This window comes from Dermacentor albipictus, chromosome 1, assembly GCF_038994185.2.
Source record: "Dermacentor albipictus isolate Rhodes 1998 colony chromosome 1, USDA_Dalb.pri_finalv2, whole genome shotgun sequence".
NCBI lineage: Eukaryota > Metazoa > Arthropoda > Arachnida > Ixodida > Ixodidae > Dermacentor > Dermacentor albipictus.
This window is the reverse complement of record NC_091821.1, coordinates 33,877,344-33,949,432: the sequence shown is the minus strand read 5'-3', so window position 1 is coordinate 33,949,432 and position 72,089 is coordinate 33,877,344. Positions and strand designations below refer to the sequence as shown.

At 46.4% G+C, this 72,089-nt stretch overlaps 2 protein-coding genes across 2 annotated transcripts; both read right to left on the bottom strand.

Annotated features, from left to right (window-relative positions):
* Positions 1 to 14,861: 14,861 nt before the first annotated feature.
* Positions 14,862 to 21,935, bottom strand: LOC135901040 (uncharacterized). Its single transcript, XM_065430670.1, has 3 exons — positions 21,761 to 21,935; positions 16,063 to 16,886; positions 14,862 to 15,109 (listed from the first exon to the last, which is right to left on the bottom strand). The coding sequence occupies exons 1-2, from the start codon at positions 21,770 to 21,772 to the stop codon at positions 16,080 to 16,082; spliced, it is 819 nt and encodes a 272-aa protein (XP_065286742.1). The 5' UTR covers positions 21,773 to 21,935; the 3' UTR covers positions 14,862 to 15,109; positions 16,063 to 16,079.
* Positions 21,936 to 35,988: 14,053 nt separating this feature from the next.
* Positions 35,989 to 66,921, bottom strand: LOC135901104 (uncharacterized). The gene is made up of 5 exons (XM_065430783.2): positions 66,829 to 66,921; positions 59,501 to 60,044; positions 42,277 to 42,498; positions 39,059 to 39,262; positions 35,989 to 36,276 (listed from the first exon to the last, which is right to left on the bottom strand). Exons 2-4 carry the CDS (start codon positions 59,504 to 59,506, stop codon positions 39,125 to 39,127), a joined length of 366 nt encoding a protein of 121 aa, XP_065286855.1. The 5' UTR covers positions 59,507 to 60,044; positions 66,829 to 66,921; the 3' UTR covers positions 35,989 to 36,276; positions 39,059 to 39,124.
* Between the last annotated feature and the right edge of the window lie 5,168 nt (positions 66,922 to 72,089).

The following is a 72,089-nucleotide window of genomic DNA, read 5'->3' as shown; positions in this document are numbered from 1 at the left end:
GCACCCACGAGTCTGACCTGAGTGCGATTAGAAGGCATTCTGCGAGCGTGTAACATGGTCTGGCTGAGCCTGTGTTGTGTCGACTGAGGCCAAGTTGTTTTGGAAACGCGCAGTCACCCGTGTATTTGGGCACTTAAAGTGCAGGAAATAATTCCCGGGAAAGGAGGGTTGCTTGAAAATCGGATGTTCAGATTTTATGGCATTGTTTGGGAGGAGTCTTTGCTGCGAAATGTATGCAAAAGTGAATTTATCTGTAATGCCACTCATTCACCACTTACGCACGTTTCGCCTCTACACGCAATGCTCCTGTTAGGTCAATATTCCGAAATGATACATGCTTGTAATTTACTTTCTTTCAGCTGATGGAATCCGGTGGAGCATCGTACGGCAACGACTGCTGCTTACCTGGGGTGCGATCTTGTACGCGTTCCAAAATAGAACGGAGGCGGTCCGTTCCACCGAGCCGCACACGCTTGGTCAGTTTGAACGGTGTCGAACGCCATGACGTCAATTGTGAAGTGATATCTGCTGTCAATCATTCCGTGTTGTCTGCTATCGGACGAACGCAACCGAACGGACCGCCAATTTCGCGACGGAAAGAACGGACCGCCTCCGTTCGAGTTTGGAACGCGTACAAGATCGCACCCCTGGTGCCAAAACTTTGGATGAATGCAGAAGAAGCCCGGAACGAGCATTTATATAGAGCAATATAAACATTTCATCATTTCAGAAGGCGTCTTTCGTTTTCTTTATGAAATTGCACCTGACAGATTCGGCGCAGTCTTGTAAAGGTCAATCACAATCATTTCTACTTAATAATGAAACGATTCCACGCCAAGGCCACGCGAGGTTTAGCAGAAGCGAAAAAAATGAATGCCGCGCCGAGCAGCGGAGCCGGCGCCAACGTTACTAGACTAGCTTTGGCCGGCGCGGCGTGTACCAACGGGTGTTCAAAACGCGCGCGCTCAAAACCGAAACCGGGAAAAGTCAACAACATCCGCTTTGGTGTGCTACAGTCAATTCGGCCGCTGGGCTCTATGGGAGTGTCCGCTCTTGTTGAAATTTCTTTCTCTATGTGTGCACGAGGATCGTTGTTGGGTTCTTCTCCCAGCGTCTGACAGAACTGCTTCGCCGCCATTTCATGGTAACGCCACAGGAAGTTCCTTTTGCACATTGTTAGACTTATTCGTTTTCGTTGTGTCACTGTTAGCCGCATGAACGAGTAAGGCACGGGGTCATGGCGGCCTTGAAGCCATAAACGGCTGCTGCCCATTTGTACCGTTGAATTTCATTCTGCATTCTTGTTTTGTTTTTGTTTTTAATCATGCCCATCAATGAGTGGTAACGTCAGTGATAACAGCGACGCAGCGGCGTCCGAGCTGTGAGGCACGTTCGAAACAATGACATAGTTCGAAAAGAAAGGAAAATGAAATGATTCGCTGATAACTGCGGCCAACGAACATGTGTTGTTCGGTGCAGAGGGCTTTACGTTGATTTCTTCAACAAGGTTGACCGCAGCGGCTTCTGAAAAAGTATGGTGCGCCAGTTTTGAAAAAGAAATATGGCTATTTATAAAGCCGTACGCGTGCAACATTTGCGGTATGCCAATAATTCGCGCTGTCTCAACCTCTATACCATGCTATGTGCGCTCGAGTGTTGTTAGCTGCTTTGAAATACGCTGAAGGTACGTGTTTTCATATTTTAATTGTGTATAGAGTCCTTACCATAGAAAGTCTTGCGGCATTAAACGCTACATACCTACCAACCTTACCATAGAAAGTTTCTTGTTTCTTAGCGACAACGCTAGTGTATTTCTATCTGCTCCAGACTGTCATATCTTACACAATGATGCGAATTCTCTCCTTACTAAGCTTAAAACGTGGTCAGTAGTAAACCATCTGAACATAAACGTTAATAAGACGAAAGCTGTAATATTTAGACCTAAATTGAGGCAGCTAAATTCTCATGTAAGCTTAAGTTATGGTGGCGCACCAATAGAAATCACAAATAATATTAAAATTCTAGGTGTTACATTTTCTCAGAATATGCTATGGGATAGTCACATTGATGCTGTTCTAACTAAGTTAGCTCGAGCAGTAGGCATTATTTCCCATTACAGATCATATCTCCCGTATCAAGTAAAAATCCTGCTTTATAATTCCCTATTTTACTCTCATCTTAATTACTGTTTCTTGGTCTGGGGCACAACCACGTATACAAATTTGCAAAGGATCTTTATACTTCAAAAAAAGTTTATCAGAGTACTTTTTAATCTACCATATAACAGTCACTCGCAAGGTCTTTTCTCCAAAGCATGCATAATATCAGTATTCAATCTTTACAATTATAAGCTAGCACTTGCATTCCAGCGCGAACTAAAAAATCATCTTAAATATCTGCATGAGTTGTCATTACTGAAAAAGGGCACTGTGTTTTACACTACCCGTCATAAAGAGGAGTGGATTGTACCAACTCCTAGAACCAATTACACAATGGAAAAATTATCCTTCACACTTCCAACTCTATTAAACAACTGCAAAAAATCCGGGACTGACCTACTTAAACTATCTAAACGTGAACTACGACAGATTCACTGCACACATTCTTAGTTATTTCTTGTTATTATTTCTTGCGGATAAGTGAAACTGCATTTATGTTATTTCTTTTGTGCCTACCCCGTAGTTGACTGTGATGTTTTATTGTATGAGTGAACTTGCAATTTGTATTTCTATCTTGCCTTATTTTTTGTGTACGTTACATTGTACGCTCGGAATGTGTAATTTCAATTGTGACAATGTATTATGTCTTTTTTGTCGTTTGTAACTGCCCCTTGTATGGGGGACCTACGGCTCTGTCAAGCTGTCATTCATGACAGCTTTTACTGCAGGTCTCCCGTGTCGTGTACTGTTACGGGACACAAATAAAGACATTATTATTATTATTATTATTATTATTATTATTATTATTATTATTATTATTATTATTATTATTATTATTATTATAACAGTGATACCTACAGCCATCCATTTTGATGACATACAATAATACTAGAGACAGTCGTTGTGTTAGAACATAAAAGTTGGCGGTCACTTCAGCACACGCTAAAGATGACGAGGGCGAAATCCTGCCTACTCATGGGACATAAATTAAGTTAAATTTATTAAATTCTCATTCCAATGCGTTGTCACTTCCGACTGTTTTCTTCCGCCAAAGGTCGTCGGTTCGAGTATCTTAATTAACTCTACCTTAATAAATGTGTATCGACCGGTTCCCGGTCGAAGAAACCAACAGCATGCGTGTCAAGACAACAGTGAACCTCTATGTTTATTGCGCTGGGCATTTTATACCAGAGCGAGGGAAAGGGGGCAGTGGAAATAGAGGTCAAGGAAAGGCACGTGTCGTTCCAGCACGCAAGGATAGCTTGCACTCGTTGAACTGATACGATACATCTTCCCCTTCAACGCCGTTGGTTTGTTTGCTGGAAGTTTTGATCGTATGCCGGACGTTCAGGAGGACGGCCGTGACGCAGCGACCTGCGTTGTGGCAGAACTTGTTGCGAAGGTGGCTGCGAACAACTTGTTGCGAAGGTGGCTGCGGACAACTAACTTGTTGCGAAGGTGGCTGCGGACAACTAACTTGTTGCGAAGGTGGCTGCGGACAACTAACTTGTTGCGAAGGTGGCTGTGGACAACTAACTTGTTGAGAAGGTGGCTGCGTACAACTTGCCACTGGCGCACTTGAGTTAGATGTGCGAGATTCTAGACAGGCCAAAACCTGTCCTTCATGGCAATACTCTTCGTCTGTAGTGTCCTCAAAAGGTTCGGTCGTTGCCAAGAGGTGCTGCCGATTACGGCGTAAGGTGTTACGGTCCTGCGTTTCCAATTAGAAGGAACGAGGTCCGACTGATCCAAGCACTTTGGCTTTTCGTGCCCATGCCGTCCCCTTTATGCGAACGACGTCGTGGCTCTTGAGACCACGAAGTACGCGCCTGTTGTGCTTGCCCTGCTTGTGCTTTCTGACTCGCGTGGCAGCAACGGGTCTGAAGTCCGGTATGGGCGTGCGCAGACGTCTTCCTTGCAGCAGCTCCCCTGGTGAGCGGCCATCCTCCAGTGGACTTGCTCTATAGTTCAGGACGCCATGCCAAAAGTTTTCATTCGCATCCTATGTCATTTTTATAATGCGCTTTATTATCTGTACACCTTTCTCGGCAAGACCGTTTGACTGAGGGTACTCTGGGCTGGATGTGACATGTTTGAAATCGTACTGCTGAGCAAAGAGCGCAAATTCATGACTGGCGAACTGTGGGCCATTATCTGTGCATACTTCAGTCGGTATACCATAACGAGAAAATATGGCCCCCAATTTTTGTATCACAGAACTGGCTGTGGTATTAGGAAATAGTTCCACGTCAGGGAAGTTCGACATTGAGTCATAGGCGCATAGGTAATGTTGGCCGCCGTACTGAGACAAATCAACGCCAACACGGAACCAGGCTTGTGTGGGTGTTGGGCGCAAGATGAGTGGTTCTGACTGCTGCTTATACGCATAAGTCTGGCACACTGGACATTTGTGGATTAGCATTTCAACGTCAGCATTGAGGTTTGGCCAGTATACTAAATGTCTTGCTCGGGCTTTGCATTTTCCAATGCCGAGATGCCCTGCATGAATGCGCTTTAATATTTCCAAACGCATGCTGCTTGGCACTACCACCTTCGTTCCTTTCAAAAGGATTCCTTTTACTACAGGAAGCTCAGAAGCAACAGGCCTTAGCGGACCTTCCACAGCACACCCCTGCCCAAGCTTTTTTAGTACCTGGTTGAGATATGTGTCACGCTCGGTCTCACTTGCAAGCCTTGAAGCGGTTCTTTCACTTACGAGTGCCGATACTACGGTGACTCCGTGAACTTCGACGTCAATTGTGGGCGAGGCTGTGTCATCTTGAGGAGCAGGTGCCCGGGAAAGCATGTCTGCCACCACCATCTGCTTTCCGGGAACAAAAGACAAGGTGTAATTATATTTCAACAACCACAGAAAGAAACGTTGTACTCTTGGCGGCATATCAGCAATGGCTTTTTTTTTTGTATGTCGATTAATGGGCGATGGTCGCTCTCAAGAATGAACGGGTGACCGTATACAAAGTGAAAACTTTTCACATCCGAAAGCCAACGCCAGATTCCTTTTCGATTTGCGAATAGCGTTGCTCCGATTCGCTCAGAGCTCTTGAAGCGTAAGCCACAGGCCTCCAGCTACTTCCGTGACGTTGCATCAGTGCCGAGCAGACACCGTACTGAGAAGCGTCTGATGTTATCTTTGTTTCTCTGCCGGGCTCTAAAATTGCTAGAAGTGGCGATTTACTGAGCTCTTTGCATATAACCTCCCACTCGTTCTCATGGTTAGGCGTCCAGTCAAACACAACATCCTTTTTTAGCAATGAACGCAAAATGGAAGTGCGCTGAGAGAGCGACGGCACGTATTTGCCAAAGTAGTTGACAACGCCCAAGAGCCTTTGTACCGCTAGCTTGTTCTGTGGTGCCGGCATCTTCAGCAGAGCTTCGACCAAAGCAGAGTCAGGACGTATGCCCCTGTTGCTGATAATGTCACCAATAAATAAGACTTCCTCAACACCGAACAGACATTTTGACGCATTAAATGTCAGACCCGCTTTTGCTGCTGCTCGTAATGCGTTTCTCAGCCTGTGATCGTGTTCTTCTCTGGTAGCGTCCCAAATGAGCACATCATCCACATATACACGCACACCTGGCAGGCCATCGAATATCTCATTGAGCGCCTTCTGAAATACTTTGCTTGCCGATGAAATGCCAAAAGGCAGTCGAAGAAACCGACAACGGCCAAAGGGAGTTGCAAACGTGCATATTTTGGAAGACTGCTCATCCAGAGTGATCTGATGAAACCCGGCGTTAGCGTCAAGGCGAGAAAACATCTTCGCGCCTGCAAGCTCCGCTTCTATGCCTTCTCGGTGGGGCATCTGATAATGCTCCGTCTTAAGGGATTCATTAATTTTTCTTGGGTCCATGCATACCCGCAACTTGTCTTTTTTAAGCACGATGATCAGTGGGCTTACCCAATCTGTCGGGCTGCTGACTTTTTGAATGATGCCCTCCGCTTCCATTCGCTGTCGGAGCGCCAAAGGCACTCGTCTGGCGGGCTGGATGACGGGCACAGCATCCTCGCGAAGGGTGATTCTGTACTCGCGCTGTACACGGCCTGTTCCCTTAAAGAGCTGCGGAAATCCCTCGACGACCACTGAGCTGCTGCTCGTTGTTACAGCATCAACATTCCGCTTGATAAGCCCCAAGTCCTCTGAGGCTTTTAGACCAAGGAGGGCGCTGTGGTTTTTCTTAACAACGAGAAAGTCAGTGTATATCTTACGGTCACCAATCGTAACGTGCGTCGAAAATCTGCCAAGCTGTTTGATGATGCTGCTGCTATAGACCGTAGAACTGCGTGACTTGTCTTCAGCGAACCGGCTTTCAATTTTCGAAAAAGCGACAGAGGTATAAGGTTTGCTTGAGACCCTGTGTCAATCTTGAAGTTTATGTCCTTGCCATCAATATTTGCCGTTATGATCCAGTCCCGGTCACTGCTAATATTACCGATGGCGACGTCCAACACATTGAAATCGTCGTTTTGGTCCTGAGTCTTAAAATCGTGCTGTACCTCACGGACGGTTTCTCTTGTTTCGCAGCATGATGCGAAATGGTTACGCGCCTTGCACAAGTAGCATGTTTTCCCGTAGGCTGGACAGCGTCATGCTGCATGTGTTCGGCTGCAGCGGAAACATTTAAAGACTTGCCGTGGTCCTTGCGCAGCGCTTCGGCTCGACGATGCCGCAAGCACGTGAAGTTCCCCGTCTGTCTTCTGCCACAGCGCGTTCTCACGTGCTGACGCTTCCGCCACCTTGCATAGAGCAACAGCTTTATCCAGGTTAAGCAACTAGTTCATTAGCATCTTCTCTCGGAGCTTCTGGGAGTTAGTACCAAATAGAATTTGGTCCCGCACCATCTCGTCCATCATCGCTCCGAAGTTGCAGAACTGTGCTTGTCTCTTCAGTGCGCGAAGGAACTGTTCAAAAGGTTCAGCGTCGTTCTGGAGTCGAGAGCGGAAGACGTAGCGCTCGTGAATTATGTTTTGTTGCTCGACGTAGTATTCCTCAAGTTTACCTATGACAGTCGCATAGTCTTGCTTGTCCTCGCCTTCGCTGAACGTGACGTTATTGTAAACTTCGAAGGCCTCCTCACCAGCCACGCTGAAAAAAAGTGCTGTCTTCGCTGCCTCTGATCTCGGTTTTTCAGAGCATTCCGTGGCTGCCAGAAAGAAATCAAAGTTTTGCCTGAACAGCTTCCACGTCCTTCCTCCGTTGGTCGCCAGGCCCAGAGGTTCCGGTGGCTTTACGTAGTCCATGTCCTTGGTCTTCTGTTGCAGGCATACAGGGCTTCAGCATCCCACTACTGACGCCATGGATCGACCGGGTCCCGGTCGAAGAAACCAACAGCATGCGTGTCAAGACAACAGTGAACCCCTATGTTTATTGCGCTGGGCATTTTATACCAGAGCGAGGGAAAGGAGGTAGTGAAAATAGAGGGCAGGGCAAGGCACGTGTCATTCCAGCACGCAAAGATAGCTTGCGCTCGTTGAACTGATGCGATACAAACTGTGTCCTAATTAACTTCACCATAATTAACACCGAAGGTCGTCGGTTCGACTCTCGACTTTCACGATGTCAATTGGAATACAACTTAGAGATATCGTCGGTTCCCCCATATTTCCAAGTGTGTTCGACTCCAACCAAAGGTTGAGGGTTCGACTAACACCAACGGTCGTGGGTACGAGTGCCTTAACTCTTTTAATTAGCTGTGCCTTAATTCACATTGCCGTAATTAACACCAAAGGTCATTGGCTCGACTCCTACAAAAGGTCAAGGGCTTAACGCCCAGTTTTCGTGCCATTGAATGTGGGCGCCATAACGCCGGATGGTCACATTTTCGTCTCATGGGCCGTCATAGGCTTTCGCCTTAAAATATCGGTTACACGAAGGCACGAAGCATCAACATTCGAGAGTTTCGAAGTTTCCAGTATTGCTTACCGTCTGCCTCTGTCGTTCTACGTATTGCAGGAATCTCCACTATTCCTTTCTCAAAAATAGCCTACAGTCAAAGGAAATTACGGATAATCAAGGGCAAATTTCCAAGCATCAGAAGACAATTGCAAGGCTTCGAAAACAGCAGGTGAAGACCCCCCAGTACAATCGAAGTGCTTAGTTGACTGAGATGGCAATATCTTGCAGCTGTTTAATGAGAGACTCACTGGATTGCACATTAGTGGGGTGGTGTTGGTGCGTGCCCAATTGTTTGTGCAGCCATTTTATTTTGGCACGCAACTATTCACATAATTTTGCTGCCTTAATTCGCCCTCCTTTGTAGAAGTACAAGAAACGGCGTCATATTTATTCCTTCTAAAACGATCCTGTTTTGAGTAAATCTGGCTTGCTTGCGTAGTTTTTCTAATATCTGAATACTTGCAGCACGTCTTCTGTGTGTTATGCTTGTGTAAAGTTTATTCCCATCACGCCATTCATTTCCGAGTATTCTCCATTACTTGCATTTTGCAGTTTCTTCACGTTTTCATGTGCCTGCCACATTTCTCACAATCTTGCTGCAATAAATTCTTGTCTGCTATTTTCGTGTTTTTGGCTGTCCAGCAATCTGATTGATATTGAAGGAACTTGGCACATTTATCTATAATACTCCTTTTGGTATGAATTATTAGTACAATATCACAAACGGTAAAGTTCTAATTCCTCATTAACAGTTAATTGGTATGATAGTGGCGCTACGTTACAGCATGAAACATAACGAATATTAATTTACATAAAACTAACAGAAAGTGAAACAGTAGGGTTGAAATACGGGCGGTTGGTACGTAGTTGAAGGAAAGAACCAGTCACAAAAGTCAAAAGACAAGAAGAGAGGTTCACACCCCAACGACTGTCGTTGTGGTGTGAAGCTTTCTTCTTGTCTTTTGTCTTTTGTGACTGTTTTTTTTTTCCTTCAAGAAAGTGAAACAGCAGCTTTGTGGGCTCGTCGTCGCAACATATAAACAGCGGTGCAAGCACCTGCATAAAATCACTCCATGGTGCCTGCAGCTTTACTGGTCCCCCCCCCTTAAAATAAAGAAAAGATAAAGAAAAACGAAATTGTGGCCTCCGAGATTCGGTGGTAGGCGGCGGTTATCTTGGAGGTTGCAGTGTTTCGCCGATTCCGCTGGGAGTACTGAGATCATAAGTCAGCCCCAGGGGCCTACGGGAGTGTCCACTCTTTACGTTTACTATATTACTCTATGAGTATAATACATGCCCACAGGAAGAATGCTCTTTCTCCCGTGCCTGTGTCCTACGTTTTTATCCCTCCGTGTCTCCTGATATGTGCGACCTCAGATTAACATGCCCACTTGTTGCACGTTCTGACGGAGTGCAGGTGTACGTAACGATCGATAATGTTCTCTACCGGCCACGCTCAGGTATCGTTTCTCGACAGTCCAAATGAGTGATTGCAGCGGTGCCGTTTTCGGGATCAGCTTCCAATGTAAACCAGTGGGCGCAGAATAGAACTGTACGTAAATGAACTTGTCATGTATAGGTCATAACCTGTAGCATAAATACCTGCTCAAATTGTACAGCTTTTCATCTGCGAGCTTAAAAAGGCAGCTTAAAATGCAGCTTAAAAAGTGTTGACAGCAAAACTACAACATGTGGAGTTAATCCTGTTCGCCTCCTGCCTCCTTTTCCCATGTTTACCAATAATTTGTATCGTGAGGCAATATGCTGTGACAGCATATCACTCTCGGAGAAAAGAAAATGTACTGTTTTTCTGCGTGTACATTGTAATCAAGCTTGATTTTCCTGGCCATGCGCCGCGAAGTGCCTATAAATTTACGTCTGATGCATTGTAGCATCACATTTGTAGCCATCGCCTTTACTTCGTATTTCTTTATAACTGCATGATTTCTCGTAGTGCACTACGGAAGAGTGCTCTTGAAGAGTGCACTATAGAAGAGTAGGTAGCTTGAGTGCTCAAGCTACCTACTGCATGGAACTTAATAGGGTGTCTCTGTTTGCCATGAAACCAAGATACATTTAGAGGAGGAAATTAAGAAAACAGGGACAAGTTCTAGAAGACAACACATTTGGCCCGTATTGTGTCCTTGAACTTGTTCCCGTTTTCCCCCCTTTTCTGCACTAAAAATAATTTCCTATTGCATGGCTAGGATTAGAGTTCCATAACTGGTAAGTGCGAACTTAACCAGTGTATTAAAGTGTCTTTTGCCGTATCCTTTACACTACCATTGTTTTACGCTAGAAGAAACTATCGCGCTGTTGTCATCGCCGTTGATGGAGCGTAGTAGGGATGGGGGGATAGTAATTTTTCAGCCGGAAAACAATGCGAATAGTGCCGGAGCAGAATATAATCTAACCGAATTCTGAATGCTTTCGGATAGCTTTTGAATAATTAGCAGCCGTTTTGACCATTCATATAAACAGATCTTTACAACTTACTGTAGTAACAACGTTAGCCCGTTTCTGTCATTACATCGCACGTTATGAAGCGTTTGCTTGTTAAAAGCAGAAATGGAGCATCAGTAGCCAATTAGATTCTCATACTCAGACATCATTGGGGATTGTGCATGATGATGATTTAGTCGGAAAAGTAGGGCTCCCTCAGCTTCGTAGCATATCCTACTACGTAACTTCTCGTGTTTTATGTCTACTATGGCCAGAGGGATTAAATCTGCTCGCACATTTGCTCCAGTTTTATGCTTCCTCGGGCACAGTTTGAAATTTCAAATATTCGAAAATTACTCAAAAGATGCTCGTGTCTACAAATAGTGACTGTTCAATCCGAAGACCGAATCGAATAGACCAATATTTGATTCTTTATTCAAAAGTGTAAAATATCCCCACACCCATAATAATGATCTAAAAGCGCTGTACAACTTCACAAATATAACACGCTTGTTCTACAGCATGAAATAGACCAACGCGAGGAAGTAAGTGCTGGATCAAGGGATGTGCGCCAGCACTTACAACCTTCAGCCACTCTAAGGATCTAAGAAAAAATGATGTAACGCCCTTGCTTTTCTCTGTAAGAAAAATTCGGCGATGCATTTTGCACGCGCAGCCCTCAACTCAAGTTATGTTTCTGAGACGTACAAGAACTATTCTGCTGCACTTATGAAAAAATTCACGTACACTGCAGTTTATCCTTACAAACCACACGCCTGAGCAAAGTCATTCGTAACACATCCAACACATGAGCTCACACTACTGCCGCGCATAGCTCCCAAATCGACGATGCGCGCCGTTGTTCCATTCCCCACCACACATCGTTCGGTTTGTGTCTCTCGTTGAGTGACATTTCGCCATCAATAGTCGAATTCGATCTTACGCTAGGTTCATGTGCACACATGACAGAAAATGCACAGTAGACGACCCTTAAGCATGGCTTGAGCACTGAATGGCTTCTGTGGCACAGTTACGTAAGCACTAAATTATTAATTATGCGGTAATTATCAAACCCAGTTTTGCATTTAGCTCCAAGGTGAGTATTGCGAAATTGATGTCCGCCGGTGCCATGAACCCTGGCTAGAAAAAAATTATGGTTTCGAACTCCCAGGGTTAGTTCTACTAACAACACATAAATGCCTCGGAAAGTTGATGGGGAAATGGCGCTGCGGTAGCTTAACTGGTTAGAGCATCGCACACGTAATGCGAAGACGTGGGATCATTTCCCGCCTACGGCGAGTTGTTTTTTATCCACTTTAAATTCCATTAATTTATAATTTCTTTATTTCAATTAGTAACTACAAGTAATTTCCCCTGTGTTGTCATTGGTGTCCTTGTTTGTTGGCTTCTTATGATATGATGAATAAAATATCGGGCCCGTCGGTTAACCCCCTTTCTTCTCGTTCATTACATAATGAGGGTCTGGAATCCGGCAACATTGATGCCTTCACGTAGCACGTGTGGGTTTATTGACCCACACGTGCTATGGGAAGACATCAATGTCGTCACCCAAAAAGATTATGTACTCGTGACGCTTGCGGCAGAAAGGATGTTCCACATCCGCCGCCAAGGTTTGTGAGTGGGGGTGCTGGCTAACATTCCCAGGGTTAGTTCTTGTAGCAACACATAAATACCCCGGAAAGTGGATCGAGAAACGGCACCGCGGTAGCTCAGTTGTTTAGAGCATCGCACGCGTAATGCGAAGACGTGGGATCATTTCCCGCCTATGGCAAGTTGTTTTTTCATCCACTTTCAATTCCGTTAATTTATAATTTCTTGATTTGAATTAGTAAGTACAAGTAATTTCCCCTGTGTTGTCCTTGGTGCCTTTTTGTGGTTGTTGTTGTTGTTGGCTTCTTATGATATCATTAATAAAATATCGGGCCCCTCAGTTAACCCCATTTCTTCTCGGTTTCGTTATGAAAGAGAGACAGAGATAGATGAACGGCAGGGAGTTTAACCATATGTGAGTTTCCGGTTCGCCCAGCTGCATTGGTGCGGGAGAGATGGGAGTTGGAAAGAGGGCTGAAACAGAGAAGATAAAATAAAAAGAAACGAAACAGGAAGGACGTTTAAATTATAGGCGTTCACAAAGGCCTCTGGATTGCAAAAAGTGCAATAACGCTTTTATGGTAATCTGACTTGATAACAAGTCTCCTCAATACTGTAGAATAATTTCTCCAAAGAACATGCACCCGGAGCACCACAAGGAGCGACGAGAGACAAGGGCGCGCCACATTGAGCACAAATACCATGATGCAGAGGGCATCATGCTAGGCGGAGCATGCCAGGCGGAGGAAGGCTGCGTCCGCCCTCGTGATTGCTGACATCAGTAAAAGTTGACTCACTCTCTCTCCCAACAGAATTTATTAATCTCCTATCTTTAAAATCAGAGGCAACCGTTACTGAAATAACAAGTATTTAACGAACGCTTCCTTTTCGTGTTGCATTTGCAAACCGTCGTTGTCAGGCCCCCTCCTCATCCTCGCCCTCAGTGCATTGGTCGAAGCAAAACAAAAGCCTGCGCACCAGCGCCTCTTGAGATCGAATTCATGTCCAATGCGGCAATGTACAGATGAGAGCCGGACGTGCTAACCTGCCAGCTGTTGCACCAGATGCGCTCTTGGTAATATGTGTGGTGGGGCTAGTGCCCCGCGATACGTTTTTGTCTTTCGGCGGCTTTCTTTCAGGCTGATAAAAAAAAATTGTAGAGAAAATTGTAGAGCAACATGAAAAACTCCTGAAAAAGCTTTCTGCTGCATAATACGTCCTGCATAAAAGTGTTTTGCGAGCGTGAAAGAAGCCCGCAAATGCTCGCAAGATTGCCGCGCGACTTGTCGCTTGAGGCACTTTGCGAGTATTCGTGGGCTTCTTTCACACTCGGATAAACGCTTTTATGTAGCACGTATTGAGCAACATAAACCTGTATCAGGCATTTTTCATGTTGCTCTGCAATTTTCTCATTGACACTTTTCATCTAACTGTAATATTTGAGAAGTTGATTAATTAAATAATTAATTAAGACATATACTCTGATTAGGTGGAATGAAAAAATAACAATTTGAGTATCTCCAAGCGACGCCAAACAACATTACTTTGGTTCTGTCTAACTACCCGGCCGTTGCATATTTTTAGTGTATGGCTCAAGTTACCTGGGACACCCTGTACACTACGATCGTGTCACTTACTGTTCTTTTAGTGTGCGGTCCTTTTTACTATGCATCGAAGTTCTCTTTGTGCAAGTATGAAGACGCAAGAAACTCACTGCCCTCGATCGTTCCTTTCCTCTGGAAGTCCAAGCAGCTGAAGATCAACAACTGTGTTTAGCTCTGTTGATTAGGAGGTGTCTATAACACAACTATACAGGCTTATTAGCCGTTGGCTTGACCTTACCCGTTATCGTCAAAAGATAGAAGGCGACGTATAATTTACGGAAATGTTAGCGCAAGGTTGTCTTCGCGGGCAAGTTCCTTATCACGTTCAGGTTCAGACGCCTTTGCCGTGTTTCACGCTCCAGTCTGAAGAAAGGTTTAATGAAGTGTTTTCTTCATGAGCCATAGTTCACTTGGGTGCGTCGCGGACGCCAGACAAACATTTCCCTGAGAGAGAGATAGAGAGAGAGAGAGAGGGGGGGGGAGAGAGAGAGGGGTGATAAGGGAAAGGCAGGGAAGTTATCCAGGTTAATCGCCGTTGGTTACCCTGCACTGGAAAATGGGGGACAAGGTGGTGAAAATTGAGAAGAAAAGAGAAGAAGTGTTCACCAGTATTTGCGTACACCCATGAAAAACCTACAGCGCCAGTAAAGAAAAAAAATGGACGACTGACACAGTTGAGCTCTTTTCTTTGAATCAAACAGTTCATAATTTGATGGCGCCCGAGAGGTAAGCAATGAACCTAAACTTCAATATGTTTGATTAGAAGCTGCAGATAAGCTCATCGGCAAAATCAGGGCGCAATGCGTTTAGTCGATTGGTCAAGCATCACGGATTTGGTCCATTCTGCATCTCGTGCGTCCCGCTAGGGCATCTAACACTTTTGCTTCGAGAAAGGCAGATAAGATTCCTCGGAGTGAATCTAGAATTACAGAGGTGTTTTAGACATAAGTGCATTTCAATGCACTTGAATTAGCCACGCGGAGAAATGAAATAGTCTGGTGTCACGTCTATATGTTAAACAAAAAAACAAGAAACAAATGTGCACAGCAGTCGTCCATTTTTTTTTTTCCGGCGTGACGAATTTTTCTGCGTTGCGTCCTATGATGATTCCTTCATAAATGCAGTACTTATGGAAAACAGGAACATTTATTCAAACAAGAGTATTCACCGTTGGACAAGGTCCTTCATGCGACCACCAAAAATGGACCGGCCTCCTGTGACGCGTTATTTTTCGTGATATGCCCAAATTTCATTTCGAAGCGAGTTTGTTTTAAAAAGATGATTGAAGTCCGCTGACAGGCAGTGTTGGTGAAGAATCCAGCTCCTCTTTGTCCGTCGCAGACCCGGTAGGAGGAGGATGAGGCAAGCTACTATCCTAGGGAAAATAAAACGGGAAGAATCGCTTATTTACTGACATATGCACACACAAAACACGCACGAATTGTTTCAAGAAGCGTTATCAGGCAATGCTCATTCAGGTATTTAGCTACAGTCTGGATAGCACTTCTTGTATTTCTTAAAGATTATTTCCCTTTCCTAAGTGTAGGACATACAACTAGACACGTCCTCGGTTAACCTCCCTTCCTTTCCCTCTTTGTTTTGTTTCCCTCTTAAAAATTGATATACACAGCTATTCATCATCATTTTCGGTAGCACATCTGTAAGTGCATTTTAATTAACCAAGTGATCGAAGAAACTGCGTATTCTGACAAAATTGTTTACGAATAAAGAATAAATTCAGCGGAAGCCTTCTAGGTACTTAGGTGACTAGGGCATTACTTTATCTGCACTAAATGCCTGTTTGAATTCCTTTGAATCCAAGCAACAATTCGCTAGGCGTTCTGTTGCTCTGGCTGGACAGTCATGATTAAAACGCAATACTATCTGGCGCAGTTGAAGTTCAAATCTAGGATCGCACTTATCACAAGCGTACAAGTCAAGTAATTAAACACTATTAGGAATATCTGGATGTCCTGCAAGGGGCTCTCGTTGATACGGTTTAGCTTTTAGCGTGCTTACGCACATGCACATGTTCTCATAGATTGTTTTAGTCTAGCCTGCCAAGAAATAATTGGTTGATTGGCATGTTTATCCTAATAGTCTTCCAACGTACACAAACACATGTACGCACAACACATACAATGTAAAGGCGATAAGCTAACCGCAACACAGAGGACCACATTAGGGGACCCTATCTCTACAAATTTCAACATTCCGCATGCACTTGAGTAGCATACGGACAAATGGTGCCTTTTCAGACACCCTAACTATCCGTATAACCATTTAAATTGGGCCTGTAAGTGACGAATAGCAAAATTCCCAACTTACTATGCGGGTGGTGAGTTTCAGACAAGGGGGCCTCCGACGCCTGCGACGTGTTGGCCGCCGTACTGTCCGCCGACCGCTCCTCCTTCTTGGGCCGACTTCTCGTAGCCAGCTCCGCCAGCCTGGTGTCCCGCACCATACGCGCTGCCGGCGTTGGCCTGCAGTCCGTAAGTGGACGTCTGACCGTAGGTAGAAGTGTGACCGTACACGCGCTTCTGGGCCTCGCCACCGCCGTAGTTGAAGCCGCCCTGGCCGTAACCGCGGCCGGCGCCGTAGTATCTGCCTCCGTAACCACTGTAGCCAGCACCACCGTAACCGAGGCCACCATAACCCAGACCCCCATAGCCGACTCCGCCGTAGCCGAGACCACCGTAGCCGAGCCCACCGTAACCCACACCGCCGTAGCCGGGACCTCCATAGCCGAGGCGTCCGTAGCCAAGACTTCCGTAGCCCACGCCGTATCCTGGTGCGTAGCCGAGACCGCCGTAGCCAAGACCACCGCCGTAGCCAAGACCACCGCCGTAGCCGAGGCCTCCATAGCCGACACCAGTATAGCCGTAACCGCCGTAGCCAAGACCAGCGCCGTAGCCGAGGCCGCCGTATCCAATGCCTACGCCAGGTCCGTAGCCGCCAAACCCAGCTCCGAAGATGCCACCGCGACCCTCAACCTTCTCCTTGCCTTCGGTCTTATTATCCTTGTCGTCGACAGCCGGCTCGGCGACCGGCTGTTCAGTGCTGGGCGCAGCCGGTGCCTCGGTGGAAGCGGTCTCCGGCTCGTCGGCGCACGACACGAGGGCCAGGGCGGCCAAGCTGACCGCGAAGACCAGCTGGAAGCAACGGACGAGACAGCGTTATAACACTCCTGGCCAATTACATTTGCTTGCAATGCCCCTTTGAAATCTCGACTATATTAACCGCGATGGGCGGGTTTTCCAGTGCAAAAGGTATATCTCTTAAATTGACCAACTGGAACCTTTAACGCAGTGTGATATAATAATATTGTGCTCTACGCATTATTTCGACTACAGCAGCACTCGACGAAACGCCATCACGACAGCTTCTTGCAGTATTGACCTTCCTTACACTTTCAGAAATGCGCTGCGTGTTGTTCTTCGACAAGTGTCCGTATTTTGTGCTTGGTGACTTCATAAACACAGGTGATACATTCGTTTTAAAAATTATTTTGATTTTATTCGAAAGTACGTTGCAGTCCCCATTATGAGGCATTTGGTTTAGTGCTATCGGGGTGTGTTAACATGGAGAATAACTGTGTAAATTGAGAATCTAAAGCATATTAGCAGCATGCAATGCGAAAAATGGACACATCTCGCGCAAATGCGAAATAAATTTATGAATAAAATAAAAGTAAACTAAAATACAACTAATGATGACTCCTCATGTCGAGAAGGCAATCTAGCTACACGAGATCAATAAGATAACTGGTTGTGACACATCGGGTATTAATTTGAGGAGTTGTGTGAAAGTCGTGCCAATCAATTCATAATACAAGATAGATGGGTTTACCATGTAATATACTTCTTGCTTAGAACTCACGGTCGATTTGTAAACGCATGCATCGCAATAGTTACATAGAGATTATGTTCCTTCGCGTGTAAGCATGGCCTACAAAATAATGTTTGAGTGTAAGGCCCACCCTGGAATAAATTACATCTTTATGATGTATAATGGTTCCTGACCTGACTGTACAAATTATAGCTTACACATTGGCATTTCTCTTCTCCAACAGCTTACTTATACAACTTCCAGGATTTCACTTGACCCGCCTCATGCTGCCATTGGCCACTGTTAACCACCCAAAACGTCATCTTAATGAATGACAGTAAGGAATATAAATGAACGACGCTTGGTGAAAGGCCAAAATTTGGTTGCGTCTCTGCTCTCACCTAGAACTCCCTTCTTCGGTTGGGGCGAATTTTGCCCATAATAGACTGAGGCGGCTCTTATATGACACGCGAGTGCCTGTGAGCAGCTCCTCAAGCATGTGTCACGTCACTGTGTTCAGTCAGTAAGGTGGTGGTACTACGTAAAATACTTTGCGTTTGACAAACAAGACAGCAGATGGAGGCCTGAAGGGATCATCGGGGGCAGAACAAGGGATGTTTCAAGAGCCATCGTCTTATCAAGGGTTCTTGTCTTCGTTACGGCAGGAATTTACGACAACAAGACCCCTTGCCAAAACGTTGGCTCCTGAGACTTTGCTTATTCCACCGCTGTATATAGCTTCCCTATTGCCCTGCTTCGGGAAGTTGAATGTTTTTTTTTTTTTCTTTGGAACGTGGCCTCTGCTTCCAAATAGGCCTATAACTGTGTGCCATGAGCGGCCTTTTCGCTTAGTATCGGAAAGGAAAAGGTAAAATAAAAAAGTGGAAAACTGCAACGTCATGCGGCACGTTTTGACAGCTTTCTAAACTTGAACAACGTGAACGCGGCTTCCAAGATATGTAATTATGGATGCGACCTCGGAGGCGATTACATGAGCCCCAATGCTGCACTCGCTAAACGTAAAGAATTAGCAGTGAATTTCTCTAAATCTTTGCAGTCCCCGGAAATATAAATGATCAGCTACTATTTGCCGATTTTCAAAGATCTACGCTCCAAGTGAGAATATAAAACGGCCATCGATTTGCGATCACCGTAGTAGCTCCCGGCATTCATTATGACGACGCCATCATCACTTAGGAAAGAAAACTGTCCGGTCATTATTACTTCAGAACTACAAAAGGGTTAAGGTCTTTCGTAACATCAAACAGACGCCAATAGATGTATACAGCGTGCGATTCCATGTTGCATAACATTAACGTCATGGAATGACCTTCGGTGTCCCATACTCTAAAGCGTGTGGGTGGGGTTATGGGAAGCGCGTTTAACGGTGTTTCGGATCATCAAATGAATCATCTTGGCGCACCAGCCAGAACGGCGTTAACAAAACACTTCCTTTATGCGTGGCTTTCCGCTGGCGTTTCATCCAAGGCCGTTGGCGATGAACGAAAGTGCGTTATTCGTTAGAAGCTGTAGCATTGTAGTATTGCAATATGACTTCATCACCAGCTCTTTGAAAATAACATTACCGTGTCTTGAGGAAAAACAAAAACAGTTAAAAGAATTTCCAAGTTCCAGCTCCTAAGTCAATAAAAGAAAACTCGCATTTACAAATTTCTGCGTCCTTTCCCAGCGTACTTTTTTTTCAAAGTACATACGAGTATCTTACGAGTATCTTACGAGTACTTTACGAGTAGAAAGTTCAAGCTATTTTTGGTCCTGTCTCCAATAAGAAAAGACTAAATGTTGTTGCTCGAACTTACTGCCCGCGCATCCTTGTGAATAATTGTTATGACGTTGTGTTCCTGATTCTGAGAACAAAAGTCGGGGTCGGGGGGGGGGGTGGGGGGTGGGGGGGGGAGGATTGACCCTACGTCGTGGTAAATGCGTTACGCTATGAACACAAGGCGAAAAACGCTGCGGGAATAAGATTTCGCTGATGTGAAACTTAAAGAAGCCCTGTAATAACCGCAGCCTTGCGCAGCAGCTTCTTTCCTATCCAAACGGCAGCTTTTTCACATAAAGTTCCGTCAGTTATTATTACCGTTAAACAGGCAACACTTGCGTCACACGCAGACGCAGTTACTTTTTCGTGAACGTTGGCTATAATGTTATTCTGAATTGTTCGAGATGAACTGGTGGTTGTACTAACTGTGTTGATTGTTTTATATGCTACTTCCGGATGGTGTTCTAGCATGGACGTCATAAAAAATGTAGGAAATCTTGCATTTGGTCAGAACACCTTCGTTTTTGCATGTTATCATGCAAGCTGTTGCCTGTTTTTCATGGAGATTGTTACTGCTATCATTCTCCCCTGATTTGCTTAAATTATTCATGTAATATAATCGCTCTGCTAGTGACAGTGTCTTACAATAGAGATAACTAAGCCTTCACGGTTGATGAGAGAGAATTGAAGATTGCCGGGAAAGGCCTTCGTCCTGCAGTGGACATAAAACAGGCAGGTGGTGATGATGATAAATCAAATACTAATCCACAAGCGCCAGTTCCTGCTCGCTTGTTGTAGTTCTTACCCTGTTGCACTTGTAGTACCGTGAACATAAGTGGCTGCCTTCTCTTACAAATGTGTTATGGCGATTTACGATGTTTTAGCAGACATTGCGCATAGCTGACAGATGAAACTTAATGACAACGTGACCAAAACCCCCTGGGATCATATTTTGCCCTCAAGTATGATGAACGTTCACTGAAATATTCAGAGCTCAGTAGAGCTAAATGTTTCCTACAGGTGAATTAGAATTGAATGATCCCTAAACAAACAGCACAACATTTTGCTGTGTGGTAGTGCATTGTTGAACCTCCTTATTTAATCGCGTAGAGCAGTTGGACCTCAGTAACATTTTTAGCCTTCTTAACGCCTCCATCCACCGGCGATATACGGGACAAAGGTGCTGGACGCAAGGATAACTGGAGATGTTATTTTGACCAGAGGCCTTCCAACGAAGGATACACAAAATACAGCGAAATGCTGGCGATAGATATTTTTTCATAAACTGTCTTTAACGTTGCTGAAATATAAGGAGATTAAAGAACTAAGTTAGGGATTGCGAAATAAAATATCGTAAATTTCGTATGATACCCTGGCATACGAAATGGAAAGTTACATCTTAAATTAAGTGATTAAACTCTTGAAACCACGATCTGATTATGAGACTACGAAATAATCTTGACCACCTGGGGTTCGCTAACGCTCCCCTAAATCCAAGTACATAAGCGTCTTTGCGGTTGGCCCCCATCGAAGTGCGGCCGCCGTTGCCTGCGGCCTCGTGCTCAGCGGCGTGACGCCATAGCCACCGAGCTACCGCGGCAGGTCAAGAAACGCATCTGTTAGCTGAAAACTTAGTCGAAAAAGTTTGCAATGGCTGAAAAGGAACTACTCTTGAGACCTTCGGCATTTATATTTCACGTCGACCAGCCGTGGTTGCTCGGGTGATACTTGTAGTGTAGAGGCTTCTAGCTGACGGCACTGAGCTCTTATTCTTTTGTTTTTCACCAGGATTCAAGAAAGCACTGTTTAGGCTCTGAGGGATGTTTGCGAAAGCTAGCCACGGTATGGTTCAAGTTCTACCTCTAACATGGTGCGACTCTGAAGTCTAGCCGCGGAGTACCACTGAGCCGCACGAAGATCGCCTGCCTTCTATTGAATCACACGCTGCTATCGCGGTGAATGGCCGTTCAAGCGTTTCTGCTACTCTTTAGAGTATTTCAGGTTTTTGGCATTCCTGGATGTAAGGCAATAAACGCGCCAGCACTCGTGTAAGGTTTACGGCACTCCCCAAAGACAAAGTGAAATTCAACTTTCTAAGTAATTCTTTTACCTGCCCACAACGAACTAGTTGTTTGCTTTGAGCAGGTCCTTAAGTTGGCGTAAGACGACCGACTGCGACTGCTACTCTGACAGAGCTGTCGTTGAGTCATTCTTATCCAGCAAGGTAAAGCTCAACTCGGCTGCTGAAACGGGCCTCGTAAACTGCAGTGGTGAAGGAACGGGTGCAAGAACATGAAATTTTTCGCACCAGTGCGTTCCTTTACTCGTCCTGTCAGCTGCAGTGTACGAGACGTGCCCAGCAGTTCAAGAAGCGGGATGCGAACGCAGATATAGCCAGCAATCCGCTGCGCTTACCGCTGCCTTCATCGCGTCGTCGGTCTGTGAGATCACACGAAGAAAGTCGACTCGACCGAGGGTGCCGCGTTGGGGTAGAGCAAAACCTTTCTCTTCGAACCGCTGGCCTGTGGTGTCCGCTCGGAGGTTACCCCGGCTCTTATATACAGCTCACGCCGCCTCATCGCACTCGCACGCACTCGTACGCGCACTTGCACGCGCGCACGCACATACAAGGTGGCTTTCACCCGTTTCTTGTCTTTTTCATTCAAGGCTGCTGCCGGCGGAGGTGGCGGTGGTGCCGACGGACGCCGCCTCGCCTTTCCTTGCGTTCTCTCCTCCTCAGTCGAGTCACTGTCCTCCTCGCTCCGATAGTATTGGCACGGCCAGCGCCGTTGCACCGTGATCGCGTCGTCGGTTCGGGAGCCCCCCCTCCACCTCGACGCACCTCGGCGCCGTTAATAACACTCGGAAGAGAGGAGGAGCAGTCGGGGATTGTCCCGACCGCTCGTTTCCAACTCGCGCGCTGCGATTCGGCGGCGCGGGCGCTGCCGAGCGGGTGCGCGGCACGAGAATTCGGCTGTGTTCCCTAGAAAGGGGCAGGATGCGAATAATGACAATTGCGCGAAAAGCCCCGACCAGCCCAAGTGCCGGAGCTGCTCTGCGGAGCCCGCCTGCGCAACGACCCTCGTAATGCGTTACACTTGCGCGATTAGCATTATTATCGCCTGCACGCAAAAAAAAAAACATTTTTAATGCGGACGGAATTGTGTCTCTCGTATGCTTGTGCCTTCTATACTTTTCCGAATGAAGTATTACTTTACTAAAAAGTCCGTCATGCTGTAAGCAAAACTTTACGCTTCTAATTTGCATCCCATTTCTTATTTCTTTCATATAAATACGAGCTGGTTTCTTCCTTTATTTCCAAACAATTTTTTCAGCATCCTCCTTTTTGCCTTTTCTCTTACTTTTTTTTTACTTTTTCATGACTCGCGAGACGTGCCAAACACTCAGAATATTTTTGAAAGAATTTCTTGGTGCGTCGCATTAAATGAATGCGCTTTCTTCTAAATATTTTTTGGCTTATGAGCTATAAATGCATCTGCATAAAATCATAAGCGACTTGTTCGTGTTCTCGCTCTGAATGTCGCAGAAAAAAATTGATGTGTAAATGTAAGGCTGATTTTTAGCTCAAGGCTTCAGAAACCTGATGAACTCAGTTGCCTCTGTAGTACCGTTCATATCGTTGGCCTCATACCTATAGCCTATGCATTTCGTATTATCAGCGTGTTATTCGCAGGTGCAAAATGCTGCATTTGAAGGCATTTGTATGACAGCGACCATTAACGGAAAGAGACGTACTACTCAGCGAATACAGCACAAACGATGCACAACAGTACTGAAACAACTGTCTCGTGAAAATTTGCAATCTCCTAGAATAGCCCTAACTTATACACTACACAATACGCTCTTAACGAAAAAGTTTTGTATATCCTTTGGTTCGTATATAGCACGAAACCATATAACTCCACTTCTAAGTACCTCTGGGATCATCCAACTTGCAAGAATCACCGCTTCTGGTGGTGGTGGTGGTGGTTTCTAGCAACACGTGGATTCAGCCTGGCGATCGAGGCGGGCAATATATTCGCGCGGGCGTCTCTTACAGTGCCACTGGGGTATGTTACCACACGTACAGTTGCGTTCAATAAGAGCTCCAACACGGGTGCTCGGGGTTGAAAGAGCTCAAAGACTGCACGGTGGCGCTAACGTGCGAAAAATTGGTTTAATAATACCAGTAATTTTAAGTGCATCTTTTTCTGCAATTTTTTGTTTGTCGGCACCGTCGGCACTCTTGGAGCCCTTTAAATTCCGGACACAGGTGTTGCAGTTCATATATTGAACGCAAGTGTGCAGCTAGCCAAACTCTCTTAGGAATCCAGTAAGAAGACGTGAAGCTTCGTCTCAAGTTATAAGTTATAACGGACCCTTCGGGAAACACAAGGGGCTCCGACCATGTATGTGAGAGTCCTTTTTTTTTTGTAGGCCCTCAAGAAGAGCGTCTGGTAGATTGGGCGTTCGATGTCTCCTGTCTCGTATGTAGTACAGTTCGAAGAATCGATATGCCCCGCCTTAAATAGCCATGCTGGCGTATTGACAGATTCTGTCTTTATCCAATGCTTCCTTTCGACAAAACCACTTAGTTGCGCCTTCCAGAATGTGGCGGAATCAGAAAAAGCGAAAGTTATCACGTATGTCTGATTTCGTCCTTTGGTCGCTCTTTGGCACGTTCGCATTAGGTGTATGCGAGAGTGTTGCTTCTGCAAGCGGCATCAGGTGCCTCAATGCCCAGTAAACCATCGCGGGAGGCGGAAGTCGAGTTCTTTCAGAGACTGTAATGACTTGCGCTAGAACTTGCTCGACGGTGCCTCATGGAGCTTACTGAATGGTGCCTCGAGATAAAGTTGCCGCTCTGCGCCCTTCAAGTATGAGTACAACATCCTGGATATGCAAAGTCTTAAATTTGCGTAGAGCAACACCTGTTGCTGCACCTTCGACACCGACATTTTCCTCCACCCTTGGCGCCTGGGAACACAGTGCAGACATTTATTGCGTAGCGTCAAGTACGTGCATTGTACGCCAGTACTGCGGCTCTGAAGATGAAGGAACATGTTTCCAATCAATCGAGTGCTGCAAGCACTACAGACATCCGGGTGATCGGAATCGGGACCGCACGCATGATGTATTCGCGTTAGCTTTTTGTTCACACCCTTATGCTTACATCTTTCAAAATGAGCATACAGGAAAGCGGCACACATGTTGATACTGTTTTGAGAGGACAGATATGTACGGTATATGTGTCAATTCTGTTATAGCGCCATGTGTAACATCGATTCATCCATCAATTAATTGACTGAAGGAGTTTAACGTCCCAGCGCAGCAAGCTGGCTACGAGCCGATTTATTTGGGTCTCATCGTAATAAGTTCGACCTCATGAGGTTCTTTTACGTGCACCCAATCGCCATTGTAAGTGCCTGAAATAATTGAATTCTCCTCAGCAGGGATCGTACTCAATATAACTTTATTGGCGCCAATCTTGCTCAACTTATGTAAACCATACTTCTTTTTAACTAAAGTCAGTCACCAAAGGATAAATATGTTCTAATATTATTTAAAGATTATCCCTTCCCTTTCATCCTACTTTTCGTTTATGCTATACCAACGAGCGAAATATTATTAGCTAGTATAGGTAACGAAAATTAGACAAAAAAAACTATAATGCAGGCAACCTACGCAAGGAAAAAAGAAGCCTAGGGCGTTATACTGCGATACAATCGCCGGCATGTTTCCTTATGCGGATCTTTCGGAGATTTAGTACGCCATTCGCGCTTATTCCCGGTCAGGCCGTAATAGTCTACAGCAACGTGCAGCACAACATATAGCAGTATTGTAGCGATAGCAATCTGATAGTGTAAGACGACGCTCCGAACAGCCGGCGTTGGTATGCTGTCATCCTTGCATTTATTTGTAAATACCAAGAGCGAGAACGAGAGCGCGTTACATTTGTTGCTCACGACTCGAGCCACGCGAGATGCGCGGGACTGATGATGGCACACGATGATGCACGGTGATGATGATGACGCTACATTAGGGTATCCATCTCGTATGCTGTGCTTAGTGAGTGTTACCCAAAGTTGTTTCAGTAAGCGCAAGTGCGGTCGAGTGCCGCAGCTCTCAGGGAGGGAAGCACTTGACGGAGGCACTACGCTGTCTCCGACCGTTGCGCCATCCATTTGGTGAATAGTTCCGCAGACGACCAAGTGGCGTATACCTCGGAAGCCATTTTAGCACCCTTAATTTCCTTGGGTCCGCAACTTCATTGGCTTGTTGATTCTCAGGGAAATGGCAGCAAGTATCTTTTTAATCGTGCAGCTTGCCCTCTGTAGGTATCTGCGTGGCTGGTTTTACCCATGCAACTTTTCTATGTTCATTCATCCTGTCATTCTGGTCTTTTGTGAAATTATGGGATTTTACGTGCCAAAACCACTTTCTCATTATGAGGAACACCGTAGTGGAGGACTCCGGAAATTTCGACCACCTAGGGTTCTTTAAGGTGCACCTAAATCTAAGCACACGGGTGCTTTCTCATTTCGCCCCCATCGAAATGCGGCCGCCGTGGCAGGGATTCGATCCCGCGACTGGTCTTTTTTGCTTGTTTGTTTTTTACGTACAACGTAAAAACATCTTGACATGTAGCCAAGCTAAAGCTATGCTCGCGGGTGATAACCTTCAGTCAATAAAACCCACACGATAATGCCTCTAAATGTTCCTGTTTACCCCTTGGCCTCTGCAGTGCGAGGAAGAGCTAAAGCCTGTGTTCTGTCGATGATGGTCGCCGTTATATGAAAGATCACCTGCCTAATGGTACATCGAGGAAATATGGACACTCAACTGGTGCATTAATGTGCTTATTCGGCTGTGGAAGTGGCAGCGATACGTTAACTGGTCAAACTGAAAACAAAGAACATTGACAAGAAGTTCTTGCAGCATTTTATATAATAATACATGACGAAGGTGATATATTACTGTCTCATCAATGTTCTCAGTGTGCAAAGACCTTGTTTATTGGCATAACTTCGCACTTTTGTTTCAGTTATGCGAAAGTGATATCCTTTAGCAAAGCTTACTTACCATGGCGTTATACTGCTAAGCTCGACGTTTCGAATTTGACTTCCGACGTGCTGGCCATGTTTTCACTGTGGCGGAATGCCAGAAACCCCGTGGACTACAACTTCGGGTACTGTAAAGAACCCCATGAAATCAAATTTCATTCCAACAAGCCTCCCACTACGGCAGGCGAAGAGAGAGAGAGAGAGAGAGAAACCAAGGATAGGAAAGGCAGGGAGGTCAACCAGAAGAGCATCCGGTTTGCTACCCTGCACGGGGGGTGGGGGAAAGGGGAATAGCAAGAGGAAAAGGGGAGAGAGTAAGCACTGAGTGCGTGTGTGAGGGACACTATACACTATACGGCAGGCGAATCTGTGAATTATGTAGACGGGATCTTTGACTGTTGGTCAGAATCGGTTATCATGCTCAAAATAATTTCAGGCAATGATACAAAATATGAAACGGGCACTCTATAGCAGTTATAAAGCTGTGTTCGGTCGCAAGGACATCTTCTGACAAGTGCCAGTGACATTCCTGAACATTGCTAGACAAGTGTCCCATCAACAGTGACAACTTCTATATACGGAGCCTAATGACGCCACTTTCTCCAGCCGTGGAACGGAGTAGCGGATGTACCCAAGACCGAATATTGTTCTTGTAACGCGAAATTTCATTTCCTTTCATTTCATTTGCATTGACATTGTAGATCGTGTTCTACTACTGCAGTGCTTTTTTTCCCATTGTGTTTAATAGCTGGAAATGCTTTTATTGTTGCTTTATTTCGCCTCTTTTGTCTATAACACATGTACTTTTTTTTATCGTGCTGTTGTTAGAGCTTCAAAACTGAAGCCGATGAAACTAATGTTGAGTGTACCACCTGTTTTATGCCCACTCCTCTAAATATCCCGAAAGAGATTGACATTATTGCGAAATAAATAAATCAATAAATCAATAAATCAAGAAAGGACAAACTTCAGGCATCTCGACTGCATTGAGAGGCTGTGGCATTAGACGCGTTCTGAAGCTCACAAAATGTCTACCTCAAGAAAAAAGAAAGAAGGGAGGATTTCGCTTCTACCACTGAAGAGCCATTGCGTGGAAATGTTTTTTTTTTTCTCTCTCACATTGGAAGTGGGCAAAATGTATTTTCTAAACTTCGTTTCCAAGAAGTTTTCGCTACGTACGCATGAAAGGCGAAGTACGCGACACATTTGGCGTTATCGCAGTCCAGGCTTACTTTTGTTACCCGGCTCTGATAAGGGATGGTGGCGTGATGTGCGAGTTTACCTCAATAGTTTATTTAATTACTTTAGAGCTACGTTCATTCGCCTTGTTCTTTTTTTATGTGATGTGCAATAATGTATTTGGATTCATCTTCCTTGTTTTTCTCTTTTTTTTTTACTTTGAAGGCTATTCCAGTCTCACCAACCATTACCATAGTGAAGTTGGTGAGCCAGACTACACTCCAAGTGTCTTAAAAGCACCGCCTTTTTGAGTCCTTCTTCTTGGTTACTCCTTCTTCTTCCTCCTTACTGTTTTCCTTCTTTTTTCCCTTAGAAATTTCTCCTTACACAGCACGTCTTAGCAGCGCCCCTTTGCGGAGTTCTATGGGAAGCAGAGATCAGAAAACTTGGGCAACAAGAAGGAGCGTTAACGCGGTTCCGTCTCCGACTTTGAGCTCTACTGGCGCGCTTGTTTCAGGGTAACTTCACGGTAACTTCATTTTGATGACTTGGGGCTTCTTTGACTCTGTTTCTGCTAAGAAAACTTACCTCTTGGTGCGTTCCTCAAAATTTCAACACCTGCCCTGGCTCTTTGTTCATGTATTTCTTTGCTCTTAAAGAAAAAGTAATAAAAAGATACTTCATAAGTGAAGATCTTTCAGTAATCTTTCCACATTTATTCTTTATTACAGAGAGCCCCGGGCAGTATGACTGAAAAAGAAAATTCTGGTGGAACCAACCTCACGATGAATGTCGACATTAATGCGAACAGCATTCAGTCAGTACAGCGGCACAACGTATTACCACCGCCGTGTACTGCGACCGGGCTCCTCTCTCGCTCTTCGATGATGATGATGATGATGATGATGATGATTTAGCATCGCCTTTGAAACGGGGTGGGGATAAATAGTCACCTAGCCTGCTTGATTTAATCAGGTATGCTATACATGCTTTACATATTAGCATGTCTGTATACATCATAAACTTTTTGCTCTTACTCAAGCTTCTCTACCTCCCTTGTATCGCTACCTATGCCAGTAACGGATCTGGTCGTTCCCTGCTATTTGACGTATCTCGCTTATATCGACTGCTGACCGGTTGATGCTTCTGGCCTTTTTAAATCCAATCACTTCTGGAAGGTGCACGTTACCTGCGCATTCCACTGAGCGAATCCTTTCGCATTCCATTACGATGTGCCGTGTCTCGGCATTTTTGCTGCAGCATACACATGCCTCTTGTCGTTGTGTGTATTTGATCCGGTACGTTCTCTCGAACCCCAAATAGCAACGCACTGCTTTTTCTATTATCGTGCAGATTTTCTCTTAATTTTTTTCTTCCCGCTGTTGTAGATATTCACAGTCTTTTTTATTTCCTTTCTTTGTATTCAATTCGCTGTCACTGTTTCTCTCGCTTTCTTTTTGATGACTCCGGTTTGTCAGTTTACGCTTTTAATTACCCTGCACTTGCTTGCTAACTTTCTCGACCTCTTGCTCCATTCTGTTTCCACGCTTTTCAGGCACAGATACTTGTGCTCTATAGCGGCCCATTTATTTTGATCCGTGTTTCGGAGCCTTCATAACTAATCTTGCTCTGCGCTTCTCCGACTTCAAAACAGGCTAAACCCAAGTCACCGCGCCCTGCCTCATGTGTGGTTTTACCGTGGGCTCCCAAAGCCAGTTGGCCTACCGATCTTTGGTTAACTTGCAACCCCGACAAGATATCCGATCTTAAGCACAGAACGGCATTTGGGAATGTCTAGTGCTGACACCATTACTCATTTCTTGCCGTTTGCACACTACGCGCCATTCAGCAGCGCGCCTGCGAACTGTGCGAGAAGTCCCCGTCTTTTTTGCGTGGCCTCCGAGATGCGTGACACGCGAGTGCGTGCTAACGCTAAGAATTAATTCCTTGCTGCTCGACGGCATTCGTGGCACAGTGCTAAAGCGTCAGGCTGGTGGGCCTGAGGAACTCCTGTGACGCTGGTATGCTTCTGGCCAGATGCGGAGAAATCATCCGGAGGATTTTTTTTTTTTCATTAAAGAGGCGCGTAATGAGACTATATATAGAAGACTATATAAATGAGTAGGTTAAGAATGCTATTTGCATTAAAAATTATCATCACCAGTTTATACAATTTATTCTAGTAACATTAACCTCGTCGTTCTTTATATGTAGTATTTTCTATTCTCTTCTTCCTTCGTTTTCCTGTTTAGATTCATTTTCTTCTCTTTCGCACCCCAACGATGAAGGCATGCAAATGGCAGTGTAGCCATTTATTTCCATTTACTCAGACTAAACCAAGCACATGGTGATTCTTTTGTGACTCATTTTTCTCTTCTTTTTTTCGGGTTTTCTCGGCAGCGAAATTTATAAATAGGCTAAGAGTTGTTGCAAGCTACGGTGATGTTTATTTCTTCCAGAGCTGGTCTGTTCCGGCCCCGGGAAGTCCCGCCAGCAGTAGGGCAAGTAACGAAAGCACCCGCGCCCAGACTTCGTTTTCAGTTCCTACGTGCGCTTTTTTTTATTCTTTCGAAGAGGGGATTTGTTTATGCACGCACAATTCTGTGCTGCCACGCACGTGGGCGGTCATCGTCGCGCAGCTCTCGCAAGTCCTTCCATCGTCGAGTTAGATCGTCTCGCACATTCACGTGCTCGCCAAGCCACACCGCGGGCAGCAAGTGTTCTCGAAGTGATTAAAATAAAGGATGAAGGAGGAGGACAAGTTGCGCGGTTGGCCCATTTGTCGTTTGCCCTGCGCGCGTCCGGTGGAGAAAAAAAAACCCGGGGTGAAGTAACGTGGGTGCGGGTGCGCAGTGGGGATGCGAGCATCGACTTGCGCTGGTGACCGACCATGCACGGGGACGCGCTTTTAGAGAGCGGAAAGAATGATTAGCACGACAAATAAAAACAGAAGGGGCCTCAACACTGCGACTCCCTGCATCGTCAATCAGCTCGCTCTCAATTCTGCGCAGACGCTCCCTGCGCAGCGTGAGAGCGCGTTGAGACGTGATTTTTCAACGGCGGCGCTTTCAGCGTAGCCCCGAAGCGACATTATCTTTCTCTTCTCTTCTTTCTTTTTTTTTTTATTGCGGCTTCGTGTCGGTAACCTAAACGTAACCTGTGCTTACACTGCAATTATTCGCGGACGTGTTTCGGAAAATACTGCAAGTTCCCCATAAATAATATCCCGCAGGAAGAAGGCACCTTTCATCTGAGTTCCTCTTCTCACTGTGGTACCGAGGTGGCGGGTCCGCGGCCAGTGCCTGAGAGCATTTTATAATTTGATCGAGCCCATGTGAGTCATCGCTACATTGTACGATTTTTTCTTTCTTTCGCAAGCTTGAGACATTGATTGGTACGAGTATTTCTCATCAGAAAAAGTTTCTAACGCTGAATCGTGAACACGGGTAACGCAGGGAAAACATAATCAGTGCTACGTGCGTTCATGTCTGTGATTTTTCCTAATTTTTCTTGCAGTACATACGTCCCATTTGTGTTATAACCACTGACCGCGACCACTATTCAATCGGAAGTAGAGCTCATGCTACAGAACCGATATCGTCGTTCAGGACTTCTTGCTTCTGAGGAACACAAACGAAAGGCACTCTCCTTGGATGTCACTTTCGTTTGTATCTGCGGTAGGATCTTATCCTTTGGTTTCTGCATTATAAAAGGTTCGTAACTTCGTTTATATAACTGCTGGCATGTCTGAAGCGATCACCACCGAATTCAATATCCGACTGGTCCCTTATGCCCTTGCTACAAAAATTCTTGAATCCGAAGAACTTTTGTTTCATTTATGTGGTCTAACTCCTCTTTGCATTTCACCCGCCTACGGAACTAGATATTGATTATTGTACGTCACACACGTTCTTAACCTTTTAGTATGTTTTGCTATGGCAGCTGCCAAGGTGGTTTTCTTTCATCACCAGCTATTTTAGGTATCGTTGAGATTACCCTTAGAGCAAATGAATTCCCGGTTACAGACATAAATGAGAAAAATGTTTCCCCAGTTATTGCCTGGAAACTAAGAGTAACCTGTCACCGTTTCTCTCGAGTAAGTCGGGAGAGTTGCACCACCTGTCCACGTCGTTTCTGTCGTCCGCGTTCTTACTGCAGCACCACATTTCCGTTCAAGAAACATGCATCAACTAGCCCAACAACATGTTTTATTAATTAACGAAATGATAATATTTCTCAGTGCTTCGATTCAGTAAACATTTTTCGACTGATAAAAGCTTACCATCGAAGAATATTCGCGGCTTCTACTCGAATCCAACATGAACCATGAGTCTGGTGATGTACACGTTTCAGCAGACTAGCCGCAAGTTCTTATTAATTAATTAACAAGTTCTCCGGAGTCACGCAGTGGCAGCCGGTGGCTAAGGTTGTTGTCTAAAGTGTTTGCTCGGCCATGGAGGGATTTACCTTTACGGTGGCATACAACTGTGGCATGCAGGGTGGCATGCAGTTCCTGAAGTCGACGGGCCTCCGTGGCCACCTTTAGTCTTAATATTGCGCTTATTGTTTCTTTCTTTCTTCCTTTCTTTCTTTCTTTCTTTCTTTCTTTCTTTCTTTCTTTCTTTCTTTCTTTCTTTCTTTCTTTCTTTCCTTCTTCCTTTCTTTCTTTCTTTCTTTCTTTTCACCCCGTAATCCCCTGATGTGGGTAGTGAACCATACGCGCGCCTGGAAACACTCGCCGCCTTTCTTTCGCAGTTCTCGCTCAATCTTTCTTTCGTTTCATACTCCCCTATGTTTTCTCTTCTTTCGCCCATTTCCTCCTCCCCCGTATTTGTTTGGAAATAAGTGTTCACGCTAACAGCGGTAAAGTTGTTGAATTAGCTGCCTCTCAGATTCTATTTCTTTGATTCAAGTATTCATTTTCTCTGTTCGCCTGCGTACTCGCGCAGGCGGATAGTTTCGGGAGGACAGCCGTCGCCTAGCTCAAATCGTAGAGCATCACTCGTGTAAAGCTGAAATGTGCGTTCAGCTCCCATCGGCAGCAAGATTTTTTTTTTTGTCGTCCGCTTTAATTTCCCTTTTCGTTATTACATGGACCGTCGAGCAAAAAGGTTTGAGGACTATAAGATATCAGAAAACGTTGAATTTCTGAGTAGCTTGTATCAGTAGTTAGTAAAACTGTTTATCATAATGTTGTTAGAGTATACCAGTAGAGGCTGGAAATGCGAATACCAGGCTAGATTGTGAGGTTGCGGACATATTCAGCTCTTTCTCAGTTCACATGATCCATAAGCTTATTTGGTGAGCGGTACACTTAAACTGAAACAGCCGTTAATTTCCTCTATGCTTTCCTTGGCTTCTTGTGACTGTGTCTAACAAACTATCAAGCCCCTCAGTTTCCCATTTTGTCGCTCACTACTACTAGAAGTGTTATGCACCCAGGCTTTGACAACCTAGCTAGAACTGACTTGGTGTGGTACTGCCACGGTGTTCCAGGAAAGATGTTTTGGTGAGGCACTTAATAATCATGAAATGTCGACAGACGGCAATGCACAATTATATTCAAGAAATCCCTTATTAGTGCATAGACATTTCACGTCATCTCTTTGTAATGGCCAACGCCCGAAATTTGACAAATTTAAGCTTTTGTCATTGCTGTGACCATAGCGTAAAAGAAGTTTAAAAACCTAATTTGAAGAGCGCTACCATGGTCCAAGTTACGAAAGCTGAAGTACGTTGGAAGAAAATGAAATCTCTGAATGGCTCAAAGATTCTGTATCCGCCACTATCCCAGTTTCCTCGCTAAGGATGGTGGATAGGTGTAGCTTTGTAGAGTGCCTTTAGATTGTGCTCCTATGGTGCATACTTGACATAAAAATTGTAACAGCGCAAACACATGCAACCACAAAGTACGAAGGACAGCGCTTGTGTCTCGTCCTTCGTACTTTGTGGTTGCATGTGTTTGCGCTGTTGCAATTTTTATGTCCTCCACAACAAGCCTGATTAAGGAAGGCAGGGGGCGATGGTATGTTTACAGGTAGATAAACGGCGCTGATGCATTGACCAGCCGGTTGCGCGGCACATCTGGAAGTTGTACAGTAGCATACTTACCCGAAGCAATATGTATCTCGCACCGCGCGTAGATCCCGAGAGCTCGCTGAGTGTTCCAGCTCGTCTCGAAAGAGCGATTCTGACTCCTCGTGGACGATGTCTCTATGGGTCACGCCCTGCCGCGTTTTGTCAAACTTTCGTTCATGAACTGCCCCCTCGCCTCTTTTTGCACGAGCGGCACGTAATCTATTCCCGGTTCGCGTTCCCACGTTGGGGTTATGCTTCCCAGTCGTAGACCATAATCGGAATCGTCGGAAGCAGCCGTGAAGCAAGTTTCAAAACACGAGACGCCGCGAGGACGGCCAATGCTCACTAAGGAGGAGTTAAAGGGCCGCGCTTGGCTGAGCTGCCGCAAAGAGGATCAGCTGTTACGGCTCTCATCGCTCTTGAACCGGTTTCCTCTTTCGGCATGCCCACGGTCTGCGCGGCCGCTTTCGTGACGAGAACTGCACGGACGCCGAAAGCAAGAAAGGGTTTCCTCTCCTTAAAGGATGAGCTTTGTTCTCCCGTGCACACACGCTCACTCATGTGCCGGCGAGGAGAAAGCGGTTTGCGTCGGAGAGATCCGGACTGGGTGGGGGTATTTTGCATAAGAGTCAGTGGCCTCGTGCAAGTTACATTGCCCCCTGGCATAATGCGGCAGACCATTTGTCCGAGCCGGCCGCTCTCGAGTGTCCTTTGTTTTTACGGCAAGTGAACTGGTTACTTGCGCTAGCGATTACGTTTGCTTATTCCGGCGGGGGCTATGCGAGATAAAGACCTCGTTTCTATGGTATGGCCGATGGTATCGGGCCCACGACGCGGAACACTGGCTGCTCGTCTCAGAAATCGGGCTAGCCATATACGAGGCCAGAACCTTGTGTTGGCACCTCTTCTTCCGTCCCCTGCCTCTTTCCACAGTGCTAGCTGCGGCACTGGCAATATTCCCAAATCAAGTCTTTTTCTGGAATGATTGACCGGTACTGAAGGAATCGATTTATTTATTTCAACGTTTGCCACCATAGAATTCGCTAACTCACGCACGGACCTTCAAAATTACCGGTATTTCTACGATGATACCGCCGTTATGTCGCGAGCTCCCTAAAGAGGCAAGTTCTCGTCACCTTCAATTATTTTGGACTTTGCTGCACCAGCCAAGCATTGTGAAGAGGCTTCACCACACAGCAGCCTACTAACAATGCCGAGTACAAACAATATCGGCCTACTATCCAGCATGGACGTTTAAGGTTGGCTGTGCCACATCCTTATGTTACACTGAGTGCAACAAAATGTGCGGCGCGGAGCACTTCATCTGGACCTGCCAGTGCTTCTGTGCTTAAAGGAACAGGTTGCTCGATAGCATATAGCTTCCTCGCGCATGTGCAGAACTACTAGTTTTGCTGGAATTACCACGGACAGCGTGCAACGAAGTCTGGTGCCTTCTTATGTTTCTGCGATCGACTGAACTGGTGGACACGTGGTGACACATCGTGAAACCGAGATAGGCACTCAGACACAACATTTTCCGCCCTAGATTGCCAAGCCTACCCTGCCTCCTGAAGCCTTATCACCACCACCTTGCAAAGAGCAGTTGCTGTTAAAGCAAATTTGTACGCCTGATTAACGCACTCGCAGAGGGACGCTGACCTTTAGGTGCTTCCGATGCGGGAGTGCACCTTCATATTTCACCATTGATTGGTCAAACCACGCTTCGTTCTTGCACAAAGCGCCAACTTTTGAGTCATGAAATACTTGTTTGAGTGACAGCCGCATGGGTAATAACAGGGTGTTACTCCGACACCAGAACTCTTAATGAGCTTATGAGACGTCCAGTTAACAGGGCGATGTCATGAAAGCAGTGTCAGTGCAATTTTGTATATGTCGCAAGAGCAATCCAATTATTCCGGCACAGTGCGCCACACGCCAGGCAGCATTTGCTTTTTCTTAAGATATTAGGATATTTCTTTACAATGTCAAGAGTACGTGCTTCAACTCACGCTTCTCAAAAAGATGTTAAAAAATGCAGGCACAATGCAGGCAGCTATATGCTCGTTAGTCTAGTTAACACGCTGCTCACGCTTCACTTTTACATAATATTTTTTTCTAGTAACAATATTTCATTATCTTAGCTGTAAGAGTATTGGGATCAAAAGAAAGGACAAACTATGACACCATTCATTAAACCATTTTCATGGCACTAGATAATTCTATTTTTGTAATAACTTGAGGCAAGCGGACACACTGTGCTGTGATAAATCTGTATGTATACATATGTTCTTTTATTCATTCAAGAAATAAATTAGTGGTGTGACTGTTATCTGGGAGAAAAGGTCGGTGAAGTGTGGTCCCGCCGTCGGTAAATATGCGCTGAGTGTGAGTGGCGCGGTGTAACGAAAAAAAAAAAGGTGCTACAAAAACGATCAACCACCGAGGTCCGTCCAGTGGCACTCCCAGTGATCGCCGAACTGTACATATGCGCTGCGATGACGAAGGTAAAGTGGCAGCAGGAAGCGATGCGAAGATGGTTTTGCAACTTGCACCACTCGAAGCTACTTCGAGCTTGATGAGACGTGAAGTGGGGCTCCAAACCAGCGGAACCTGTCCGAAGAAGGCGACACGGAAAACGTTGCTTAGTACTTTGAACAAATCAATCAATTATAGTTTCTCAGCACACTTATTACCAGCCAAGAAATATCACGGTATGGTTAACATGGCCTAGTCTCTCAGAACGGTGGTCGAGTAGTCCACAACACAGTGCCATTCCTTTGCATTGTCAACCACATCTGAGTGTTCGAGCGCCTCAGTTACACCGTTACCAAAATAAGGGGGACGTATAACGCCATGGCATCAAGAGCAGGGAAGGGGATAACAGTCAGAGTGTACACTCAGGGGAAAAAACAAGGCAAGAGGTGACGCAGTAGTGTTGTAACGTGTTTTCTTCTATTGCACAGTTAGCTGCACGCGCTCCAAAACGTGCCATCCAAGTTCGTTTTTTTTTTCTTTATCACAGCGAAGGGGAAAATGGTCTGATAGTGATCGGTACATAGTATATAGCTCCGGTTGCGCGCGGACGAAATCCGTTTCTCGTATTTTATTCCGCCTGTACACGAGGAGTGTGTGACCGTACCGCTGCTTCCGAGCAGGCAGATCCAAGTGCCTTCGCCTGGCGCACGCCGTCAATTTCGTTTCGTCATGGTACGCACCGAAGGCCCCCCGCAGCTACACACCAGGAACCATGACGTGTGAACGTTCGGGAAGTCTCGGTCACCGTGTACAAGGCTATTCTCTTCGTCGCAACGACGGGGGAAACCACCCCGTGTGTACGCGGCGTGTGTCCTCGTTCGATGGTTCTCGTTCTCTGTCAAGGACATCGCGTTCTCTTTCTTCTTGCCTTTGTTTTCGCGTCCGTTCCCCGTTCTTCGTTAACGGTGTCGTGCTCGTTCTACCGGGGAGGTCTGCTCGCGATCACCGGTTAATGCGTAGCTCTGAGGAGAACAAACGGCTAAATTCTTTCCTGCGTGACCCGAAATACTTTTGCCGAAGCCGGCCCACATAGTTTAAGCCGAACTTGCCCACTCTTGCGCAGCGAGATGACGCCTTCTACAGCCATGGCCCGCTTGCATGCCCCCGTTATGTTGTGCGCGGTTTCACTCGCGACAAAAACGAAGCCGGAACTGAAATACGCCGGCTGTGAACATGTCTCGGCGAGAGTACGTGACTTGCCTACATTCGTGGCACAATAAGGTGGTTATTTGCGCTAACACCGGCGTGGGCGTGTTGGTTTCTCGAGCGATTAAAATGGCGCACACATTTCAGCCCGTGATATCGAATGCCCCGCGTCAACATTTCCAGAAACATTGCTCCCGCATGGGCAATGGTCGTGGAAAGAACAAAGCCTGGTAAACGGACTACGGAGAACGTTTACATTTGGGGCGCTAGCATTTTTCTGTAGAAATAGTTTCCTGCTCTATTCCAAGGAGTAAGATATGCACTCGAGATAGCCGCCACTCGTTGATGATGCGCAGTTCAGTGTTGTTGGATGACATCCTTACAGCGACATTGTCCGCAATAGTTTGTCCGGTACTCAGCTTGCGTTGTTAGCCGATTATGTAATATACCCCACGCAGGGAGTTCAGAAACGGTACTAAATGTATTCTGACGTACCTGAAGTTTGAACAAAGGTTTTATCACTCCACACCACTCTCGTATACTTGAACTGGCCCCACAAACATGCGACCACACCTCAGGAACCACAAAGACGAAGTTGTCTCATAAAACTTCCTTCCGCAAGTGCTCGAAAGCTTTACGCAGTAATTTCGCGCTATGTTTCCCAGTTCCCCGGAAAGATTTCTCGTTACACCGGGCACCATACCACAATACTTTCTTTACTAATTAATGCAGTATACTGCTCCCCTCTCTGACGTTTACTGACACTGTAGGTAAACGCTCGAAACTTGGCTGGCTGTATGTCGGGCGCCCTTTCCGCTACACTGTCTTGTCCCAAACTACCTCCTCATTCTCAGCTTCAGTCTCGCCGTAAACGGCGACAGAAAACAAAACTTTGCCCGCCACTGGAGTTCGAACCCATGGGAACGTCCCGTTGGGAGCGGGACGCGATCACCGCTGAGCTGTCACGCAGCATTGACTCTTCGTAACTAGTGTGGTTTTTTACAAGCGACGCATACCCCGCAGTTGTGAGGTCCGTGCATGCATGGGCTTCAGAAGCCACAGCAGACAATACTGTAGCGGAAGACGACGACGTTGGGCACATTGCAAAGAAATTTTTGAGAAAGTGGCAGTGTCCGCTGCGAGTGCTCTGTTGCTGTCACAGTAAATATGCTCAGAGCAGGTGGAATCGTTCCAGTGATTACATTCTTTTTTTTTAACTGTGTTGTCGCAGCCCAGTGATACGCCATGAATGCTTACAGGTGCCAGCGGGGAAAATAAATGTGCTACACGTGCTTAGTATATCTTTTTTTTTTCTGCGATGACTAATCATCTAATACGACAGGGATGCATACCTTGGTTATGATTTTGAAGTCAGCTTTCCGATCTGTTTTCTGTCTTTGTGGTCGTTTTTTGAGAGGCGTTACTATTTTATTAATCCCGAACGATCGTACATACCATGCCTTTTGCTAACACTGTTACATACTATAAGACACAGCTTTAACTGTTGCCACCCATATTCACTGACTCCCCCGCTCGCTCATTCATTCATTCATTCATTCATTCATTCATTTTAAAAGCATTTCAGGATGTACAATAGCCTATGTTTAGCACGTCAAGCGCATCTTGCACGTATATTCATGTGAGGTGGGAGAGCAATCAAAACCCTCTCACGAGGCGCAGCAAATCAATGGCCGCGGGGAAGTTCCCTTACCTCACGGAATGCTGAAGAGTATATGACGCTTTCAAACGCAGATGCCCGGCTTTGCGTATACGTGCGTCATTCCTCCAAGTTTTGGAAAGGTCGCCGGATGAGGCTTCCCAGGTTGGCGATGCCGGTGGCGATGACGGGCCGCAGGTTGAGAGCTGGCCGGATCATGCTCTGAATGGCCGGCCGCTGAAGCATGGGGCGCAGCACCTGCGCGCCAACGTTCGCGTTGTGGGTAACCGCATCGTGCCGCTGCTGGCTAGACCGTGTTGCGCGCACTGAGGCGTCAGAGCAGCGCAGCCGGCAGCTGCACTAGATCACAAGCTTGGAAACACAAATTCTCATCTTCTTGTTTTACATCGAAGCTGTTAGCCTCTAGTTGGTCAGGATTTTTCTCGGCGTTGTCCTCGCAAAAAAAAAGAAATACCTTCATCAAAGTGCATACATTCTTTGACATCACGTCTGCATCATACAGAAAAGGATTTGTTTGAATAAAAAACAAGCACGCGAACCACATCATTGATGATAAGGCGCTCTTGATAACAATGTGAAGCCCGGGCGCTCCCCGCATACGTTTCCCTGTAAAGATTACTATTGCGCAAGCTGCAACGGCGACGGCAGCTTGTGACGTGGTAGTGACGTAACTAGCCTAAAATATGTAAAATAACCAGCCCAGCAACTGATTTCAATGTTGTTACAGCACCCCTATGCGTAGGCAAGGCACAGTTAGGAATCCCGAGGAGCAGCGTGAATACGAGGCGCGAAAATGGAAAACAAATGGAAATGCGACCAGCGGCGGCTTGCTGCACCTGGTCGTATTGCCGTGGAATTACAGCACAGGGGAAGTCCGCACGTCCACCATTTCCTGTACCTGAACAATGCGCCGGAGTAGGAATTGGGCAATAAAGCATTGCGTAGTTCCCTCAGCAGTTTTAGCGGTGGTCTTTAACAGCTTCGCTAGACATCCGCTTTTGCAGGGCCGGGATGGCGAGTCAGTTTCATTTCCTGTTCGTCTTTTTTTTCCTTTTTTTAGCAGGATGAAAGCAGTATATTTATAATATCGTCATTCGTTAGGCACTAGCAGCATACCTTGCGGTAAAGATGGTGTAAATGAGTAAATAAAGGGGAAAATATGGGACGGTGCACGGAAGCCAGCATGGGCTTGTAACGGAAATATTCCTGCATGAATTTGTTGCTGGTTACTACAGCTTGTAACGCGCTTCAGAACACGCTTCGACGGCACACAAAAAGCGAGCGGGATATGACAGGACTATTCCATGCCGCTGATATTCCACGCTCTTCCGTTTTGTCCTCTACCTAGCAGTGAACGCAAGTGGCGCCGCTTCGGTATAGCTGGCTGTTTAAGCCTGCCTTCGCGATTTCATCGCGTAATAAACAACGCCAACGATCAGTATGTAACCTAGCATGATACAGCAGGTGTGCCGTGTCGCGCTGGTTTTATTTTAAATCCTTGTGAAATCATATGCTTAGAAATAAATCTGAGAAAGCTAAATGATAATGCGTGGCTTTCGCGAATAATTGTGATGGTCCATGCGACTAAATGATGAAAACAGGCTTCGTTGACAGCGGCTATCATGAAGTACAACAGGTAAATTCAAGGCGAAGCTTTCTTCAGTTGTATTCGCCTGCACCATCGGATCTACTCACATGCCACAGAATGCAACGCTAACGAATCTATATTGTCCATGAGGCGTTTAAAACTTATACCTTTTATTTATCGTGTCCCCAATGAACATTTCGAGTAACTATAGCAATGCACCGAAAGAAAAAAGGATTCCTCTGTATTTAACATTTGTCCGAATTAGAGCTTTTGGCAGCAGCAGCCTGTACATACTCAACAAGCTTTGGGAGTTACATTATCTAGCCAGCTTTGTCGTCGTGCGCCGAAAGTCACCATGTTATCAATACTCGATGAAGCGAGCAAAATGCTCACGTAGGCCATTACCTACCGATGCAACTTGAAGACAAGCATCACCATAATTCCTAACAGCCTTCAGTAAAAATTGGTCACATTTTTGGAGGCTGCCATTACTCTACTTTGGGCATCATACTGAAAGCTGGCATACCTTTGCAAAGTTGTTGTTGAACTTGTCGAGCTATTTGACATTGACTACTCCTACGTATGCAGCGAGATACATCTATTGTGCGTGCTTCTATGTTGCATTCAAGAGCGTCCTATGATTCATGTGTATGATGACTTACAGAGCTGCAAGATAAATGCTGCGTCTTGGTTTCCAGCAAAGGGTCCGCCGGTTCATGCATAGTGGCTGCAGTAGAGTTCTCAATTGATATAAGCCCCGGGTACATTTCTTCAGCTCATCGAATATTGGTCGCAGGCCTGGCATGCTGCCCCGGTTTACGGTTGAATAGTGAGGTGACACGCTCACCGGCGTTATGATTCTGCTATGCACCGCCACCCAAGCACCTAAAATCATTAATCAAATATCCTGACGTGCGTTCCAAGCCTTATTTCCTGGGTCTATGTCGTTTGCCCTGTTTCATCAGGGCGATTACCGCCATAAAATTTTAACTTCAAAATTTTCCCGTACGAGCGAACTGTCGCAAGAATCGAGAGTGGTGCAGGTGCCCGCGGCCTAAGGTTTACGAGAAAACATCAGACGCAGAGCAATGAATTAAATCGTAGCTCAGGCTGCGGTCACTGCACTGCTGCAAGATCTTTGCTTCGCCGATCAAAATAAGCTTTAAGAATAAGAGTTTTTAGCTCCAGTACCGTATATGTTAAATTAGTTGGACTGAGTTAGTGCAACACAGCGATTCATCGCTGTCATCCTTGATGCGCGGATAAAACTTTCAGCCAAACAAGTGTTGATACCTTGAGATCCATGTCGGCAAATGTTCGCAAGAGATAGTTGCGATATTTTAAAAGTTGCGTGCTCAGTCGTTTATGCCCTAACCACCCAATAGCGGAGAAACGTAGTGTCACTCAAGTCATGCACCTGTTCTTTCTGCTTATGGTATGCGTCGCCATGCTTCCATTCCTTACGATCGTGAGACTCCTTGCGCTATAGACATTCGCAAAGGCTTGTACACGGGCTCCCACAACACCCTTCGCTGTCCCTTTTCCCAGTGTAGAGTAGCAGGCCCGAGCAAGTTATTGCACAGGCCGACCTCCCTGCCTTTCTGTAAATAAACCTCTCTCTCTCATACTCTCTCCCAACACCTTGTTTGGTTCTCTTGCGTACCTGTTGCAGTCCTGGCCGCAGCCTGATGGCGTTAGCGCTGAGTGCCGGCAGGAAGTTCGGGCGTGTGAAAGTGAAGGTGGGTCGTCTGATCCATCCGCGCAGCGCTTCGAGCAACGGCGAGGTCCGGTACTGGTTCCAGGGCATGAGCAGCTCGTCCTGGCCCATCACGCCGCTCTGGGCCGCCGCCAGCAGAACCACAAGGGCCAGTGCCAGGTAGAAGAACTGCGCACCGAATAAGGGGGGGGCCGTCAGCTCACGCGAGAAATACGTCAACTAAGTTGCGGTTCAGTCCACTGGTTTGTCCTTCTTTTAATTGTACGCAGTACTTCAAGCTCCTCAACTGGTGAAGGCTTTCAGTGTGAGGCAAAGCATAAGAGAAAGCAGTAAAAGATTAGCCTGACACACACCTGGTAGGCTGTCGGCTAAGTGGCAAGTGGAATGATGTGAAAAAATGGCATTGAGAACATGCATGTACTCAGTCATTTTTAAGGTATCTAACGACTTATGTTCTGGCTACTAGAATGCCTTGTTCATGAGGTTAAAACTACCAATAAGGGCAAGAACTCTTGCACTGGCATATGAGCTGTAGGCCAGTGTCGCGATTATTTTTAGGCAGTGGTTCGTCTTTAAACGCCGTTTCTCAATGTGGCTATGATCAGATGTGTGATGCTGAATCTAATTAGCTCACCGAAGTTGACACAACGTACAGAAATAGAAAACTTTACTTGTGGAGATGCGTGTATTTATCTAATGCGAAATGAGCACTGAAAACGTTCAAGCTCGGAAGCGAAAAAAATCTGAGGACACACAATCACGTTGTATGAGTTGTGAATGCGAAAGCAATAATGTCCAATTGAACGCCGCTGAGCTATCCTTCGAGTTATGAACTCCTCGGGGGCAATCCAGCGCATTGAGACACTTAGCCAACGCCTCCTAGATAGCACAAGGCCGGCGCACGTCGATCCGTGACGTAATGCTACCTTGTCCGACTGCCATAGGATCTAATGGGGACGCTCTCGAGTAAGCCGCGGTGATTTTGACGTAATCGCTTTCGTCACGCCGGGCTGGGCAATGGAAATTTTGGTTCAAGGACCATGTAATAAAGCAGAGTGTATAAGCCTGCTATGTAGGAGGCGCTGGTTAAGCCCAGTAGGTAAGCCACTCGGCTTGTGAGCGTGGGGTCGTAGATTCGAAACTTACTACCGCCAACGTTTTTCCTTTAGAATTTATTCTGTTTTTATACATTAATTTATCTATAGCGATTGCCAAAGCGCAATTAGAACGTAGGCGACAGCTTGTACGCACAAGGAACGCGCGGATAATACAGGCCTCCGAGAGAGAGGGTGACGTGGCTTCGCGACGATGCCCTCACTCCTCAGGCAACATCCAGCGCGCCAACTTAGCAGCAGGTGTTCCCTTTCGCCCGCTCTGCTCTGTCGAGGGGCGCACGTGACGTGGTGTCGCAGCCAATGGGAATTCAGGTGCCGTTTCGCTGCTACAGACGCCGGCTTTTTCGATCAGTGGGCCATTTGAAGCTTTCGCATCAAAACATGATCACGTGAATATCTAATATATTTCCATAGTTGGCAGAGGTTCCTTGAAAGGTATAATGGAGTTATGTGAGTGCTCCGGTTCTTATTTATGTATTGTGTGTGCGTTGGTGGGTTACAGTGTACATAAATACCAATGCAGTGCAAGCATCGAAAAAGTAATACATAGGAACTGTCATGACATATATAGCAGCCAAAGGAACTCATCCTTAATCGCGGTTGAACCCCACGACGATGACAGGGCAAAATTGAATGTTAAAAAAGTTACAAACACTCCAGCTATGCGATTAACAGAAAATAAATTGAAAACTTTGAAACACACATCTCCTGTCTCTAGCTGAAATACTCCTTTGATATTTTGGCTTCATAATACTGGAGTGGGCAGACCTGTGGTTGCATATATTGTAGTATTCATTTTAAACACGTTGTGTTTTGAGAGTTATCAGGTATCAGACCACTTTCGGATGGCAAGTTGCGCGCTCGTAAAAGTCGTATATGCAAACGAATATCCAGGGGAGTCGGCCGAAAAATCCCCGAGTGATGAGTCTTTCTTTTTACGCTCGCAGCATTTTTACGCTGTCTTCCAGGTACGTGTACTGAGGGAAGCTAAACGCTGCTGGCGATTGATGGATGTGCCAACACGACACACACCGCTCCAACTCCCGCGGAGTCGCAATATTGTCGCACTCGGGCGCTTCGGAGACAGAACCTGTCTACAAGAGCGTTGCGCAATGGATGAGCCTGCGTACTAGCGCCGGGATTGATGGGTTAGGCGGCCGTACGTCGGTGCGGTTTGCTGTGCCACATACAGGTTCTCGCACGACTTCCAAGGTTCGAACGTCCCGGACATAACGAAAATTTTGGGCTTGGTCTACCTTCATAACACGCGGATGTGCTCGTAAAGATAAGAGACATGGCCTTCGACAGATGGGGCTGCTATGCCATGGCGGCTTAGAACGGGTGCTCCAGATGGGCTGCCTACAATCCTCAAATGAAGCAATACATACCAAGTATATTTTAAGTTCGCTTTTTTTTCACATGTACACATGGACCGCATTTACTACCCTGTGCCACAGCACCGGCGTCACTCCGGCTGTGACTGTGCAGTGCAGTCAGCTGTATAGTATGAAAAATATGGCATGAGAAATAGAAAGGGGGCGGGGGGCGGGTAGGATATGAACAAAACAAAACCTGAAATAGGGTGACGAAGCATTTGCGCTGACAATTCTACGCGGAGCCACGACGTCCCCGTGATCCGTACTAAAACGCGTGACCCAATTTTAAGCGCAATTTCAGTGGAAGGCAGTAAAATTGTGAGGTGGTTTTCCCCTCACACACCGCTTACGTGACACGTGAATTGTAACTGCTATTAAAAGGGGAAGCATTCATGTTTCAGTACTGGCACTCTTTGGCCATATCTGACCCTTGCACCATAAAACCCTTTGTGATGGCTATCATGTTTCCGTACAACATTCAGCGAGCATTTAATCTAGTAAAGGCATATCAATATCTGTGACCTTTACGAGACTTATCTGGCAAGGACCCTTCGCAGTGGCTCAGTAAGAGTGCTCTGCTGCTGAGCATGAGTTCGTGGGTTCGATATTTGGCCGCGATGGCCACATTTCGATGGGCTCAGTGGCTATGGTGTTCGGCTGCTGAGCACGGAGGCCGCGGGATGGAATCCCGGCCGCAGCGGCCACATTTCGATGGGGGCGAAATGCGAAAACACCCATGTGCTTAGATTTAGGGGCACGTTAAATAACCCCAGGTAGTCGAAATTTCCGGAGTCCTTCACTACGGCGTGCCTCATAATCATAAAGTGGTTTTGGCACGTCAAACCCCATAATTTCATTTTTTAACATTTCGATGGGGACGGAATGCACAAACGTTCGTGTGCACTGATTTATACGTATGCATCAAAGGTGGGTAAAATCAATCCGGGGCCTTCCATTCACGCACCGTAATGCACAGTCTCGTACCGCAATGCAACCCCCAGTGTTGCGTTAGGGCATAGAACTCCCATAACACCCCACCCCTCCTTTCTCTCCTTCTACGAAGTAACCAACAATTCGGCAGTTGGGAATTTTTCATTGAAGCCTGCTGTAGCAACTAGTCGCTCTACCTATTATAGAATTAGATAATGCTGTAGGGCTTGCCAACATATCAGGCAGTGATAACATTTCGCATTGTTTAAAACTCGGAGTTGTTATCTGTTTTTATGCGAATATGTTCAAAGCAAAAGAATCAGTCTGCACAATTGTACATATGGCGTTGTTAATTTTTTTTTCATCCATCCTCAGTATTTGCCGCCGCTGTAGCTTTGTTAATTTCGTTACGTTTAACGTTGATCTTGGCTGATTTATATATTGCATATGAATGTCGAACCCGCTGTCCGGGGTGCATGCAAGGACGCTGAAGAAACATGAAATGGCAACTGTTTTCTATCTACTGTCCTCTCTCATATTTCACTGCATGAGGTATTTACAAGAGGCAAGTCAATGTTGCGAGAATTGTTGCTTACGAAAGTGCGACATTCGGGTGTTTGCGAAATTGCCTCTGGCACGCACGACACACTCTCAGAGCAATTAGCAGCCAAATGAAAGATCAAACTCTTACTTCGCGTATGCTGTTACGTGCAATGTACTACAGACACTCACGCGCACTCAGCACAGTCAACCGTTTCAGTTACACGAAAAAAGTGACCCCAGCAGACCAGTCCGAGTCCCAACATCTCTTACTGTCCTTGTCAAAGCAACTACGCATTAGACACAAATTTTCTTTTGTGGTCCTAAAAAATTGGCAGTTTCGTAAGAAGGCCGAAGCATTGAAAGTGATAGCAACGTTCAAAGTAGCTCTCAAACTTCTCGGACGGCTGTTCTCACAATAAGCGGAGGCGACATGTTCGCGCAACACAGCGCGCGAGGCAACTGCTCCTGCGCTGGAGAAACAACGCCCTGGTGTATAGATGCATCACAATGATGGGGGCATGGGGAACGCGTTGCCAACGACATTGAAGATGTCGCATCTCGATGGTGTACAAGCTGAGACTGAAGAAAAAAAAAAGAACAGACCTTTTTCGGCAAGTAACTATGATGATAGGTGCAACAGACGATACGAAAACTGCATGAAATAAATTTTATTGAACGTCGCTGACACACTCTCGCGTCAGATATTTCGGTTCGCGCGAGGTGGTCGGAATCAGTGGACAGTTTTCAGCTATCGGTTCTCTTGTCGCAGGTGTAGCTTGAGCTCGCTCTCCTGTACAATATATTTTTGTAGCTTTAAAGGTAAGGGTGTTATATAACCATGGGACAAACTGGCACCCTTAATGGGGTAAAAGTTTTTGGTGTGTACTTCAAGCAACGCTACTTAGGCAACACAAAGCTGGCAGGGTTTGAGCCTTGACGCCACTAGAATAGCCGAGACTATTGTTACGTCTCAACACGGCCAAAGGCATTAATTAGACGCTTGACACGAGGCAACGGCACCTATTCATCAGCGCCTACCAAGAAGTCAACGCAGCGTTGACACCGACTGCTGACGGGTCCACAAAAGGAAAACTACCCCCCTCCCCCACACACACATACACTATGACAGCCTGAACTAATGACGAGAAGGACCAACGTCAAATTCTACCGAAGAACGGCATCGATCTTGGATTCCCAGGTTGCTATCCTGTCCCCTATTCCATACCATCGGAGGTGCGGGTGCATCGGATGTGCAGGTGCTGCGGGACGAGGCGATATCATGAACGTAGTATCGCAACCGATTCGACGAATGTGATTCGCCGCGATACAATCATCAGATTCCCTAGTCGAATCTTCTAGGATAGACGTCGGTAATAAAAGCGCAGACATTTAGTGCAGTGGGGCCGACGTGGCCTGATGTGAGCTTGGACGCTTAACATGCTCTTGCGTTGAGTGGGGCTTCTGTAACTGGAGCCGCGCAACTAATGTTAAATAAACCCTTTTTCCTTCATTCCTACATCCGGAGCTATTCGTCGATGGGTGGATTCCTTGCCCTAACGCCACCTCGAGCAGCAACACTATACGTTGAGTTAGCGGGGAAGGTGGGCAACGCTCCGTGATCCCCGCTTTTTCAATGCTTTGCTTTGAGTAGAAGTGTCGACCTTCCCAAACGACACCAAAATCACAGTACGACGACCTTCTCTTGCATGTATACATATATATAGGATGTGTTGCTCCAGAGCAAAAGTTGAAGTTTTTTTTTATTTTTTACGATGAGGACTTGCCCTTAAGGCATAATTCTTGGTGCGTATATGTGTATTATATGTGTGCTGTGAGGCCTGTGTTGTGTATGAACTGAAGCAGTGTTTTTTGGAATCTATGTCATGTATCCAGCGGTCATAGCTGGTTGTCACGTTGTAGAAGAATTGAAGTGAGAGTGGTAACTCTCTAAGTGCTCAAAGATAAAAACCGTTCTCGCTTCAAATGCAAAGGGTAACCGAACAAGTACGAACTCACATAAAAATACGAAGTTGAATATCGATATATACGGGGGTGCCGGCAATGTCAATACCGCTGCAATGCTTTTCTTCCCCTCCTTCTCCCCCTCCCTTCTCTCTAACCCCTTTTTTCCCCAACCCATGTGCAGGGTAGCAGGGTATACTTATGGCTAATCTCCATGCCTTCCCCCTCTCTCTCTCTCTCTCTCTCTCTATATATATATATATATATATATATATATATATATATATATATATATATATATATATATATATATATATATATTTATTTATTTATTTATTTATTTATATCGCTCTCCCTTTTAGCACATCATTGTATATTTGGCAGGTTATATATTCTTTGTGACTGTCCGTGATACAATGTCACATATCACTGTCAGTACAAACAATTTTGGGTTGCCAACCTCCAAAGTCATCGCAGCAGGACAACGAAGGCATTGTTACAATTCGTGAAGGGCAACATACCTCCACAAGGGGCTTTAACATTAATTGGCGTCAATTATAATCCTTTGCTGTGCTAGTGAACGGCTGTGATCACGCACCGACGCTCGGAGTTTACTTCCTTCTTATCTTTCAACTTCCCCCGTCGGTCCGAGTAGGATATCAAACAAAATTTTTATCTCTGGTTTCTCTTTCTCCATTCCTTCGTCTCACCTTGTCACGCTGGTTCACTCTTAAGCAAAATTACACCATTTTGCCACACAACAATAATCGTCATCTGTCTTGTCCGCATTTGATTTCTTTAACGCGGCGAGCCCGGTACTCTCCAGTAACGAACGGCATGCGCGTTATCAGCATGACGTAGCATTCCCGACAGGAAAGTAGCGGCCGCGGCGTTTTCAAGAAAGGCAACGCAAGCAAGGCAGATGACGATTATTGTTGTGTGGCAGAGATACACCCCAAAGGGTGTAACTTTGCCTAGGCGTGTAGCAGCTGCTTCTTGCAATAAAATGACAAGCTGCTTGAGTGTAAACACCTAGGTGCCACTCTTATCACCGACCATTGCAAGGAAAAAGAAGATTATGCTAGACAAACGGTAGCTTGGGGGCTGTAATACGAAAATAATGTGTACCATGTTCTTTCCGACATAAAACACCAGGGGAAGTAGCAGCAGGCCATCGTATCTTAAGACTCGCTGTTTGTATTTATCTTGCTAAAAGCGTTCGCGAACTACTGTGTTGAATTTGGCGTCTTTCAATTGCTAAACCGTGAGTGTATGCTCTAGCAATTACGTTTCATAACACAAGTCGTTACCATTTTTCGCATGCAACAACTACACCTAGCAAGTTACCAATTTTGTCACATCATTAGCTGGTACCATGTGATTAATTTTGTTTGCGTACTTGAATATGTGTAGGTTCGCTGTGAAAAAGAGGCACAAACAGTACTAGAATAATGCAGACAGCATTCATCAATCAGTCTTGGGCGCTAGGCTGTCCCAGCGTTATGACTGAAATAACCTGCCACCACACGGTATAGCTCTTCTGTTCCGCTAAGTAAAAGAAAAAATAGTGAACAGTGTTTCGGATGTTTCGAAAATAAACTGACTTCGGTATCGCTGCGTAAAACTCATATGGAACATCAGGAAAGCTGCACGATTTACGACCAGCGGCAAACGTATATATAGCGACGAAAGTCCATGCGTCCAACGTGCAGGTTACGTCAGACCGCGGAGCCTTTACAAGAAGAATCGAGGGTGATTCTCCTAGCCAGCCGTTCCACTGTAAACACGTTTTATAGTGCCCAGCACGAAGGCCAAAGTCTATTTCTGTTTCTGTATTTTGTATGAGCGTGTCGCCAGCTTCTTTATTATTCGGTATCACCACGCACGCAGAGTGCGAGAGAGCGCTCCGAATGACACGTTTTCGGTCTCCCTCCACTGCGAGATGGCAGGGGAGATAATACACTGTACCCCGATGCTTCTCCGCACATCCCGCGCGTGGTGCACCGGGGCGCACGCCCCGTAATTCGGGCCCTTTTAGCTTCTGGGTAACCTAACCTGCTCGCCACGCTGCTCCAGTATATAGAATAGGAGTTACGAACGAAAGGACGAGACGCGACAAAAATAAAGAGAAGGACCACGCAAGGAAAACCTGCTCTCTGAAAGGGCCGCTACATAGATGAACTGTATAGCCAAGGCGGTGATGGCCGGCTTTATCTGCAGTCCTCGTTCTTAAGTTTCCACTGGGTACAGTTACCGTGTTCCTTTTCTTTAAGGAAAAAAGAACACCTATCTATTTCTCGATACGAAGCGTTCAAGGTCTCGAGCTAGACTTGACGGCTCCAACTAGAATGCGAAAGCAGCAACGCGAAATAACAAGCAAGAGAGAGGGAGAGGTTGAAAGGGATGCACTTTGATGCTTGCCACAGTTTCTTCCCGATTCACGCTACCGTTTGGATGTCTGACTACCACGCTAGCGCCGGCGCTGAGAGGATAAATAACGGAACGAACCTAGCATCAGAATCCCTCTCCTGCCCTGGGGCTGGTCGAGGCGCGCGTTGGGCCATCGTTCCTATGTGCTCACCCCGGAGCGGATTCGCCGGCCACCCCGCTTGCTCCTCCCGCGCTGACCTTGCACTGAACTCCTTCGCACGCTCGCTATCGTTCGCAGTGCAGGCGGCCCGCGGGCTCGGAATGCGGTCACGGGTGGCGCGCGCTTTGCCGGCGTGCCTCCAAGATCGGCCTTTCCTTTTATACTTTCCGCGTTATTACGTACAACGGTTCGCCAAATTGCGTAATTACTGCACTGTCGCCGGCCTGCGCCGCTGCAGTGACGCACGGCCGAGATGCTTTGCTCGGCGAGTGCGAGTGTTTCTGAGAGAGGAACGCAAACGGCAACGGCCGGCGCAACGTGTGGCGCAGCGCAAATGCCGCTTGTCGGTGAAGAGAGGGGCGCGGAGGCAAATAAAGCGCGGAGTGGCGTTAGCGCGCTGCAAGTGGAATGTGTCACCGATTGCTAAACGTTGTTGAGGGGAGGCGCTTGCCCTTCGGTGAAACGCCGTGCGTCTGTAATGTCACAGGGACGAAACAAGGCGAGACCAATATGGCTAGTTAAATTCGATGGCAATGTACAGATACGGTCCACTCTGTAAGGGAACACCTGAATTCTGACACCTCTCCTATATAGTAAAGTCAACATAACTGCAATATGTATTTAACGTGATAGGAAAAAAGTAGCTTCTATGATTGGTTAGAAAGGTGTGTGCTATACATAAAACACTGCATGCTTTCATGTTATAAATGCGTCCATGAAGCAATGAAAGGGCAGTGCACAAAGGTATAACGAATTTCGACAGCGCAAGGGCGCGTTGATTCGTGCCGATCTATCCCTGCGACATTTTCTTTAGCTTGTGCGCTACCTTTACAACAGATTTCTCTCGCGACTGTTGCGACATCTCCAACAAGTGACATCCACATATTTGCGGCATGATAAAGACACGTGAATGGACGGGGGTCCATTCACGTGTCTACGTTATGTGTACATCTGCGTTATGTGCTTCTTTTCCGACTATAGCTTGAACACGGTAACTGCAGAAGTATATTTCCAGCTCCAGCGCGTAAGACATTGCTGACAAATTTTATGCTGTAAGGTAGCTTATTTTCCGTCTTTCTTTTGCTGCTGCCACATCCTAAACTAAGTTAGAAATGATCGTCGCCGTCCCAGAGGCTACTAACTCCTAAATACGTTCCTTTCTGAGTAGATCAGTACGCTACCGTTAGGCGCAATACTGGAAACGAACTTGTTAAAAAAAAAATTAAATTATGAGGTTTTGCATGGAAAACCACGATCTGATTGTGAGGCACGCCGCACGGGGGGCTCCGAGAATTTGCACCACCCGGGGTTCCTTTAACGTGCACCTAAATATAGGTACACGGGTGCTTTCGCATTTCACCCCCATCGAAATGCGGCCGCCGTGCCACGGCCGGGATTCGATCCCGACCTCGTGCTTAGCGGCTCATAGCTTCTAAGCAATAGCGGCGGGTAAACGAACTCGTATTACGCTACCTTTCAGCATGTCCAGGAAACGACTTCACGAACAGTCTCCTTTGTAGATCACAGAAGCCGACTTTTGTTCTATAATTGGCAAACGAGCGGCTAATGAATTCATGCGTGCTCTCTTGCAGGCGTGGTGCGCACAATAAATGGGCTTCCCCTCTCGAGGAGCCATTGTTTGCTCTTCCATGCGAGCGAACTGCGCCGCAGCCATGCGTAATATTGGCCTGGAAAGGGTGTCTGCCCAACTGCGTTCTCTGAAGAACTCGGATGAGAACGAGCGCATCCCGAAGACCTGTTCACGGTCGGCCGGTGACGCGTGTGGCTGTGCGCACGGGACTCCTCGAAGCAAAGTTGCCTTCTCTTGTTTGGCCATAGTTTCAAACAGGTCTAATCTAAAACTCCACAAGTACGGTAGGCACTATTATACTTGCCGAATTTTGAATTAAGCTTTATGGTATACATTCGTGTCTTTTCGAGGTGAGACAGACGCCTGAAAAGTCGGAACAAAATGATAGGAAGCGGTCCCTGCGTCTTCTTTTGCCACCGCCCTAAGTCGTGCGAATCGCGCCTAGCCGGACAATGACCCCTGCTAATGTGCATACACGAAGTACGTTTGGCAGCACGTTTATCGCATGACTAGTGACGAGGCTTTGCCTTATCGTCCTCGACGGAGATGAGACAGCTGGCAGCATGGGGGTCCTGCACGAATACTAGAATTCAACACAGAAAGACGCACTTATCATCGGCCGGGGGCCATTTCTCACGCTGTTAGAAACAGCCGCTATTTATGCGCGATTACAGTGTCTCACAAGCAACTGGTGCAGGAAACAGCACGACAGCTTTCTAGATTGTCGGTAAATAGTCTGCTGCAATACCACTGTCTTTTCGTGATCTAGTGGTGCTAATCGGAACAATATTGTAAAATCCGAACAATTTGCACAGTCTCTGCGAAAACCTTACGACGCATTTTTTGCCCGTCTATAACTACCCCTCTTTGCTCTTGCTGCTCGTTGACATTGAAGACGGGAAGATTGGGAATCGTTTTTCGAGCTGCCGGTTCACGTGAGAATGAGTGCGATACGGCTTGTGTTGAGGACAATCCACACGCCCTATACGACACTCTTTCTTCACGCTTAGAACTACGCGCAGAAGACTCCGCATTTTCGCCCGCAGCATCTCTCTATAACGCCGCGACAACAGAAACTACGCGCATGAGATATGTGTCTTGGAATAGACGCACTTGAAGCAACCCGACGCAGTGTTGCGTGCACGTGGATGCTGCTGGTCCCGTCCGAGACCACCCGGGCTGCATCGACTGTAGCCTGTACACGCGTCAAGAGGTCTGCGTCATCATTACCACCGTAATGTTCGCTCCAGCGCGCACCCGTCTCCATGCAGATTTGATTAGATGCGCATTACACACCCGCGGTTCTCGCCCCCCGCCCCCACTATCACACCTAACGTGCCGGAGCCTAATTATACGGGGCGCGTGCGCCATCGCGCATAACTTAGTGCGTTATCGTGGTGAAGCGCAATGACCGACGTATGGTTACAGCATCTTCACCCCTCCGCCCGCACACAAGCGCACACTCGCGCGCGAATAGTTGTCGAGCAAGCCCGTGCGTCGTGCGATTCTCTATTCGAAGCGCGCTGTCGGCTTGTTTCCCCTTGGTTTCGAGAAAACGCATGTTCTCAATTTCAAATCGCACCCGCCACGCTGCTTTAGAAGTACGCGGTTCGGGTGCGCCCAATAATATAAACGAGGCTGCAGCTTATGTTCTGCCATGCGCTCGCACTCCCACGACCGTTGTATCCCACCGTCGTGCGTATACTATACGGTCGCACGGGCGGGCGCCGCCGTATAATACATACGAAGCAGCACGCGGTGGGGCGCCGACTCTTTTGAGAGATCGCCGATGCGTGTCGGCGCAGTGAACGCGCGCGCTGAGGTGGCTTCTCCTGCTAACAGCCCACCTTCAGTTCTCCCCGGCCGCCGCAACACGCGTTCACCGCCGGCAAGCGTGGTCCGTCTCCATCTTCTTCGTGTTTGGCGGCCGCCCCGGGGCGTCTCTCGGACCCCTCAAAAAGCGGCAGAAAAAGTAAGTAAATAAATAAAGGCGGCGGCGGCGGACCGCGAAATCGGGGCATTCCTCCGCCCGAGGGGTCTTGCAGCATGGAGTGACCGCCGCCCGCGATCTCAGCCCCCCCCCCCCCCCCCCTCTCCAGACACCTCCCGTTCTGAGCACGTGTTGCGTTCAGCGACGAACGTACGGACACCCCACGCATCTCTCGCATAGGTGACGAGGCACAACTGCAGCCACTGCGGTCGGCGATGCACGCAACGCGCTCCGAGGCTTTGAGCTCTATTATCAGAGGAAGCAAAACAAACAGCGCCGCGTTGTTTCATGACAGACAGAGAAAGACGCTCGTTAATGGAAGCTGAAGAGGATTACCCAGCAGCACGTCTCGGCACCCTGTACTGCGGGTGATAGGGACGACATGAGTGGCGAAGCGACGGAACCACAGAACAAGCGCGAGAAACGTCCACGAACACGCAGTCTTATGCCTAAGTAAACCTTTAAAAGTTGAAAACGGTGTCACTAGCGAAAGTCAAAATCTCCTTTGTTACGCGTAAGACAGAAGCGAAATTTCGACGTTCCATGAGGTCGTCAAAGTTTCGTCTTGAGCTCAGAAACCCTGTTTATGAGGGTGCACATCGTAGCATAAAAACACGCCGGTCTGACAGAGCAAAAAGGAAGCAGGTGCTGCAACATGACGTGTTACAAGAGCCCGGTTGAACCTTGACTTACCTCGCCTACCGCTCCCCCTCACCGCCCCATCTCATCGCCCCTCCTTGTTATACGACTTATGCTGAAGAAAATATCCTTAATTATGCTTAATTTTACCACTATCACATCGCCCCCGATTTGTATGGAATAGGAGAACATATAAATCTGGCTCGTGCTGTTGCGCTTTCGCCTTCGGAGAAAAAAAAGGAGGATAAATTTTAGCCATAACTGTAAATATAGCTGTGGAATTCAAACTGCGTAAAGGCATTCAAGTCGTAACACAATGCAACAACCTCAGGGGTGTAATTAACTTACGTTACCCCTAAACACGCTAGAAATAGAATTGGACTTCTGTGCCGCGATAATCTAAGAATTCTGTGAAAAATTTGTTTCTCGCTTCGTTAATGGTCCGAGTGGCACCCTTCCTACATTATTGCCAGGATAGGGCATCGAGAGGGTTCAGTTATAAGAGAAATATAATAGACTGAAATTATTCGTTAAATTATACCGACACGGTTCACTTCTTCTTTAAGAGAACGCTTTAGAACAAAAGCCGTCTATCTGATTTTGCAGTGTGTACAAAGCCACCGACAGAACACTACGTGCAATTGAACGGAAGCTATTAGTAGTCTTATGAAATGTTTTCATGTTCACGCGCTTCACCTAGCTTCGAAAAAAAGAAAAGGAGAATAGCGGACGCTTCTTTCTTTCCTTTTCTTCGACGTTTTTATTTTTTTCTTGCTGCATTAAGCACCAGTGCTAGAAGAGGCGATGCTTGCAAGTGATTGCTATCAGGGAGCCTCCTCAACAAAAGTTGCCCCTGCCTGGTCCTAAGTATAACTTATCTAGTTAGGCAGAAATACGTGTTATACTATACGCCAGAGGCAATAGCCTTATATACACGACATCGGTCGCTAGGGTTTGCACTAGGGTCACTAGTTGGTAACGTAGTGCGAACTTGGGATGCCTGCTGCTTCTGTTGCTTCCTCGTAAACGCACGCTGGAGCCGCGAGCACCGGTCGCGCGGCCGTAGGTAGCGTCGTACGCCGGCAGCCCGGCATTTCACTCGCCTCGTTGCTCGGCGCCCGCGCACCAGGCAAGTGGGAGGATGCCCTCCTCCTGCGCGGCCATCTCGAGACGCGACGTTCGCATAACGGAGCCAGGGGTGCCCCGAGGTACCCAGCTCTTTTCTCTATAGCGTACACGGGAGCAGCGCGCCACAGCTGGCTACGTGCATGGTGGCGGGAAAGGGGGGGGGGGGGGGGACGTCGAATGCCATTGAGCTCCTTTGAGGTCGTTGGTCCGGCGGAGGGAAGGCGCGATTTTTTTTCGGGCGGCCCGCATAGCTTGCCGACGCAACTAACCTTCGGGGCACTCGGCGTGCCGATGCTCCTGATTGCGATGCTGCCTCGCCCGCGGAGCAGACCGCCTGGCGCCGCGGCACGTGCACCTACGCGCGCGCTCAGGATTCCCGGCCCCGATTAACGCCTCACCCGGCCCTCGCCCTTTCTTTTCCTAGCTGAGATCATTTGTGCGTTTGTTGTTTGTCGTTGAAAGGTGTTTGTTGAAATATTTTGCACATCCCCCTGACTCCCTCTTTTACCGTTGGCTGAGTGGCCTATTAGGCTCTTTGACATGTTATCTCGCTCGCCTCAGCATAGGCTCGTGCTCGATCACGCACACCTCGTGTTTCCTTTGCACCGGCGATGGGACGTGTATTCCCTCTTTGAAGCGTTCACTCGCCCTGTGGCACTCTGTTGCCGTTAACGCTTCGGTAAGAGACGCAACAGTAACTAAATGCTGAAAGCTAAAAACCGTATTACGAAGGATATCGCTTGCATCCTTTGACTGCCATAGATGAGCTCAAATGCGATTATATGCATTTATATTTTCAGCCGTTTGTGAAGTATGTGCTAAAATATTGGTAGATGTCCCGACTGACAGACAAAAGAATAATGAAGAGGCAAGAAGAAGGTCCTTCTCCCCGCGCCTTGCAGCTCCACTTTTAGGCGGCGTTCTTATAAGAATTCTGAATGACAATGGCCCGTATTTGCAAACTTTTTTTTCTCGCGTGAGTCTTGTTTGCGTGTGGTCATCGCTGTGGCGATCGTCTCGTTATTGCGCCAGTCGCTAGCATCAGTGACGGGCATTTCATCACCCACCGGCCATTGAGTAAACTCAACTAGCGTTATGCAAGTGCCGCGAATACAGACCCTTGGCTCGTATTCAAAAGCAGTTCTTTCGCTAGAGCTTTTTGTAAAACAGGTGACGACCAAGGGTAACAATGAAATGTTAGTGAAAACTACCGGTCAATGACAACTATTCTTGCGAATGTAAGGGGTTCTTTTTCTTTTTTCTTTCTTTTTGTTTCAGGTTTTCTTAGAGCCACCCCCAGTCGGCATACAGGTGACCGTCAATATGTCAAGCGTGATTGCTTATCAGCTTCTCCTGACCATTATTGCGAACGTCAAAGATTATACCATGTATCCCAGTCAACGTCATCAATGCTGTTTATAAAAAACTATAAAAATAAGATGGTGCAACATGGATTTTTAAGACCTACGGTGTTCGTTTGTCAGTCCACTGACGAGTGAACCTCGTAGGTCTTATGACTGTATCTTGCACCGTGTATCTTAAATCTCTTTTTTTTTTCGGTGAACAACTTGGCTAACGTTAGCTGAGGCACCCTTTAGATAGGTACCTTAAGTGGGGTGTGTACACGCGAAGCCTGTCTACACGAAAGCCCTATACAAAACGCTGACTTGCAGTGAAACTATTGTTCGCTATCAAGACGTTCAACTTAAGAGCCACTTGAAATGCCACTCAATGCTTTCAGCTGTGCTGAATTGAGCTGAACTCTCGCTCTTTATTTATGACGAAAAACTTGTGCTGCAGAACATACTAGCTGCAGGAATTTCTTTTGCTTAAGAATACCTTAGCGTCATCTTATAGTGAGTGTTTGCAGTAGCTTATAAAGCTAACCTTTACATAGACACGACGCGATACAAAAATTGAAGGGCAGCATTCACATCATAGGAAAGATTTCTCTGGGAAGTCTGACCGGTAGCGAACGACGACAAGGACATCAACGGTAAATTCCTTCAGGGGTAATGCTCCAGCAGCTCTGGGGTTACAACGGCGTCTCGAAGGGATGGTGCTTCACACATGCGTTCATGTTTTCTGCATTGGTTCCTGGTACGACAGAGCAGACCACCTTTATGAATTCGCGACATAAAGGACTCTATATTTCAAAGAGTAACTCGTGAATTACGTATCTGCAGGGGTTGTTAGTGTGAGTTTCTAGCGAAAGAACAGCAATGCAATTCTTGACAAGTGAACGACAGCGGCGCACCTACACGCAAGACGCACCTGCCTGTGCAAGTGCGTTCGCTTTCGTATGCGCTTGCTCAGAAACAATGCAACAGCCGGTACTACGGTTTTTGCATCTTTCGTACTTTTTCTTCACTCTTCACACTCATGATACTAACACAAAAAACAACCTTACTTAAGAAAAGTGTGCCCGTAGTACATTACCAAGTGCAAAGCCGATGGCTGATTGTACACGTACAGCAAAGTTTCAGTTTTCAATGCTGTTTGCAAATACACGCACTTTAGGACTACTTTAGAAGAACATGAAACAGTAACCTCACTTCATAGAATATAATTCGCGACTCATCAACGTAAGCTACTTGTTAATTTTGATGCTTTATCTGTGTGTGTGTTCTTTTTCTTTTACCTTTTCCGTGAGAAACAAGTTCGGTGGAAGGTGCATCATCTCTCGTCAGCCTAACACAGCAGTGTATGAGACCCACACACAGAGGTTGACATGGATTATGTCGTTCCACAAAAAAAAAAATCATAAATAGACGTCTCTATTGAAATGACATGCCGTCAGTTAATTGGCAGCAACATGATGCGTATAACTTAATGCCTTGATTTCTGTTTAGATCCTCGTTAGCGTGTGAGCAGTCGTTCTGGCGTACATAGGCGCTTGCAGACACCGTTTGCTGAGCTAGACGACCTGCTTAGTTCGACAGTTTAAGGACCGACTCTTTATTACACCAATTTGAATGCGTGTGCGCTAGGAACGCCACAGACAAATACAGCGGCGGTCATGCCACACAATTCCTCGTCGCTAGAGAAAGTACGAGAGATTCCTCGTAAATAACGCCAGTGGAAAATGTTTCTTTGTTTCTTAAACATTACCAGGAGGTTCAGACGCGGTAGAAACATTTTTCAGTGGCTCGAAACAGCAGTAGAGCATCTTACGTGATTGTCCGCGCGCTCTTGGGCTTCAACCGTATTTTGACGCCTCTTTTCTCAATCTACATGTATATCAAACTTAGGCAAAAATCATGGTGACTTCGACACACACTCGAACCACAGAAAGAGATCGCTCACCTTCATGTTGTTTCGAAGTCCAACGTTGCCCGTGTGCTTGATAAGGTGGAACAGGGAGCAGTATTCGTAGAAACGGTACCAGCCAAGGGAAGCACAGTCACGGTGAAAACAGAAGGCGATCTAGTCTGTCTATTGCGGAGTCCGTACAAGTCCCGGTAGTTATAGCTGCTCCAACTCACGCTGCTGAAGCAGAAGTAAGCGTCCTTTTTTCCAAAGCTGGATAGGAAAGGCGGCTCGCAGTGTAAGCAGGCACACGTTGCTCGGCTGTCGTGTCGCGACTACGGCTGTGCAGGCAAGCGGGGATGCCGGTGGGATGGGAGAGCCGTACAGCGATGGCGCAGCGGTGCGCGTGGTTTCGGACTTCGCCGCACCGGGGTGAGTCGAGGAGCACACGACAACGAAGAGCGCTGAGCACGGAGGAGCGATGAGCGGTGGTTGCAAGCTCTCTTGTTCTGCTGCGAAATAGGACGATACGCGCCCGTTTCATACCGGGCGAGAACGCCAGGGAAGGCGAATTTCTCTGCTGCGGCGCAGCTACGGCACCCTGAGGCAGGAGGGGGGAGGAGAAGCGGGGGGGGGGGCGGTGAAACAAATTACAAAGTGTGAGAGAAGCCAAGAAAATAAAACTCGTCAAAGAAAGATGCTGGGCGGCTAAAAAAAGAAAACTTGCCTCCCCCTCCTCCGACTCCGCTCTGGTGGAAGGGGATGCTGCATGCATGCTTCACGGCGGAGAGGCGGCCGCTGCGGCGGTTCAGATTTAGGGCAAGCTCGTTTATCGAAAACTCTCTCGTTCCCGACGCCGCCACTCGCTGCTGCTGCTACTACTACTACTACTACTACTACTTCGCTTGGAGCGGGCGGCCGTGCACGCCAAGCCACGGGCAGGTGCTTCGCTGTGGCCGTCGGCCAGCGCTGGAACGAGAGAGAGAAAGAGAACGCGCGCGCGTGCGTAGCGTCGGCCTTCCTGCACGGCCCCGAGCCCGTTGTGAGCGACGCAACGGACGAGCCCAACGTACAGGGAGACATCGCCGCGCTTCTCACGGCAAACGTTTATTTCTTTCTTTGTTTCTTTTTTTATGTTTAAACGAGAGCACAAATTACAACACCAATTCACGACGACCTGTAGAGAAATGCATTGCTGTCACATTCCAAGTGTTTCTTTCTTACTTATTTTTGGTTTACTCCTCGGCGACAGGTGTCAATGCATGTGGATGCATTATTGGAGATACCGACTACCTATTACTGTCTTAATTTTTCTACTTGCAGACACCACTTGACGACAGCGGCCATCTTGTAATTAAAGGACAAGTCGTCGAACGTGCTCTTGAAAAGAACACGCCAATGTTTCTATTTTGCTGTCGTTATTTTTATTTTTTTTATTTTTTGTAGTAACCTCGGTTTACGAGACGTTGAAATCACAGGTGATGCCGGCTACGCCTTTTCACTTAGCAACACAAAACATAGCAAACGAGTTATTTGTTCTGTTTTTTTTTTTCATTTCCGACACAAAAAACGAATATTTCCTGTGAAGATGCCTGAATTACCACATAGAAAATTGGGTCAGTCTACTTCAGGAAGCAAACAAAGTCAAAGACCCGCCGCGGTGGCTTAGAGGCTATGGTGTTGCGCTGCTAAGCACGAGATCGCGGAATCAAATTCCGGTCGCGGCGGCCCATTTCGGTGGAAGCGAAATGTAAAACGCCCGTGTCCCGCGTATTGGGGGCACGTTGAAGATCGCCTGATGGCCAAAATTAATCCGGGGTCCCCCACTCCGGCGTGCCTCATTACCAAATCGTTGTTTTGTCACGTAGTATCGCAGAATTCATTCATTCATTTATTCATTCAAAGTCGAATAGTTCCAGAAAACTTGATAAAACAATTTTGATGCGAAAGCGTCAAATGACCCATTGAGCGAAAAAGCCTCGCGTCTGTCCTCTATAGCAGCAAAACGGCACCTAAGCTCCTATTACCCTTGGCCTCGACGTGACGTCACGAGCGCGCCTTTACGGAGTTCCGATTGGCTGTGACGCCATGGTAAGAGATCGCCTGGATGGAGCAGAGTGGACGAATGGGAACACCTGCTGCCGCAATAGCGTGCCAGGTGTTGCGTTAGGGGAGAGGACATCGCCACGACGCCACGTCACCCTCGCTCTTAGAAGGCTGCGTTATGCGCGCGTTCCTTGTCTGCGCAAGCTCTCGCTTGCGTTCTAACTGCGGCTCGATAAGGCCAAATCGAAACGCGCCAATCGCCTCAACGCGCTCGCTTGCCCGCGAGTTCATAACTAGAAAGGCCACTCAGCGGCGGCGTTTATACATTAATGCTTTCGCATGCTGCTGCTGCTTGCTGGCTCGGGCAGCATGTACCGCTATGGCACACTACTTGCAGCGCAAAACTCGAACGACCGCTCAGCGCCATTTAATTGGGCATTAATGCTTTCGCACTGACACCTCATAAGAAGTGCTTAGGTGGCTTCGAATTATTTTGTTGTTATTACTATTAGTTTAATATTATTATTTAGGTGGTGGGACGGTTTTCACACTTAGTTTCCTCTCTAATATTAACTTTCTCGCTTCGCGCCATCCAGAGAAGCGTCGTGAACTCGACACGGTAGGCACGGTTGTCGCCGTGTGTCACATGCTACACTCGCACTCCTCGAGCCACGTGAACCCTGGGAGGGGGGTCATGGCGGTGGTACGTGGCGTGCTTTTGCGCGCGCGTCCACAAGGCGCTCCGTCGCTGGTTTACACCCTCGAGGTTGTCAACAAAGCTGCGCCTCAAGAGCGAGAAAAACAAACGACAAGAAGTCCTGAGCGAGAAAGCGGAGCGAGACCCCAAAAGGAACGAGAGAAAAAGAACAATCAATAAAACAGAATATCACGTAGAATCAGACGCCGTTGGAAGGAAAGAAGAAATAAAAACAAAGTTCTTAGCAAGACGGCACAGAATAAGTATCTAATGGTTTCACCGCGACAAATGGCCGGCATCTCCTGACTCGTTGGAACACCAAAAGGCATCCCCCCCTCCCCCTGCACGTACACACACACACACACACACAGCGAGAAAAAGCAGCAACAGGCGAGAGCAACCGGAGCGGCAAGCCTGTGCGTGGTGTGAGCGTGAGGCACATGTTTGTGTGCGCCGGCGTTCGTGAGTTGAGGGCGCATGCGTAGGTGCACGTGCGCAGCGCCCAGTTCGTAGCAGAGAGAAAAAAGCGCGCGTTGGTTTCGGTTTCGCCCGTGCGCTGGCGGTGGCTGGCTTCACCGCAGTGGCGGCTGCCGGTTCGTTCACACCAAGACGCGCTCGCGGGCCGGCGCACGCCCTGCCAGTCGCCGCCGGCGCAGAGATGTAGGTCGGCCGGGTTGCAGCTGGCCTGCCCCCATCCTCGGGAGGAGGGGGGGGGGGGCGGAGGGCAGAGAAGCCTTTCCTGTTCTGTCGCGTTCGCCTCGTGTCGGCGTGCCTCGCGTGAATGCCGCGTGTCGCGAGCGAGAGAAGAGACGCATAAAAAAGAAAGGGCATAAAGACAGAGGAGGAAACGAGACAGGGAGACTTGCGCGTGTGTCGAAGTGTCACGTCTCCCAGGCGAAGAAAGGTTATCCAATATTTGCATGGAAAAGGCCGAGACCGTGACCTTGCCGACACGCAGGGCGCTGCTTTATGAAGAACGCCCAGGCGTTCACGCGCCGCCCTCTCCGCGCTTGGTTCTCCGCGCAGGCGAGGCGACTCGAGCTTGCACGACACGACAAAAAAAAAAAAAACTGAAATAAGGAAGGGAAAGGAAAGACAAAAATGCCGCGAATCGTTCGTGAACAAGAAGGGAGTGTGTACGATAGCGCGTCGACGTCTGATGTCGTTGCTCCGAAGAACACGCGATGCCCGCTCGAGTACTTACATGCGACGAGTGGCCTCACTTCACCACTTATAGTTATACGCTGGGTTCTTCGCTTGCCAGGCGGTAACCGCCCCCCTCGCGCGTTTCACATTCACTTTCCTTCGTGCAAATGTGTGGGACCTTTCGCTTTGGAAGACGACGCAGTGCTAGGAACGCGCTGTTTCGTGGTTATATACACAAATCACGCCGACTAGGGCGCATGGCCGTGGCAAGCGCTCCTCCAGTGTCGCATCAACCTTTATACCAGGAGTGCGCAGAAGGCTGGTTGTGAGCGACGCTAAGCTGCCCCATGCCGCCCTTATCAAGGCTAGAAAAAAATTCAGCTGTAATATCACGCATATGCATTTGACGCTATTCCGTGTGCGGCGTTTATGAAATCCACAGACGCTACAGCAATTCGAATAAAGTTATATTCAATGAGCGATGTGAATCTGTTGTGCAAATGCAACAAAAAAGACGTTGGAAATAGCTGAAAAATAAGCTCTACATACATCAGCAATGCAACTTCACGAATGAAAAAGAAAGGACCAGGGCACGTATTAAATTAGAATTGAACGTATTATTAGAATTGCTCGTAAGAGAAAACCTGAGCCAATTCTGATGCTGGATATATGATGAACGAAGGCGGCAGTTCAAAACCAAAGAGCAGTTATCGCTAATTGAACCCCCGACCTTTTCCTCCGATCGAAAAGTTAAATATTGCGCTTGTTATTATGCCATTTGAACAATCATTCTTTAGAAATCTTAAAAAGAAGCGCATTCCCGAGCGGTACCCTCGCACGACGCTCCATTAGTAGTTTTCACTATGATAATACGTATGGAAGCCGCATTTTGTAATACTTTGCACTTATAGCTCCTCGTTATATTATCTGCCTGCATGGAGGCGTAAGTTCATTCGTTATACCAATGGAAGGCTTTTCGATATTTATTTTGCAACGAGCTGCTGTCCACCAGGCTAGCGGTACTCCTTTCATTTTTATGCTTGTATACTAGCTAAATGAAAAAATTCATAACAGTTTTCTGTTAGTGTCCTCTGAAGAGAAACATGCGAGCGAAAAAGAAAACGTAATGGATAAGAAAGAGATCCTCTAATCACTTTCACCACAGTAATTTAATTCAGGTGTTATTGCTGCATACTTCCCTATATCCGCTACGTTTTCAGCTTCTTCCAAAACGATAAACCATAACACGCTCACCTTGACTGCGCCAAGCACGCACGTTCTCAATCTTCGTTGTCTTCGTACCAGCTCTGACACGTCATAAAAACTTCTTCCTTCCCTTTAGCACCCGCGAGCGTAGATTACGTATATACACAATGTCTGTTTTGTTTCCTCGCTTGTTTGTTTGGTGGGTTAGTTGTTCGTAGGTTGGCTCTTTTCGTTTATGGACATAATGCTATTCGGCCTGATTTATGGCAAAATAACATATCATTGCGTACAAGACCTCATTATTTCCCGAAGTTATGTATTTATATATATATTTCTTCGAACCGCCGAAACAAGTCTACGCATCATCGCCGAGCAGGACAACATTACCTAAGTGAACAAGCCCTCTTTTTCTTTATTATCTTTTTTATCGAGTCAAACCGGGCCGGCGGGAACGAAAATGCTTGGTTGACCGGCTTCAGAGCTCCAGACAAGTAAAAGAAACATACAAGCCATGTCTTTTCTTTTAATATTTCACTGCAGACGCCTCTTCCTCCTTGTATTTTTTTTCTTTTTCCGCGTAAGAGCTGCCTCTGCTTCCAGTGGGACAACTCCTTGTCGTAGCAACTGATTTCAGCAACGGCAACTGAGGAAACGCGCTTTGCATCCTCCTTTTATTTACGTCAATGATTTGTCCTAGTTACGTGATTTCCTGTAGAACGTTCGCTGACCTAATGTGGAGCATTTGACGAAAAGCTGCATGCGGGCACGTGCCGGTGGTCCGGTCAATTCAATTCGACTCTCGGTAGACAGAAAACCAAAGCCACCGAAAAGATTGGCCCTGATTATCTCGCCCACTATATGCGAGCCGAAGCCGACAGATGTCCAGCTTTCACTGAAATTATAATCGAAGCGTATTTGTCGCCGTAAGAAGCGTCGATCGCTACTCTGGTCAACTTAAGATTTTGCACTAACAGTAAGTAATATTACGAAGAAGAATCAGAAGCAAAACAGCGATGTCATAAAGCAGGAAAATTATACAGGTGTCTCAATATGTAAAGATTGGTGATGAACGAACCGGAGGCAGCAGGCGCGAATTGATGCTGCATGCATTTTGTAATGCAAATGCGACTGATGAAGCCTGAAATTGGGGTAGTGAAGGGTTTGACGAAAGCTCGTTCTGTCGGGAGTAATCATTATTCAAAGTTTAAAACGAACTTGTACCACAAAAAGAAAGCGAAAATACAAGACGGATCCGCTGCAGACATGGGAACTGGAACGCCTTGTATTTTTGTTGTGTGGTCGGGCGTTCATATTTACCTTTGAGTGAAATAACGAGTCAACGAGATATTACATGCTGCACTATACGCACAACGCTTATCGTTTCATGAGTGCTATATGTAATTCCATCATTGGCTCCCATTACTTGTCTGAGAATATGCGCATTGCACACGTATACGTGCAAGAGCTCGTATGAAAAATTAAATTCCCTAGTTTTACGTGCCGAAACCACGATATAATTATGACGCATGCCGTATTGTGGGGGTCTCCGGATTCATTTTGACCCCCATGGGGTTTTTTAACATGCATCCAATGCACGGTACATGGATGTTTTTCCATTTCGCCCCCATAGAAATGCGGCCACCACGGGCGGGATTTGATCCCGCATCTTCGCGTTTAGAAAACGGCTTCTGTAGTAGCATATGCGTTGTGTACTTGGTCGGCAGGAAACCTCTACGATGCACTGGCGGAATGAAAGAAGATCACTTTTTTTCACTTTCTATATTAAAAAAAAAGAAATCTTACACTGCAGGTAACATTTCCTTTTGGCAATTTCTACAAATCACTCCATGAGTAATCGAAGAACGCTTTCATCATCATTGATAATATGCATTGTTTCTTACTTCAACACACTCTTCGAGAAAGAATGGTCTATTCCGTATACGGAAGCCGGCGTAAGAATAAAAGGCTGAGTTAAATGACGTCATCAACGTACACGTTTTACTAAAATTATGGGGTTTTACGTGCCAAAACCACTTTCTGAGTATGAGGCACGCCGTAGTGGAGGACTCCGGAAATTTCGACCACCTGGGGTTCTTTAACGTGCACCTAAATCTAAGTGCACGGGTGTTTTCGCATTTCGCCCCCATCTAAATGCGGCCGCCGTGGCCGGGATTCGATACCGCGGCCTCGTGCTCAGCGGCCCAACACCATTGCCACTGAGCAACCACGGACACGCTTTACTATACCTCTCGTGCTACATCACGGCTATGATGTATATGTATATACGTACATCAAGTGTCTGTGCGAAATTGTGGCTGCGTAGGAAACAGGCGATGCTGTAACCGTCCGCTTCCTGTGTAGCATGGCACGCGACAGGCTCCGCTGCCTCCCACTACCAGTTGTTACGGCGTTGCCGTTACGAGGAGGACCGCCCAGCCGCTGAGAGTCGCGTATCCCCCGGCGATGGCTGTTCACTTCGCGGAAGCGCCGGCTTATTCGTGTCGGTCAGTCAATGGGCACTGCAGCAGGTAGCTGCCGCTGTTTTCGTCTTGTTTCGAAATGTAGTAATCACTTCGTCTTCCTCATTGGTAATTATTGGAGGTCGCTGTGATTTCACTACCTTCGGATAGCATCAGCCATGTATGTGAGAGCGTATGTCAGTCGCCCATTGCCTCCTAAGTATGTACTTGCATGACGCCGCACTCGGAAGCTGTGTCATGAACACTCCCCGCACCACACATATATTTTCCAAGCACGTCTATCTACAGCTTTGGCGATAGCTCATGCATCCCTCTCTCAGCCATACGCCTGGGTGCAGAAGGCTGGCTTTTTTGTTGTTGTTGTTGTTGTTATTGTTGTTGTTGTTGTTGTTGTTGTTGTTGTTGTTGTTGTTGTTGTTCTTGTCGTCGTCGTCGTCGTCGTCTCAAAACACGGTGCTTACCAACGAGGGGAATCGGCCACATTGGATTGATTGCAAAGTACACCCAACAACGTATCAAAAGGGGTAAAAGCAAACAATCAAAATCACGCATTGAGCAACTCAATGATAACACAAATTTTGAGAGGACCTATACATAAAGTTAGGAAAAAAAATTAAATAAAGTGTCCCATGGTCGGTACCCCAGCAGCGTAGCCTTCCGGACGCTTCAAAGAGCTTGTGTAGAGCAGTAATCATCGACGAATGGCTTGTGCCTAATTGACAAGCACCAAAGGACAAAGTGTTTGGTGTTGCAAGTGCTCAACCCAGATTGCCTGTTGTAAATATGAGGAACATTCGGCGGAGAGGGGAGAAGCGGCGGCAAGAAAGAAAGAAATTATCAATAATTTCTGGTTCATTAAAAAAAAGCAGAGGTTAGGTATAGATAAGCCAGATCTATGAAGGTAAAAATTTAGCCGGGGAACTCTACAGCGGAAGCTTGATAACGTCACCTCACATTGGCGTGAAAGGCATTTGCACGTGTTCCACCGAAATTTTAGATCTCAAAAATCATCTGCGAAAAGTAGGGATGATTCATTACAGTTTAGTAAGAAATTTAAATCTAGCTCCTTTTATAAAAGAGAAACTATTAAGAACATTTAGGACTGAACCATTTAGCGGCGACGATGCGAGTGAGCCAGCTGATTCATTTAAAAAGGTTCCACTATGTCCGGGGATTCAGTCAAGCAGTCCGGAAGAAGTGCCGAAAATATACTCAGCAGATGTGACCAATTATTGTAAGTTAAATGGGTACAGACCTAAAGCACATCTGTAACAATTATTACTTTAGATTTTTGTATAGACAGTTTTCTGAAGGCTAGAATAATTGCCAGAAATTTTGCAGGAAAAATTTTGGTGTAATCAGTGAGAGGGAGCGCAAAAGACCAGTTAAGCTGATTGGAAAATATGCCAACTCGGGTGTCCTCGAAAATTGTATTGCGTCCGTATAAAAAACAAAGTGAAATGGAAATTGACTAAGATGACCTTGAAGGAGCCTTTAAGTATGCGCTCGAAGAAGTTATGCGTGTTTTGAAAAAAATATCATCAGACGTCAACTTAACCTTCAACGAATTTGTTTTGGGGGAAATTAGATGAAGTCGACTGACTTGAAGGTTTGGTGATAGCGCCTGAACAAAAACAACCAAGCGAAAATAATGCCACCAGCATGTTCGGAAAAATGAAACAGTAGAAGTGATGAAAACGTGTGTGTTTGGGGGTGAGGCTCAAGCGGAATAATTCCATCCACCAGATAAAGCAAATCGTTCGCCACAAAACTTGGCAGCCCATGAAAAAGACGCAGTACTTGCCTTTCCAGTAGTATTAAAGATCTTAGCTTGTATGTTGCAACTCCTGAAAAAAAAAGAGCTCAGTTGAATTCAAGAATGTGGCTGACGTTTAGAGATCATCAGTAACTTAGCCCTACGCATACCCGTGTTTTTATTACTGAATCAGTGCAACAATCCCACTGCACGTTCTCCTTTACTAGCATTTGCTTCGATTGAGGGCTGCCAGTTTAGCTTACCGTCATATGTTATCCCTAAGTACTTCAAAGCGCCAACTTGCGGTATCGGCTGGTTTCGGTAATGATTACAACGAAGGCGCCAAATAAAACAATAGACGAAGGATGGAGACACGAGACAACCACGTAGGCGCACTAACAACTGAGTGTTTTATTTCTTGACATAGGAATATATAGCTGCTGTCAAGGATCGAAAAATAGGTAAACGAGCTGGTGTTCGGGTTTTATTTTCCGCTCCGAAACGTCTTGGTTTGATGTGTGCCAAGGTGAACGCAGGACATCGGGAAAATAAACAGGTGTGCGCAAAAAAACATGGGCAGAAACATGTCGGATCTGTAAAGAAAGTAGTTTATTCGGTTCCTTGTCGTGTGATTCATCATATGTAGGCCAAACGGGCAGATGTCTGAGTGGCATATTGCATGAGCATCGATATAAGATGGAAAACCAGCTCTCCGGTCATATAAGTGCGCATTGTAAGGCTCACAAGTGCATTCTAGATTTTGATAGAACCTGTGTTTTGAACAGAGCTGATGATCAACTGACAAGGGAGATATTGGAAGCGCTTGAGATCAAGAAGCGTGGTGATGATTGTATCAGTGAAGCCTCAGTTTCTCTTTCGACAAAGGAACTGGCGTATCTTGGGAGCGACACTTGGAAGTTATTCTGTATCGTGGTTTCCTTGTGCGATGCAGATGACGCCCTGTTTCTTGTTGTTTTGATCCTTGACAGCAGCTATATATTCCTATGTCAAGAAATAAAACACTCAGTAGTTAGTGCGCCTACGTGGTTGTCTCGTGTCTCCATCCTTCGTCTGTGGTTTTATTTGGCGCCTTCGTTGTATTCATGCATAACCAACAAGCCCAGCAACACGTGCTCGGTAATGAAGAGAAATAAAAACGGGAGTTGACAATGAAAACACACGTAACGAACATTTCTTGACGTGAAGAGAAAAAGACAGTCCATCCAGCCAAAGCTAGAGTTCAGACAAATATGATTATAAAATTTCTTATAACGTATTGATATCCCGTGATGAGGAGAAGAATGCAATACCATCAGCATAGAGATAGAGTTCCACATCCTGATGAACGGAGACAGAAGATAACAAGATATAAAAAAAAAGTGAAAGAACTGATCCCTGTGGTACGCTTCACGTCGGCTTATATGTACCTGATGTCATCCCAGCCTTGAAACAAAATAATTGTCTACCAGTAAAGAACTCTTGTATCCAGACCACTAAATGATCTCGGATGGCACAGTTTGCTAATCTAGAAATTAAAATTCCATGTTCGTCACTGTCATATGTTTTTGCAATATCTCAAGGTACCAATGCTGATACCTCTCCTGATAGTACTGCGAGTCGAATTCAGCTTTCTAAATCAACGTGAGCTGACTATATGGATACATTGAGGCTTAAATCCTATTTGTCTAGAGCACCTAATGCCCTGACAAGAAGTAAAATCATTGAACCGGGCATGGATTACTTTTTCTGTTATTTTGACTAGATTTGATGGGAGAGCAATCGGCCGAATATTGTCAAAGGAATATCCGAGGTTCTGATTTTTACGTAAAAGCACAATATTTGTAATTTTCCAAGAGGTCGGAATCCATGTATATTGTTGTAAACGGTTAATTATATTGAAACGTTCATTAGGGACAGAGTAAAACAATAGTTTAATCATGGCAATTTATTTTATTTTATTTATTAGTACCTCAAAGGCCCCATTGAAGGGGTATTACATGAGGGGGTGGAATTTCAGCAGTACATTTTTTCTATGGATGATCTGAATGACGATGAGTCGATCTGATCAACTATGGCTTTTGGTAATACAGTCCAGTCCAGGGGCCAATTTATGAGTAGTTAAGGGGACATTGGATAATTCTGACATGGTAACTTTTGCAAACTCTGATGTTGAACGTTAAAACCTCTTAGGTCTAGGACACTGCGAAGAAAAGCGTGCTTGAAGGCTTTTCGCGATATCACCTAGTGAATGCGCCGCTTCTTTGGGGGTTAGAACAATAGAATGTGACCGTCCGGACTCTTGAAGAGAATTTTTGCTCCGTAAAAACCCATAAAGTGCTAATCTTCTTTCTAATTTAGATAAAAATTAATGCAGTCCACTTTTTTTTTTCGGTTGTCCGTCTATAGCTGTTGCAACAGTTCTTTTAAACACAGCTGCATCGAATCCATCCAAATTTTCGGTGAATGATTATGTTGGAGAATTTTCCACGCTACTTTTCTTCACCTATAATCCCGTGTACATGCTTCATTCCACCAAGATGAGTTTGACGGCAAGCTGCCAGACATGACCCCAAACTCAGCGGGCGCAATAACAGAATGTAAAAGCGATACCACCGAGTCAACCCTCCGTTGTTCATCACAAGTGGTCAACGCTAATAACTTTGAATTTATAGCTGATTGATAAGTATTATAACTAATGAGCCGCCTTTGCTGTACCAAAGGAGCCTGACTTGAAAGCAAAATTTCAAATGTAATGGGTAAGTGATCGCTACTTGTTTCGTTGTCAAAGGTGCCCCAAGATGCAATAGACATCTGAACCGAAGAGAAAGTCAGGTCTATTGCAGATGAGAACCGCCCACGTAGAAAAGTAATTCGACATGAATTGTGACACTGAAAATTGTTATCATGCACCTAATTCCACAACCTCTTTTCACAAACTTCCGTTTTCACTTCCCAAGAAGTTTGATTAGAATTAAAATCTCCTGCTAGGAACATCGCATTTGAAAAATTTTGGCACAGCGAGTCCAGGTAATCACTCTGTTCGGGACGTACGCATTAACCACTATAAACGCAGCGCAACCAAACCTCGATCCTCGGCTTAGTTGTGGTTTGTTTTTCTCTTGAATCAGGGTTCATACCCACTATGGGAGATTGACTAAGGCTCGGGTGGATAAAGCCAATGATCGGAGAAATTAAATTCTACTAGCAAATATCAGAAAAAAAGATAAACTGCATGTGACGAATGCCAGGAAATTGTGAACGCAACCTAAATTGAAATTTACTAAAGGTATTAATACCAAAAAGGAAGGTCGCCGC

Bases quoted from the DNA above. Each gene is read 5' to 3' on its own strand.
- LOC135901104 (XM_065430783.2), bottom strand. The intron at 39,263-42,276 runs GTACGCAAGAGA...GTTGGCGCGCAG, and splicing joins TGCGGCCAGGACTGCAACAG to GTGCTGCGCCCCATGCTTCA.